General features: G+C 32.1%; 1 protein-coding gene and 1 long non-coding RNA gene across 2 annotated transcripts; one reads left to right on the top strand and one right to left on the bottom strand.

Moving 5' to 3' along the window:
* Positions 1-13,153: 13,153 nt before the first annotated feature.
* On the top strand, positions 13,154-16,882 carry LOC117684922 (uncharacterized). Its single transcript, XR_004598635.2, has 3 exons — positions 13,154-15,409; positions 15,573-15,794; positions 15,932-16,882. It is a non-coding gene; the product is annotated as an uncharacterized lncRNA (long non-coding RNA).
* A 905-nt stretch (positions 16,883-17,787) lies between these two features.
* On the bottom strand, positions 17,788-40,928 carry LOC136275906 (protogenin B-like). Its single transcript, XM_066086210.1, has 6 exons — positions 40,707-40,928; positions 25,786-25,840; positions 24,468-24,845; positions 21,836-22,168; positions 20,154-20,691; positions 17,788-19,116 (listed from the first exon to the last, which is right to left on the bottom strand). Exons 2-6 carry the CDS (start codon positions 25,820-25,822, stop codon positions 18,933-18,935), a joined length of 1,470 nt encoding a protein of 489 aa, XP_065942282.1. The 5' UTR covers positions 25,823-25,840; positions 40,707-40,928; the 3' UTR covers positions 17,788-18,932.
* Positions 40,929-72,089: the final 31,161 nt, after the last annotated feature.

Raw genomic sequence — 72,089 nt, forward strand, 5'->3', positions numbered from 1 at the left:
ATCTGAGATATTTTTTGTTTAGCCAGAGATATATTATATTATCAAAAATAATTAAATCTTGTATGCAAATTTGCATGACTTTTGTGTATTCTAAAATATGTAAGAGTTGTCGCCTTCTCTAGGTTTGGTGCGTTAAATACACATTGTTTGAAATAAGGCATATTAGTTCTTTTTTCTGGAGTAATGAGTTTGATCCATGTATAATCTAAAAGTCAAGTAATTTTAAATTATACAGAAATTATGCTAAAACACCACATAACATTACTTCTGTTTTAACATTTATGAGACAATGTAAAATTAATAGAACGAAGCAAAAATTAATCAGTACTGCATTTTATTCCTTCAGCTGTAGGATAATTTCTTACCCTTTTGACCCAAGTTTAAAGCTTGTGGAAATCTCAATTTGACAACAAAATTTCATTAGACAGAAGATGTGAGCAATGTAGAATTCATTCTATATATATATATATATATAAATATATATTATATATTATAACTAATTTACACAACTGTGGATATTCCAACAAGGAGGTCGAGGATCAGCTGGCGAAGGTGGATAAATTCAACCGCTCGGATTTATTGAACTACAGAAAAAATAACAAAAAATGTAACCGTGTTCCGTTTGTGTTAAACTATTCCAGAGGACTACCAAATATTCATCAAATATTAAAGAAACGTCAAAAAATTCTCGAAAATTCCGACCGTCTAAAACTTGCGTTTCATAACACACCTATAGTGGCATTCAGGAGAGACAAAAACTTGAAAGACATATTGGTCCATAAGAAACATAATAACCTCTTTTTTAAAAAAACAACACTTATGCGAGCCGTGTGGTGCAAAAAAATGTGTTATGTGTAAATCTATTATTTGTCTTGGCCAATTTCAAGATTCTAAGGGCAAAACATATCAAGTTAAAAATCATATCGATTGCAAGTCAAGTAATGTTGTTTATGGGGTGTTTTGTAAAAAGTGTAACAAAATTGTATATGTTGGGGAAACGGGGGTGACTTTATATCAAAGACATGTTTTAAATTTGTCACTGATCAGGAGAGAAACTAACGACCCTGTAGCAATGCATTTTTATACGGACGAACATACAGCTGAGGATTATTCTGTAATAGGTATCGAAAAATTGTACAAAGATGAAACTTAAAGAAAATTCAGAGAAAATTTGTGGAAGAAAAAATTAAATACTTATATGCCTTTTGGTATCAACAAAAGGGAACATTATTGTCTTTAGACTACATTATTACTAGTTTGTATGGACATTTCCTTTATTTTATGTCCCGTTATCTATACATTTTTCATATTTTACTTGTTTATGTACTAATTACGGCTATCAATGTGCTTTCTATAGACTCTCACCTATATTTCATATGTTTTTGGCGCAATATTGTTGTATGACGTCACTTGCCAGACTGTATTAACATTGTGACGTCATAGTATATGTTCTACGTTGTGTTGCTATAGACAATAAACACCGACTGATGAAGACCGGTAACACGGTCGAAATATTTTGAAACAGTGTTTTAAAAGTTTTTTTATTATATATATATATATATATATATATATATATATATATATATATATATATATATATATATATATATATATTGAAACACTATAAAATCCACTGTGGTCGGCGAGTTATAGATAACAATTAAAAAAGAAAACACGATAAACGTTAAGCGCTTTCATTTTAAAATCTTCAGAAGCTATATATATATATATAGCTTCTGAAGATTTTAAAATATTTTAAAATATATATAAATAAAATATATTTTCATTTTAAAATCTTCAGAAGCTATATATATATATATAGCTTCTGAAGATTTTAAAATGAAAGCGCTTAAGGTATATTGAACGTTTTTCGTGTTTTCTTTTATATATATATATATATATATATATATATATATATATATATATATATATATATATATATATATATATAAATCCAAGAAAAGTGGTCGTGTGAAATATATATGAAAATTTAAATAAACGAAAACACAAAGATCGAGTAAAACATAAGCGCTTTCATTTTCTTCAGATGTTTTATAATACTAACATGGTAACGTTTGTTATAACGTCATAATAGTTTAACGGCGTCTTCAAGTCTCTGAATGACGTCATATTTTCCCGTATTTTTAGATATCACAATACTAATAATAACAGATTATATAACACGATTAAAACATGAATAAAACATTTAGAATACTCAGAGGTTACATTAAGCTATTCAATTTGGGTTTAAAAGTTCTTATAAAATGTTTTTCTTTATCACGCCTTTCAACAGTATTAGAATTGTACATTTTATAGAACGGAAAAACAGTAAATGATTTTTTTCCGCACAGGTCAAGGTGTTCACTAACTTTTAGTTTACGGTATTCCGGTTGGTTAATGTGCTGTTTGTGAATTCGGATTCTTTCCCGTAAGGTACTTCCCGTTTCTCCAGAATATAGTTCCCCGCAACCTGAGCACGTGATAACATATAATAGATTTCTGGTTTGACACTACATGTTGTTGTTAACGATAAACTGTTTCTCACCAAAATTGAAATGATGTCCTTGTTTGATATAGGGACAAGTGCCACATCGCGAATCCTGGCATTTGGTAACTTCAAACTCCGATTTTTCTTTGAAATTGGATTTAGTAAGGATGCATCGAAGATTCTTCGGCTGTTTTTTGCTGTTTATAAAGTTTTGTTTTTCAAATATCTTAGACATTGTTTCATCAGTCTTCAAGACGTCGTTTAGATGGTGAACAATCGGGGCAATGTTAGTATTTCTGGGATTATGGGTGGTAACCAGTGGCAATATCTTCGATTTTTTATTGTTGTTTTGAACTGGATTGAGGAGCTTCTTTCTGTCTTATTTCATGGTTTTTCCAATAGCATCGTCAATATTTTTATCCGGATAACTTTGTTTCTTTAGATACTTTTTTAATTCCTGTAATCTCTGTATTTTGACAGACTCGTCGCTAACGATTGTGCATATTCGTCCAGACAGGTTATACGGTATTGCTCTTTTCGTATGTCGTGGATGACATGAGTTGAAGTGTAAATACTGATGAGTATCCGTAGGTTTGTAGTATACATCCGTCATAATGACTTCGTCTTGTTTGGTCAACAAAATATCTAAAAATGAAATTATATTCAGGCTTTCGTCCGCTGTAAATTTTATATCTGGATTAAGTTCATTCAATATATTTTTAAAAAATGACAGATTGTTGTCTCCGGAATTCCAAACAATAAAACAGTCGTCCAGGTACCTTTTCCAGTGCTTTGTTATATACATTTCCGTCTCTTCGTTAAATAATCTATTTATTTCCTTATACATTTTCTCTTCCAGGTATCCTAATGTAAGGGTAGCATATGTTGGAGCCATTTTAGTGCCCATGGCGGTTCCTTTAATTTGTTTAAAATGTTTTCCGTTGAATGTAAATGTATTATTAGTCACTACAATTTCTGCAGCTTCTAAAATGAATTCTTTTAAAAACCGATTGTTGATTTTTTCAGGTATCCTATTGATCCAATATTCCATCGCTTTAAGTCCCAGAGAATTATAAATGTTGCTGTACAAATTAATGACATCAAAAGTAATAAACTTGCTATTCTTATTAATTTTTTCAGGTAAATGACGGGGAAAATCCAAGTCATCTTTCACGTAGCTTTTAACATCAGTACACAATGGTTTAAGTAGAATGTCAAGTAAATTGCTAAGTCTTTGAGTAGGTGCTGAAGGCCCCCCTCCAATAGGTCTGAATGTGATATCATCTGGATGTGGACAACGGATGTATTCAGAACACTGGACTTTGATGGCATCTTTAATTTTTGTTGATTTATGAATCTTTGGGAGACCATAAAAATTGCTTTCTTTATATTCATAATCTGTTAGGTAGTCTTCCTCTTTCTCAGTTAAGCAGGACTTTGTTTTATGTCTTTTTAACAGATTCTTGATTTTCTGCATCGTTTTTTTTATCATCATTGGTTGGTATTTCCTGATAATAGTCGACGTTTGACAACATTTTCATGATATGGTCTTTATAAAAACCGGAATCCATTATCACTACTGCACCATCTTTATCCGCTTCTTTAATCACTATTGATTCGTCGTTTGCTAATGATTCAAGGGCTGTGGTTTCTTCTCTTGATAAGTTGAATTTTGTTTTACAGTTTTTGATGTTACTGTTAAGAGGGAGATTGTTTAGTGTGTCACAAACGGTATTTAAGATGTAGTTCTTACCTTTTTTTGGATTAAAAAATGATTTGTTACGTACAATTTTTTCTTCCGACTCTGTGTCACTTTCACTCTCTTTATAAAAATGTTCTGCTACTTTCAATTTTCTTGTGTATTCCTTTATATCTGTCCTTAGTTCTGACATATCACTCTGAGGTGTTGGGGTAAATTTCAAACCTTTACACAAAAGTCGACTTCAGCTTCATTTAAAAGTCTGTTAGACAGGTTAATCACTTTAGGTTCGATGTTGTTTGATGGCAGTATAGATTCTAAATCTTGATCTACATATACCGTGGTTGTGTGCGGCGTCGTTCTTGAAATCTGTGATTGTGGTGACGATTGGGAATTAAGTTGTTTGCTCCTTGGTTCGGTTTGCATTTTCCTAAAAAATAGTTTCTGGCGTTTTCCCCAGATATGTCACATGATCTTTTTGCAGACAGTGTATGTATGAACATTGTTATAATGTAGGTATTTTCTTTCGCCTGGTGTTGATTTTCTACACAGCGTGGCGCTGTTGTTATAACGGTTTGATTGTTTGTTTTTTTTGGTTTTGGGTAGTTGATCGATTGTGTCTTTGGTGTCCTAATCCGATATATATATATATATATATATATATATATATATATATATATATATATATATATATATATATATATATATATATATATATATATAAAATTTGAAAAACGAAAGACAACACAGAGTAAAACGTTAGCGCTTTCATTCAATCTTCAGACGTTTTTAAAATAACAATTACGTTACTTGGTGACGTCTACAATACAATGACGTCATAGTTAAAGTTAACGTAGTAGAGGGATATTGCCGCGTAATCTATAGGGTAATTCAATGAAATATATACACAATACATAAAAAAGTTAAATTACAGCAGTCTGTTGAGGCAAGGTTTTAAAGTTTGAATAAAATGTTTTTCTTTTTCTCTTCTTTCCGTTGCACTCTCTGTAAAAAGTTTATAAAATGGAAACACTTTAAATTGTCCGCCTCCGCATACATCGACGTGCTCGCTGAGTTTTATTTTCCGGTACTCTGGGTCTTTAATTTGCTGTTTATGCACCCGGATTCTTGTTCTTAATGTTGTCCCTGTTTCGCCGATATAAAATTTGTTGCAATCATCACATATAATGGTATATATTAAATTTTTGGAATGACATGACATGTCCGAATTTATGCGGAATTGTTTTCCTCTGAAGTCAACCGAGCTGCCTTGTTTTAAAAACGGACACGTGCCGCATCGTATGTCTTCACATTTAGATACCGTTTTTATTGACGTATTAATTGTAGATGGACAGAGTATTCTCTTAAGGTTCTTTGGTTGCCTTTTACTGTTAATAAACTTGAGTTTGGTTAAAACGCGAGCCATATCTTCATCTGTTTTGAGAACTCCGTTGAGATGATTGACCACTGTAGCTATATTCGGGTTCCTAGGGTTATGGGTAGTAACAAGCGGTAATATTTTGGTTTCCTTGTTGTTCTGTAAAATTGGATTGATGAGATCCTGTCTATCTATTCCTTTGGCCTTCATTATTCCGTCGTTGATAAGGTTGATAGGGTAATGCTGGTCAGTTAAAAATTGTTTTAATTCGTTGAGACGCTGATTTCTTGTTTCTTCATCACTGACTATAGTACATATTCTCCTGGCAAGGTTGTAAGGGATGGCCCTCTTTATATGTCGTGGATGGGACGATCCAAAATGCAAATATTGATGAGTATCTGTACTCTTGTAGAAGATATCTGTAGAAATTTTATCGTTCTCCTTCTTGACTAGAACATCTAAAAACGGAATTTTTGTGGAACTTTTTTCTAATGTGAATTTAATATCTGGATCTAGATCATTAAGAATATTTTTCAACCTTTGTAATTCCGAGTCTCCTTTATTCCATATGATGAAACAATCATCTAGATATCTTTTCCAGTTCTTTTTCAGAGTCTGGCTGAATTCTTCACCGAATTCCTCATTTGTCTTTTTATACAGACTTTCTTCTAAAAATCCTAAGCATAATGTAGCGTATGTTGGGGCCATTTTAGTTCCCATGGCTGTACCTTTGATTTGATGAAAGTATTTGCCATTAAACGTAAATACATTATTCTTTAAAACCAAGTCTGTAGCCTCCAATAAAAACTCCTTTGTAAATCTGTTATCAATGTCCGTTCTGCAATTATCAATCCAGAAATTCAAAGCTGTAAGTCCTAGTGTACTGCTTATATTAGTGTACAAGTTAAATACATCCAAGCTTACTAGTTCAGCATCAGGATCCACTTGTTCCGGTAGATGTCGTAGAAAATCTAAGTCATCCCGGATGAAACTTTTTACATTTTGACATAGTGGTTTCAAAATGATATCCAATAAATTGCTGAGTCGTTGGGTGGGTGCTGCAGGTCCTCCAACAATAGGACGGAATGTTAAATCTGCGGGATGTTCACAAGTAATGTATTCAGAATTCTGTTTTTGTATAGCTTCTTTGATTGTTTTTGATTTGTGAACTTTTGGTAACCCATAGAAGGAACTTTCTTTATATTCAAACTCAGTGACAAATTCTTTCTCCTTATCTGTTAAAGTAGAGGAATGTTTGAGTAGCAGTTTTTTTATTTTTTGTAGGATTGCTTTGTCCTGGTTTTCAGATATTTCAGTATAAAATTCCGTGTTTGAAAGCATATCCATTATTTTTTGCTCATAATATACTGTGTCCATAATAACCACTGCTCCGCCTTTATCCGCCTCTTTTATTACAATATTTTCATCACTCGCTAATGATTTTAAGGCATTGGTTTCTTCTTTAGTCAAGTTTTGTTTAGTAGATATACATTCAGTACTATCTAGTGGTAAGTTCTGGAGCGTTTCACAAACAGTGTCTAGAATGTTGTTTCGTCCTTTCTTTGGGTTGAAATTAGATTTATTTTTCCTTAAATCTAGTTGAGTATTTTCATTTTCTTCGTCGCTCTCCGTATTATTGAAATATTCGGCCAGACGTAATTTGCGAGTGTATTCTTTTATGTCTTTTCTTAATTCCTGTTTATTACTGCATGGGGTTGGTGTGTATTTCAATCCTTTTGATAGAAGCTTTATTTCGGATTCGTCTAATTGTTTGGTGGACAAATATCTCAACGGAGTTCTCAAAACATCTCAACATCTATAGGGTAATTTTATATTTTATATCGGCGAAACAGGGACAACATTAAGAACAAGAATCCGGGTGCATAAACAGTAAATTGAAGACCCAGAGTACCGGAAAATAAAACTCAGCGAGTACATCGAGCACATCTCAACGGAGTTCTCAAAACAGATGAAGATATGGCTCGCGTTTTAACCAAACTCAAGTTTATTAACAGTAAAAGGCAACCAAAGAACCTTAAGAGAATACTCTGTCCATCTACAATTAATACGTCAATAAAAACGGTATCTAAATGTGGAGACATACGATGCGGCACGTGTCCGTTTTTAAAACAAGGCAGCTCGGTTGACTTCAGAGAAAAACAATTCCGCATAAATTCGGACATGTCATGTCATTCCAAAAATTTAATATATACCATTATATGTGATGGTTGCAACAAATTTTATATCGGCGAAACAGGGACAACATTAAGAACAAGAATCCGGGTGCATAAACAGCAAATTAAAGACCCAGAGTACCGGAAAATAAAACTCAGCGAGCACATCGATGTATGCAGAGGCGGACAATTTAAAGTGTTTCCATTTTATAAACTTTTTACAGAGAGTGCAACGGAAAGAAGAGAAAAAGAAAAACATTTTATTTAAACTTTAAAACCTTGCCTCAACAGACTGCTGTAATTTAACTTTTTTATGTATTGTGTATATATTTCATTGAATTACCCTATAGATTACGCGGCAATATCCCTCTACTACGTTAACTTTAACTATGACGTCATTGTATTGTAGACGTCACCAAGTAACGTAATTGTTATTTTAAAAAACGTCTGAAGATTGAATGAAAGCGCTAACGTTTTACTCTGTGTTGTCTTTCGTTTTTCAAATTTTCTATACATAAAACCGGACACTGCGATTTTATTCGGATTTATATATATGATAAAGTTCACGCCATCGCTACCTTGATGTACATTGTGACGTCATAATGAACTTTAAAAACACGACGTCATTGACAACGTTACAAACAACGTTTTTAATTTTGTATAACTGTCTGAAGAGCCGACATGGCTGAACGCGCTAACAGTAAACAATTTATTTAATTTGGACTGTCGCATTCTGTTTTATTTATTTAAGTATTTTTTGCTGTACCAAGGCTTTATTTATATATATATATATATATATATATATATATATATATATATATATATATATATATATATATATATATATATATATATATATATATATTTATACATATATATATATATATCTATATCTATATCTATATCGAATTGTCATTGACACTTGGTTCTTCTAATGTGTTGTAAAGAATCCTGCTAGGCCGTATATGATTGTACTAATCTTGCAATCTTGCAATTCTGAGAGAGAGAGAGAGAGAGAGAGAGAGAGAGAGAGAGAGAGAGAGAATGTATTTACGTAGAAATAAACAGAGGACACACATGATTCAGAGATGTGTTTGGAGTAATCGTGTGTTTACATAATTAGCCAGGAAGTACCAGTCACTTGTTCCAATTTGCGTTATCTCAATGATGGACTTTAAGGTTTTAAGTAACAGAGGACCCATTTAATCGTTCGTGTACTTCTTGAACTAATTTCACTTCCTTATTAACGTAACTTACACCGAATACATGTGTAAGAAGAAACATAATATGATGGAGTAAATGGTTTTGTAAAGTACCTCATTGAGGTGAAACATGTCGTAATGGAAACTTCATGGTTCATTATTACAACCCACAGTTATTGATTATCCTCACGTGAATAGGGATGCAGGGCTGTTAACCTGATAGTGTAATGTTTTTCGTGTATGCAACTTCACTCGAAGTTAGTTGACGAAAGCAGTCTTCAAAGAACATTGTGCACGTGAAAGAGACATTAGATGAACACTGGGAAGATAACCCCATTAACTGTTACCCCTCCCTTTTTTGAAGTTTTCCAAATCCTTTCCAAATGCTAGGTCCTGAATCCAATCTAAGGGGTTATGAATTTCACAACTTAGGTACAGGTGCTATTGGACATCATAACCATGCATTCAGTTTTTTGGGTGTAAAGCAGAAGTTTTTCTAAGATTTAATACATTTTTACGATATGGGCATATTGACCCCGCTCTAGAACCTTAACCCCTGACCCAGGTGCCATGAATTTCACAATTTTGGTAGAGAGCTTCATGGACATCATAACTATGCAAGTTTTTCATAACATGTGTAGGAGTAGAGAAGAAGATTTTTGAAAATTTGGCTTTATTGCATATTTGGCCCCGCCTGTGGCACCCCGGGGGAGGTAGAGCCACAAATTTCACAATTTAGATTTCTCATACCATAGAAATGTTTCACACCAAAAATAGTAATAATTGGCCTTGTAAGTTTAAAGAAAAGGTTAAAAATGTAAAATTGTTAACGCATTACGGACGACGGACGAAAACAGATAGCAATAGGTCACCTGAGTTTACTCAGGTGACCTAAAAAAGAAATTTTAGAAACTGGTATTAGAAAACAGGCTTTCAGATTAGACATTTGTTTTTTAATTGTACATTTATGATGAACAAAGGCAGAAAAATATTTATTATTATTTGCTTTGATTTTACAAATAAGATTTATTTCATTGTCACGTTGATGTATGTCCGATTTTGTCAGATCAAGATATTTTGTACATGTTTAGTCTATTTCTCTTTTCATCAGATTGTTTACCTTTTTCCATCACATAACAAATGGAAGTAAGTTTAGCAGAAGATATTTAGCAAAAAGATTTAGAGAAGAGTCTGAGGTAGTTTATTTGTATAGATATACATGTAAGTAGATCAGAAAATAAAAAGTGTCGTTTTTGTCGGGAAGTAATTGTTGGTGTAGTTTGGTGGACTTAAGACTGAAAGAAAAGTGGTAGATTAAGATTTAGGTTCATTATGTGACTGTGTTTTTCTTTGTTAGATGGAGTACAGTGTTAGAAAATGTAGATATTTGAATGTGTTGTGTGTGAATTATTTTGTTTATGTGTTATGAAATAGATCATAGCTAGCAACACAAGAAAATACATTGTGATTTGCAATGGTGATGCAAATTTGTCAGCACGCTTCAAAAATAACATCAAGTGAAAGATTAAATAGAAAATATATATCATTGAATATGATTGAGTATAAAGAGCGAACACGGAAGTTGAAATATCGAATTTATTTTTACTCAATGAGAAGCTGTATATATAGTTACAAAATGATATTGAATGAATATATCAATTGTGTTTGCCTTTTTTAAAAGTAGTATGCATTTTTTAAGGGTTGTGTACATTTTACTTCGAGCTTCATCTCACCTGTTGCTCTAAAGAAAACCAGTTTATCACAACAACGGGATGTGGTAGCGTTTTTAATTTGGAAATACAATATGTATTTTTTTTAAAATGTCAGTTGTTTGAATCATCATATTTTCTTTCCTTTAACGATTATAAATCTTGGCATAGAAATAATGACCAAATATTATATTCTAACAATGAAAAAATGACAATAACAAACAGTGAACTATCTCAAAAATCCATTAAACGAAATACAAATTCAAAGCAGAGCAATACGGACCTCCAAATAGTTGGATCAGGTGCCTAGGGCGAGTGAGCATCCTCGGCTGATCGGTCCCACCCGCCGTGTGCTCTTTGGCGTAATCGGGGGAAAATCGGAAAAGTCCGTAGACAATCAGGTGATTAATTATGGTCTAACAATTAGTATAAAAAACATCAGTCAGCATGCGACCCAGTGGAAGATTGTATTTGCTGACAAGGTCGCTGTATCGACCATAGAACTTACGAAAAGATGACTTCAAACGAGACTGTTGATAGTCTTGTTTTATCAACTTGTTTGTCAGTAGCTTGCTTCGTTTTAGAAACTCTTCATACGAAGAGCATGCCCTTGCGTATCGAATCAACTGAGAGACAAAAACACCATATACAGGTGATGAAGGTAAATTTCTGCATAAGTAAGGAAAGTTGACTATTGAAAAATTGAAGTCATCGCGTTAATCATAAAGTTTTGTTGTTAGCTTACCATCAATGGCTATGCCCAGTAAAATATCCAAATATGAAACAAATGACGCAGACTCTGTGGTATCTTTTATTTCAAGTTCACTGGGATATATCGAGTCGACGTAAGTATGAAAATAACAATTGTTAATTTATATAGTTATTTACAAAGGATTACATTTTAGCGGAATAGTGTCATCAGAAAACATTATATGTATTGATTTATTCAAAATAATTGTTCAACAACAATTATGTTCATATTTTTAGATGAAAATCATACAGAATTTTTAATTTATTAAAATCAATTCATATGGATCAGAGTTTTGGGGTGTGTCCATATTTTTGAAAGGAAGATCAACCAATACAAATGTAGCCTGTACGCATGATTGTAAGCTTGTCGTTTTATAAAGTCTCATCACTGTGATCATCATCACCATCATCAATGCATCTATCATACATTTACCATTTGGCACACCTTGGCCAATTCATAGAATGCTGGAGAAAACGTACCTAGGAGGAAACATACCCAGGAGAAAACGTACCCAATCAATATGCAGGTACGTCTGGGTACGTTTTCTCTAAAACGTACCCTAGAAAAATCATAACCAGAATGTAAAATCGTTATTAAAAACTATTAATACATAAAGATAGAGAAATTTATGAATTATACAAAGTATAATCAATGATCTTATAGATGCATTAAAGCTCGGCAGTCCTTATCCTGGTGTTAACAATGTACATATTGTAATAAGCAACTCTCTTATATTTTTATATGAATTATTGCTCCTTTATCCAGTAATAATCCAACTTCAGAATATTAACATATGTTCCGTACTATGTAGTGTTCTAAATTCATTGCATCGATTTTTTTATGTGTTAAATTTCCTGCTATGATAACAATGTGGAAAACTTTTTACTTTTACATTGCATATTGAACTAATTGCATTGCTGCAGAAAGAACCATGCAACTACATAGACATAATTAACCTTTTGATATGCAACGATAATCACGGATGCACAACGCAATGGTTGAAAATCATCATCATTTGCACTATCTGAAATAAGATGCCAAATACTAAATCCTATGTCAAAGGTCATACCATTATAAATACGTATATACAATGTACCTTTTCTTCGGTACTGTATGAATGTGAACTTATGAAACCTTCAGACTTACTTAAAACATTGATACTTTGTTTGAAAAAATGCAATTTATCTTTACAATTCGTAAACTTGACATGTATAAGTCACTCCACGTGTGTACTATTACCGCGTTCTCGAAAACTGCCACTTAAAATCTCTTATCTTATCGATTATTGTGAATGGACCTGCAAAATGTGTGTTTTTATGTGTCATTCTCACTTAAAATAGAAAACAAGAAAAAATCTAGATAATTTTAAAACTTTAATTGGAATTCTTCCCATACATCTAAAAAGCATTGATAAATATTCGAACCAAAACGATGTATCCGATTACTAATTATGATGCGTACATTCTGAAATGAACAGCGCATTAAAATTACATGAACGGATTTTTTTTAAAGAATTGTTTCAACAATATTTGTTTAAGTGAAGGTTTTGCCGACTAAAACATGTGTTATATTAGGTTTACAGTATTTTATTCTAGTATTTGAAAACTTTAAACAATCAATATAACTATTAATAATTAAGATAGCTGTGATCTATATGATTTAAAACTGACACTAATATAGTCTAAATTGTAATCAAATTATGCATTAATACATTTTATTACATACTTACTAATAAATACAGGGTTTTTGCATATGCGATAAAGCTAACTTTATAACACCAGTATCAGCCTCCGGGGCTGATACGGATTCTGCAGGGCTGATATCGATCTACAGGGCTGATACGGATCCGTAGCGCACCCCTTGCGGAACCACTCTGGTTTTTACTCTTTCAGAAATGGGCCGTATTATAGTCACTTTTTTCGGAACACCTCTGCTTTTAACCGCTTCGGCGTTTGTGTACATTTGCAGACGGTAAAAACTTAAATGGATCTTAATGAAAGAACATTCGAATTGCTTGGAAATAGACTTAGTGAATTGGAATACATGTGCGGACTCAACGACACTGTAAGTGAAAAAAAACTGATTATGTTACGCTGGATTTGTTAGATTCGAGTCTAGGCCTAAATGTACAGTTTGTAGATGAAATTCTCGAACTTGTAACGTTACCACCTGCTGGTATGCCCGATGTTGAAAGGGAAACCGTGACAGACACACAAGAAGATTCTACATTTGAGTTTGTAAGGGGCCTTCAAAATACCAATACGCGTAGAAAAAATGAATCTGACTTGAGGAAATTTAATGATTACCTAACGAAGAACGATGAACAAAGAAACCCGGAGGAAATTCCGGTTTATGAGCTGGATATGCATTTGGCAAGATTTTAATGCAAAGAAAGCAAGCGGGCGAGGATTATGAACCCGACACGTTAAAGTCTATCCAAGGGAGTGTGAACCGTTATTTGGCTGAGAAGAAGTTGAACATAAACATCATTATGGATAAGGAGTTCAAACATTCTCGCGATGTACAGACACGTGCAATAAGTATTCGGTCAAAAATGGCGGCGTGTTTACGCTTGAAAACGAAAGTAAAAAAATAAACGACCTTGTCCGACAATTTTAGCACTACAGGAAGTAGAATTGTTTAAATTTAGAAATTAGTCACTTGGTATATCACGTGACACTTTTGTTTATTGTCTGCTTGTTTACAAATAAAGAAAACGTAGTTGTTATAGCCATGGGTCGGAAATGAAAAGAAACGGGAGCGGACGCCAAAAAAGTCATTGTGAATTTAATGCAAAGTGGAATTTCACGGAGAAAGATTAGTGAATTGTTGAAAATACCAAAATCAACAGTAATTGACATTTGCAAAAGGTTTTCAGAGACGGGTTCCCTAGAAAACAAACCGAGAAGCGGCAGGCCTCCAAAAATCAAGCCCCGGGATTATCGCAAGCTAGAAAGGATTGTAAAAACAAATCGGGGGTGTTCCCTGTCAGATATTACAACCAAATTTAACGAGGAAAGACCTGAACCAGTGAGGAGAAGGATTATTCAACATAATTTACATAAAAATAATTACAGGAGGAGTGTTGCTAAGAAGAAACTTGTTATAAAGAAAAACAATTGGAAGAAGCGGCTTGCGTGGTGTCGGGGGGAAGACAATGGTCAGTTGAGAATTGGAAACGTGTAATTTTTTCAGATGAAAGTAAAATCATGATTGGTCATGACGAGAGAGTTCGGATTTGGAGGAAAAAAGACGAAGGATGGCGACCCGACCTCGTTGAGAAGCAGAATTCAGAGGCGAAGTATGAAGTCATGATATGGGGCTTCATTTGTTGGGAAGGTGTAGGGACTATGACGCCGGTAGAAGGAAACATAAATGCTGCCAAATATCAAGACATTTTAGAGGAAAACTTATGACTCGTTCTTGCTAGACATTTCCCCCTAAATGGATATTTTTTTCCAAGACGACAACGCCCCGTCCATCGAGCCAGATCAACACAAGAATATGTTGCAAGAAATCGAATCAACTGTTTACGCTGGCCTGCCCAGTCACTAGACTTGAATATTATTGAAAATGTGTGGCTTTTCATTAAAAGGAAACTTCAATCACGCTGTGGCGCAATTAAATCAAATGAAAATTTGATCGAGGAAATTCGGCGAATTTGGACTCAATTTACACCTGCTTACATTAAAAGTTTGTATGGCTCTATTCCAAACCGTATCCAACATGTCATCAGACTTAAAGGACACCTAAGAAAATATTAAACCGTCAATAGTTTTTTTTATTTCATCAGTTTTGGTAGAAATTAAGCATGTTTTATTCGTGTGCATTCTTCGACAATGTAAACACGCCGCCATTTTGTGACCGAAAACATTTTGCACATTACTGTACTTTTGTCAAAACGAAAGTTGTTTAGACAGCTGGGAAAGGGAAATCGTGAAAAAATAGCAGACCCCCTAACGCCAGAGGAAATCGATCTTCTTTATGAAAAGAATCTTCTTGGAACTGGTAATTTATGATTTAGTTCTGACTCACTTAAACTTAAATTTTTTTATGATAAAATGTCAACAAGAAAAAATACAAATTTAACTCATCAATTTGTTAAGAAAAACTCACAATGTCTTTTTCTTTAATAGGCAAACAACTAAAATTGTCTTTGAAATTGTTTCAGGAGATCCAAAGTCACTGATGAATGTTTTGTATCTTAACAATACAATGCATTTTGGAATGAGAAGCAGAGCTGAACATGTCAGTCTTAGATTGGGTATTGTGCAGCAAAAGGTCACCTCGACTGGAGAGGAATATTTAGAATATAGAGAGAGATCAACAAAGACAAGAACTGGGGTCACAAGTGAGAGTCGGAGTTTTGCACCAAAGATGTTTGAAAATAGAGGTACATATTGCCAGATTTATGAAACCTTTATTTGTTAACCTGAGATTTATTCCTGAAACCTGAATAGTTTGATGTTGCATATAGATTAGTATATGGCTCTCTATACATAAACTACATATATGCTTTTGTCATTCAAGATAATCCGCGATGCCCTGTTTTAGCGTATAAGGAGTTTAATTTGCAAGGAGAAGACCAGAACAGATGAACAACCCCGAGTTGCAATTTTACTTAGGAGTTTCAAGGCACCCTGAAAAAGCTTGGTATGTCAACCAACCAATGGGAAAGAATACGATTGGCAACATTGTGAAGGTCATGTGTGAGGCAGGGGGAATCCAAGGAAGAAAAGTTAACCACAGCGCAAGAAAGACAGCCATTAGTTCCCTAGTACATGCTGGTGTCCCCCAACTATAATTCAACAGCTGTCCGGCCATAAGAATGTTAACTCTATTAATAATTACAGCACCGCCTCCAATGAACAGCAGAGGCACATGTCTTCTATTCTTACAAACTATTCATCTTGTTGCTCGGAACCAACAGTCACAGAATTCGACAGTTCCTCTTCATCCCTTGATAAATGTAGCTCAGTTCTGCCATCCACCAGTGTGGTGCCTTCATCAAACACTGACGATATTGTTCATCAAACACTGACTGAAATAAGTTCTTATGAAAATCAACCCATAATGAAAGAACATGTCTTTGGCAATTTTAGGGGGGCCAATATTTCTGGCAATGTTATATTTAACTTCTTTTTCAAACAACCAAAATCCCTTAAGAGATGTAAAGTCACCTACAGTGATTCAGAGTCAGATTCAGAAAAAGGAACTAGATCTGTGATATTTTGTAAATATGTTCAAGTATTAAAAGTGAAGTTGTGTTATAGCTATAATAACTGTGATATTTTCTTTGTTATTAAATTTTGTTATTGTTAAAAAATATGAAAGATTATTTGTGTTTAAATTATCTGTTAAGTTTACCAGTAATGTGTTAAATTTTGTCTTTATACATGTATCATATTGTTAAAAATGAAAGTTGAATCATTTATGTTTATAAGAAAAAAGAACTGGGTCTGTTATATCTTGTAAATAAATATATGTTCAAATATTAAAAGTGAAGTTGTTTTATTGCTATAAATGTGATATTTTCTTTGTTATTAAATTTTGTTATTGTTAAACAATATATGTTTATGTGTTCAAATTATCTTTTAAGTTGTGTGTTATAATTGTGTTAAATTTTGTCTTTATACATGTATCATGTTGTTAAAAATGAAATATCATTTATGTTCATATTCTCTGTTTAAGTTGTTGTTATTAATTATTCTAAATTGTTTTTGCTTTCTGTATGTTATTAGTAAGTATGTAATAAATATAATAATACATACCCTTTTCCATATCACACCCTGTATCAGCACTCGACCAATATCGGGCTGATACAGGGTGAAATATGGAAAAGGGTATGTAATATTCTCTATATATTTTCATGTTCTTACATAAATCGAAGTAGGATATGATATGAAAAACGACTAGTACCTACTTATTTTGAGAATTTTATCCGAACACTTTAACTTCCGCTCGAAATTTCAAAGGATCTGAACAAATCTCAGGGAAGTCTCGTGATCTTAACTTTCATTCGAGCACCTCTGTAATGATACACACTTAACATTCCAAACGCATGTGCAGGGGTGGACTTGAAGAAATTAGACATTGCGTTTTAAGACGACACAGGGCACCAATGATATATCAGTAGATATAGATGCGCAGCCAAATACTACATCTGATGTCGAACTACTAGCCAACCCCTGCGCATGTTACCCGTATTAGCCGTTGTGTTAACCTCACTCCGCGATACGGTGTAATTCTTTAATTTTTATATAAATGCTGCATATGAATATATTTGGTCTCTTTTTCTAATTAGTTTTCTAAAAATCAAAAAGTTGATTTTTCATGTTTGTGTGTAATATATAGGCAAAAGAATACTGGTGAAAAAAAATAGCAAAAACTGTTAAATATCTTTATTAAGTACATCTATAAGTTAAAATAAGGCGACGTAAGCAATAGATAGAGATATGAGTAAACGCACATGTAATACCCTGGCTAACCCGGTAGACAAATACATTTACATACAGTGCATCACGTGGTCTCCGATTGTAGCACATATACGCATAGGCAGACTCTAAGGGTCAAGGGTATATAACAGTAATCACAATATATTTCCTAAGCTTTTAAGTTTTGTTGTATATTTCAATGATTTTATGTACATTGTAATGTAATTCATATATCTTATTAAATAAATCTTTAATTACTCTCTAAGACTTTGAAAAGTCTTATTTTCATTGCAAATCTATATAACATTTAAAATTTATAAATTCTATATGCAACATAAGATATAATGTTGTTTTTAAAAATTGTACCTTACAGTTATTTTTATTAAAAAAAACCCCTAAAATCACCTATTTCCACATAATATCAAATAACAAAATCGTACTTTGTGTTACAGTTCATGATGATGAATCTTTATCTACAATCTAATGTCTGTGGAAAGTATAATATTTTGTAAGGGGAACGATGTAATGTATTTTCTACATCGAGTATTATTTACATTTTCAGCTGTCATTGTCTATGATAACTTTACGAATCAATTTTGAACCTCAAAACCCATTAACTTTATAAATTATAAGTGATACAAAATGGGCGTATCTTACAGCATAACCAAGACACGGTATTGAATGCGCCGTGTAGTAATACATAGCATGTGCTTCATGAAAATATAAAATATAATTTTATATAAATATTGGTAACAAGGAATTATTCTTTAAATATTATGAGGTGATAATATCGGTCGGAGCGTGGTCAAATCTATCATTAAGCCCTTCGAGCTTTATTGAATTTGACCACGCCCCGACCGAAATTATCACCTCATAATACTTAAAGAAAGATTCCTTTTTCCTGAAAGAGTTATAATTGTTCTTGAAAATAAAGTCTCCTGTAAAGAAGAAAATATGCTTAATATGCGTTTTAAAACTTGCAAAGAATACACTGAAGGTTGTAACTCTCTTAAGTATGTCGACGTGCATCCCATCTTGTAAGAATTCCTATGAATGAACTTTCTTGAGTTAAAAATGGATATAACGATCAATTTCCTTTAATTCGGATCTCTGTTCTGCATCGTAGAGTACACATGCACAGTATTTTGTCCAAGAACTTCATAGTTTGATCCATGGCTAAACAAGTCCCTGTTCTGCATCGTAGAGTATTCATGGACAGTTTCCTGACCAAGAGATGCATAGTTTGATCTATCCGCATGTCCCACAGGGGAAAGATAACCTCTGTTTAATATAAAATATGAAAATCCTTTAAGATTAAATCTTATTTTAAAATTAGACATAATTTCCCCATATGTTCAATGAACTTTTACATGTACAGTCAGTATAAGCATATCTTTTAAAATAGACAACATAGCATTGCATTGAAATCTCATATCATAACATTGGAATCTCATACATATACCATAGCATACAATCTCAGAGATTATCATTCGTCATATCATACCATACCATACCATAGCATACAGCATGCTTTCAACTCGGTTGAAATGCTTTTATTAAAAAGACTGAATGTTCATATTGCAGATAAGTGATAAATTTTAGCTTCTAATCATTTTACTTTGAAATGTTTCAAACTACTCCCCTGTATAAGGAGGGATTTTTTATTCAAATCTCATAGTATAACATACCATAGCAAAGCAAAGCACACAATATCATTAAGACTTTCATTTCAATTTCTCATAGCATAGCATAGCATACAGATCTCATAGCATTGAAATAAAGTCTCATACCATATCATTTGAATAGCATATTATAGCATTGCATAAAATTGTAAAAGATATGCATGAAATGACTGTAGTAATTTAGGATTCAAAGCAGTTTTACGGTGTCAAATCAACATTTCTTCATTTAAACAAAACAAGCTTGAAAGAAGTCGCTTTTATAAAAAGTGGACAGTAATTCTTTTACCTGCTTGTTTGCAGATCGTAAAAACCAACTCTGGATTTGTTTTTATAATTAATAAGAGAGAGAGAGAGAGAGAGAGAGAGAGAGAGAGAGAGAGAGAGAGAGAGAGAGAGAGCAAGCAAGCAAAGCATATTAAGTTCTTTTAGCAAGCTGGTATCCGTCTCTCGTCATAAACCACTGCCCATATATTCTACTATGACCCTCTCCCGTTTAGCTGGGTGAGAGCTACATGTACTAACAAGCATATATGCGGACGGTCAATCTTTCAATATGGAAGTATTATCGGGATACTGAAATGGTTCCTTTCACTGGGGACAAAAACTAGCTATTGTCCTCATAGCTTACTTACTTACCCCATGTCCACTTCCTCTGTACTACTAACAGTGTTTTTCTTCTGCGTTCTTCTTGCAAAAATCAAACTAATAGTTGTGGTGCCCAAAATCAATGCAAGGGAAATAAATACAATTGCAACTACAGCCCAAATATTTATGGAACAAAATGAGCTTCCATTTCTCATAAGACACTTTTGTATTAATAAACAAGGGTTTTCTAAACACGTTTTTTCTATTTCCATCGCAGTCTCCTCTTCCTGTCGTTCTTGGACAGTTATGGTGACATTGGATGAGCTGTTGAACATATTCCCTTTCATGTAACTAAATGCCACACACTGGTATAAACCACTGTCGTAGATGTTCGTAACGGTGAATGATAACTTGGATTTATCTGCAGATATGTTGAACTTTGAATTGTTTCCAATACTCGAGTGATTAAATTTCCATGCATATATCGGATTCGGGTTGCCGTCAGAAATACATTCAAGAATTACAGAGTCTTTAATGAATAGTGGTGCGTTTAAATCGAAAGAATTAATTCTTGTATTTGATGGACCATCTGTCAAAAAATAAATAAAGATGTTAGCTTTTGTTCCGATTTATGTTACATATCTCCATGTTTCTACTCTTTTCAGAACACAAAAAAATGTATAAACTACCGCATGAGTTGTTTAAGGAAGTCCATCCATAACTAAAGCGATTTTAACAATTTTGTTTGATTTTAACGACATCAAATACATATTTTAAAGTTATTATGAGGCTGATTTAAACCCAACTCGGGGGTATGTATGTATTCAATTAAATGAACCTTTTGCACTTAAAACTTTTGAATAAAGTCGTCTGCCCTTTGGAAAAATTAAAAGAAAATCATTTTCTGAAAATATGTATGGTAAATTATGAATTATTCTAGCATATTCGAAGAAATGGAAAGCTTTTGCAACTTTTACCAAAGGGAAATATGAGAAAATTACTTGTGCTAAAAATATATTCAAAAATGCATTTTCCCCGACTTCATACTTCAACGTTAATTTCAATGTATGCTAAATTGTTAAGATTCAATTTTTCATTTAATTTCAAATCTTTATAATTTGATAATTACCTTAAAATCCCGTTAAGATTTAACTAATCAATCTTGCACTTTATTAGATATAAAATATGATAGTTATGGATGGACTAACTTAAAAGACGGTACAAAGTTTAAGGTAGATGAACTTACGCTTGAATAAGAAAAGACGAATAGGTTATGATAATACAAGCATATGAGATTCACTTTACTGTTTGATTGAAAACTGTCGATTTCTTCAATCAGTGAATTTGAAAAATATTGTAAAGATAATTAAAGACCTTGCATCAATCATTATACCAATACTCATTCTTCTCTTTCAATAGAGCTCAATCAATTTCAAGCAGTATGCAACAGGTTTTTTTTTTCTTATCAGCTAAAATTTCCTATTCTTTTCAAATAACTACATGTATCTGTTTTTTCTTTTCATGCAAAAACTCAAAAAAATCTGTTGATAGACATCAAGAAATTTCGAGGAGCATGCAATTAATTATTTTCCTTTAAGCTGGAATTCTGTAATTCATTTCAACTAGCTACACCTTAAAGTGTAAAAAACTCAAACACCTTTATACTATTTTTTTTTAGGTTTAATGATTACTTAATAAGACGGACCATTGAAGATTAATGCTTTAGGACTTACAGAGAACTTCTATAGGACCAAACTCTGCGGCTGGGGCTGGTTCTTTAGTGAATTTATTTCTTGATGAACACATGAACTTGGCTCCATTGTTATGTCTGCTGACTTTATATGTCATGGTAAGATTTGCAACAGATGTACAGTTGTCAGTATCAATATACACTTTTGATGTGTTTTTCAGAAGTGTCAAAGTATTTGATGAGACATTTTGTTCCCATATGGCCAGCGATCCGTAAGGACTTCCGACAACTGCTACACACACAATATTCAGAATTTCATGTTCCTCCAGGCTGTTATTGGGGTGAACTGAGAATGTTGTTGGTCTCTCTGCATTTGCTTTAAATCATGAACAACATTCATTCACTTAAAGTGAATCAACTTCGAATGATTTAAAAAAAACAAGGAAATTGTATAGTTAATCAAATGCGAAACACACTATACATGTATAATTTTTTTAATTGCCTATTCTGTTATTTAGGTTTGTTTTGCTCTCTAGTTTTGCACAATATAAGCTAAATGCAAACAAATTCACGTAAAATTATAAACAATTATTCCGTATCAAAGGATATATTAAAACACTGTCTTAAGATAAGAATTAATAAAAACCCGGACAAGGATTTTTCGTATAATTTTGCTATGGTCTTTACATTTGACCTTGAAAATTCGTATAAGGTCACTACACATCCGTTATTCATAAACTCCGTTTATGTGAAGTATGAGCCAAATAGGGCTAAGTGGAAAGTAAGTTCTGAAAAAGGAATTCTGCATGGATCGACATGATCTTGAGAAGTATAAGCTAGATTGGACCAATGGGAGAAAAGTTATGCTCCGGACAAGGATTTTATCTATAATTTTGCTATGACCCTAACATTAGACATAGAAACATGTTTCAAGGTCACTGCACACCCTTTACTCAAAGGCAATCTGTGTGTGAAGTATGAGCCAGATTGGGCAAAGGGGAGAGAAGTTATGCTACGGACAAGTGATTACGGACGGACAGACGGACAGACAGTCAGATCACTATAGGGTGCCAGCAGATCGGAGCCTTAATTATCCATTTTATCCAGGATTACTTCAATTCAAACACTGCTTTATGAAAGTAATAATTTTACATTTCTTTATAACTACTACTATTTATTTTAAGTTTGAACGTGCTATTTAATTGGATAAAAAATATTGTACAAAACTGCGTTGCTTACGTCAACACACTGTTCTAGATTATGTTGTTATTTTGTACAATTTGTCGTCGGTTTAGGGCAACATTTGTAATATTGATAAGCGAATGGTTAAAAATGAAAAAATAAGAAATCATTATCGATTTCGCGTTTTAGAAAGTGTAAATTTCCACCTATAGTTATTCATGAAAATCTTTTGTAGTTATTAATTTTATTCCTGATTGTCTCTGTTCTTGTACAGTACTGCATAAAAAATTATATAACTTTTGTACCGCTTTTAACAATTGAGTTTAATAAAAGTCAATTTTCATCAACTAACGTAGATGTAATGTTTCAGAGGATTGTAAGAAAATTTCGCGGACAAGTGCGATTGTGAACAGACTATTCGCATGACACCAGCGAAACCTTTCATATTCAAACTTGGCGTACTTACTAAGAGATGTGTAAAGATTTAGTTTTGTTCAATGCACCATAAAAATATACAGCTTAATCATCATGATAACATATGCTTCACGGAGCATGTCAGTTTTTTATGTTTCTGTTTTTTGTACGCATTTTGTAAATTTCTACCAAAAAAGAGTACCGTTTAAGTGCATAAAAATGCATGATATGTCGTATAACGTTTCAATTAATTACGAAGGTCAGTTTGTGAAAGTTTCAATTAAATTGAAGAATTTTAAATGTTTTATCGCCGAATATGGACAACACTTGAATATTGAGTCAAAAATGTTAACGTCAGTGGACACCTATTTTGATAGAACAAAGGTTTACAGTTGGAATCAGAGGTTTAAAGATGGAAGAACAGATATTTTTAGCACCCCTACACACATGCCACCCGGATCTTGCACCTATGGATTTTGCTTTATCAGAACTTTGGATAGAGATTCCGGATCTAAATGACCTACGATATCCCACAAAAGACATTATACAAAATCTTGTAAAAAATGGTATAAAGGTGCATTTTGTGAATTGTTTAAATGTCGTAAAAGTGTGTGGACCTGAAAGATGTGTAAGGTGTTTACTTTGAAAAAGAGTGATATGTTTGCCTCTCAGTTGTTTGAAGTCACCTGGGTCCGGGACCCTAAACATTTTTCCACCATATATTCTTTCTGTAAAAGTGAGACTGAGATCAAAAGTTAGCTCGTCTAACTTTTATGGCCCCGGGGGCTGACGTCGTGGAAATATAAAATGGTGCTCCGTAAATCCAATTCATACAAAGTACAAATCGCTGTCTTTTTTTTCTTTTAAAATATTGAGAACATATGATTTTTTGGAATACTTATTTTCAATTGATAGTCATTTAATAAAACATACGTCATCCTACAATGTATACAATAACATTTCCGTAAATTACTTTGTCCGCAAACTTGTCTAACAACCCTCGTAGAGGAAACTTTATTTCAGAAATAATAATGATAAACACCGCATGGACGATATGCAAGATATTTAAAAGTGTATACCTTGTATGTACACATCTGTGTATTTCCGGTCTTTTTTTCCTTTTGAACCTACCGAGAATTCTACTTCACATTGATATTGTCCGACATCTTCACATCTTACATCAGTGATGTTCAGTATGGCGCTTTGTGAAATATCACTGAAACTATGAAGATTCGATCGCTTTTCCAAACTCAACCCATGTTCTTTATACAGGGCATTCTTATAAAAAAATTCTACCAACTTATTGTAATCAGTGCCGTGCAGTTTCTTTCCCCAGTACACATATCTGATGCCTTCATTGACGTCAAGCTCAAATGTACAGTTCAACACAATAGATGAGTTTGATCCAAGGGAGACGTTTATTTCAGGTGGTGTTGTGATAGTCAGAGAAAAGATTCCTAAAGAATAAAATCGTCATTACTTTAAATGACGTTAAAAGAATGAAACATTTACAATAAGTTTAAATCTTTGACCAATACGTACATGTAATGTACATGTACTGTATTTTGTTTTTTGTAAAGAATAAATTCACAATCCCTTTTATGAAGTATTACTAGCAAAATAGAGTTTGATCCAAGTGAGACGTTTATTTCAGGTGGTGCTGTGATAAACAGAGAAAAGATTCCTGAAAAATTAAACTAAACTAAATGAGAATATACATATACAGTTCCTACTACCATATGTCCATGAGACTTATATATATATATATATATATATATATATATATATATATATATATATATATATATATATATATATATATATATATATATATATATATATATATATATACACATATATATATATATATATATATATATATATATATACACACACATATATATATATATATATATATATATATATATATATATATATATATATATATATATATATATATATATATATATATATATATATATATATATATATATATATTATTATATAAGATTCTTAGTAGTTAGTTAGTGAGAAGCAAACTACAATTAATCATTTTTAATGTTACTACAATCCTCAAAAGTGTGTGTACTTGAATTTCGTTATTCAATTATTGGTATTCCAAGAATCTACCTCTTTATCATATTTCAACTTTGGGAAATCTCATTGGCATGATCATCTTTCCTTTCATAAAATGATATTATTAGATAAATTTGATTAAAAAATCTTTCGTAATGAAATTTCTTTATAAAGCAGTTAAGATCATTATTTTAACGAGTATTAAGTTAGATTGAAGCACTATTTTAGCGAATATTTTAACATTGTCTCAAAGATAACCAATTAAACGAACACATTTAATTGAGTTTGTATCTATTATGGTATTGAATCTTGTTTAAATACCTTTTATAAAAAGAAGTCCAATAAACAATGTAACCATTCTACCGCTGTTTAATATCTGTAAATATAAAAGAAAATGAAAACAAGAAAAGTTAGATATTTCTGAGAAAAGAGAGAGAGAGAGAGAGAGAGAGAGTAATTTATTTCGTTTAAATATATAGAAACTATCTTCTGTTATTTTACGCTATATTTTTAAAAATCACGAGCAGTACACTATTAGTCACTGCAACACTAAAATAAGTCATAAAACCTAAACCTTGTTTTTTATCTAGTAGATCAATTAAAATGATTTTATGAAAACATATATTATGATTAAACGTTTTTAAAAATTTACGTTATATGTGTAATTGTTCGGTCTGCAGTTTCTGTAAGTAGTCGTATGCAGGACAATAATTGAGGACGGCTTATGACAAGATTATGGCAATTAAGAGACGATGGGAAGAGAAAATTCCCGGAAATAGTGTTTTTCTCCTGACTTCTCTCCCTTTCTTCCGCTGCTAATTCAGTTACATTTATCAGTTTTTCTTCGATGAGTAAATTCCATTTTAGGTACAAAAACTGAAATTAAGGCGCATTTAAAAAAAATCGTTTCTGCATTTTACTTCATATTTCTCTAGATGCAATATCACATCATAAGTTATTGTGCCCAGTAGTCTTAGACTTTAATGTCCAAAATGTTTGTTTTTTAAGGTCACATTCAATTATTAAACAAAACATGTACTATAACACAGTTATAAAAAACAAACTGATTTTTTTTACATTATTGGTGTAAGGATGTTGTCAACAGAAGGATTTCTGTCTTTGACGTCAAGGCATCAAGGCACAAGCTACATGTACATTCTCATTTTGTATTCTCTCTCTTAATTTCATTGGAATAAATCTCTTAACGCTCACATTTCAGGTGGATGTAACCAAATCCAATACAGGAAGTGTGTGTGTGTGTGTGTGTGTGTGTGTGTGTGTGTGTGTGTGTGTGTGTGTGTGTGTGTGTATGTGTGTGTGTGTTCAATTATTTAATCTACATTGTGGACAGGATCATACATCCTATTATAATACACTATAAAAACTCAAACTCATGTATTTTTTTAACTATTCCGGACCAAATTTAACAGAAACTGCATGAATCGCAATCTCTTCTCGAAGCAAGCAAACTTTCAATGCAACCCGTCCAGAATTTTGTCAACATATCGAATTCAAGGGTGTGTTATATGATAAACAAATAAAGGAACAAAATAAACATAAATATTCCCTGTAATTATAATAAGTCTAATATTCTGTCGTTTCATGATGAGATGGGGTGTTTGTGAAAATGTTAATCATGAACAGTTAACAATAATTATTATAACTTATATAGTCAAATTAATGATACAATATCTACTTATGTTGAAACAAAGTTGTATACTTGGTCACTATATTAAAATGTCAAATTTTGAATGATGATGTGTTTGTCCTTAACATTCTTCTCTTTTTTCCTTAACGATTAAACTTAAATTTATATCATTAACATTCAAGAATTATGTCAACTTATGATATCAAACGGAAAGCCAAGAGTACCATATCGACCACTAATATTATACATCTTAAATTTGGTTAAGTAATAATAAGTAAATGCAATCATTATTCAGTTATATTTATAAAATAGTAATGATCTTTTGCATTTCTGTCTTTCACTTTGTATGCTGGTATTTATTCATCCATAACTCGTTCTTTAAGCAAATTTTAGCAAATTCACTCTTTTAGAAAAATTCCTAAAAATAATTACATATGAAAAATAGATAGTCTGTACATGAAATACATGTATATAAATCTCATTTACACTAATTATAGACCCTTAGCATTTATGAAACTCATCATGTGATTGACACAAGTAGTGCATTATAAAAAAAAATCTTTTTTGCAATTTTGAACACAATTTTTGATTTGAAAAACTGAAAGTCAAAATTTTTTATTATTACAATTACTTTCCTTACTTAAAGGGACCTAGACACCGGACACCGGACCTACCGTGTTTGAAGAATTAGACATCGAAATTTCTGATAAAGAAATATCGGATGCTATAGTCTTTAAGACAATCTTAAAAGAGACAAATCGCATGGTCTTGATTATATTTTGAATGAATATTTTATAGAATTCAAGGGTATACTTATGCCATATGTACATAGTATTTTTAATCGTATATTATCCTTTATTTTCCTACACAATGGTCAGATGCAGTTATTGTTCCTGTTTTTAAAAAGAGTGACCCAGTTGACCCCAACAATTATCCTTATAATATAAGTATATAAGTCTTATCAGCGGTTTTTGTAAATTGTTTACCTCAATATTGAATCTTACACTTCTATTATGGGCATCTTCTAATAGTTTTGTCACAGATGCACAGTTCGGTTTTCAACCTATGTTAGGTATTACAGAGAAAATTTTTGCACTTCATTGTCTGGTTTAACAAGCGCTTCAAACTAAAAAACAGATTTATAGTTGTTTTGTTGATTATAAGAAGAACTCTATCAATAGGGAGAAATTGTACAGAAAATCAAAATATTACGGTATACAGGGAAAGTCACTTGCAGTAATTCGTTCAATGTATTCCAGAATTAAAAAGTGTGTTAAATCTTCTGGTCGTATTTCTAACTTCTTCGAAAATCATGTTGGTCTTTTGAAATGAATTAATAAAAGAAGGTACTGCCCCTACTGACCAGCAATTATTAAGTCTTTATCTTCTTAAGTATGCAGATGACATGGTATTGTTTTCTGAACTTAATTAATAAGCTACAGAGCATGTTGAATATTTTACAGTTTTATACAAATGAATGGAACCTTGATGTAAATGTATCTAAAACTAAAGTGGTTATTTTTAGAAATGGTGGGAATTTCCGCACAACCGAAAAATGGCTTTATAACGGTGAAAATTTAGAAGTTGTGGAGCAGTTTGTTTATCTAGGTGTTGTGTTCAATTATAATGGTAAATTTTTTACCACTCAAAAACAATTAGCGGCACAAGCTTTAAAGCCATGTTTGCTCTCAAATCAACAATTAATCAGCTTTATTTAAACCATTGTACTTTGTTTTCTATTTTTGATACTTATGTGTGTAGCATTTTAAATTATGGATGTGAAGTTTGGAGCTCCCACAAGGGACAAGAAAATATTATTAAAAAGGTCTACCTTGAGTTTTTACGCTTTGTGCTTGGTGTTCGTAAAACTACAAATACAACTATGTTATATTTCGAGACTGGGCGTCTACCCTTATATCTTATTCGTATATATCGAGTTCTGGTTTAAATTATTGCAGACAGAAAATTGTATATTAAGAGCTGCTTATGACTGGTCCTATTGTATTTGTGAAAACAAAAAACAAAATTATCAAAGCCAGTACCTTGATTAAGAGTTAACACAGTGATTAGATATGGCCGCCAGTGTAATGATTTTGACACTTCAACTCAAAACATTGGTATAAGAAGCATTTCCCAGAAATTTTAAAGTTTAAAAAATCTTACATATGATATAAGATACGGAAAAGCAACCGGCTTGACATGAAAAGGTGCAGTAGCTGTGTAATATAATTATGGAAGAAGGATTTTGCACATGGTTCATACTTCATAATGTTGAAGGATCCCTTCATTTGAGGAGGCTGTATTGTTGACAGCAGTAAAAGGTACTTTTTTTCTTTATTTGACCTTCACGTTGATTATATTGTTGTCACATAAGACATTTAACAAAAATTTCCAAAATTATTAGTAAAATGGGTACTATAAGTACAAAAACATTGTACAATTTTTTCCTTGAATTTTTGAAACATTAATGAGAAAAGAATTATCAGCTCCCTGATAAATGAATATTGAGTGAACTTGTTAGCATAATTTTTTTCGATGTTAATACTGCATATAAAGATTTATCTCCGTTTTGACAAAATGAAAGTGGTGGATCAAAATTATTTCTAAAACGTCTATAGTCTAAATAAATGTTATGCACAGTCAAGCAATGAAAAGATATTAAAATTATATCTGATTGGAGCAATATTGGTATGATTTTTATGTACATGTATTTCATATTATATCTTCCTTTTTTAAATTACTTTTTTAAAGAATAACTGCATTTTAAATTTTTCAAGCATTTAATTTTTTAAACTCCATATAGTTACATGTATATTGATTTAATTAAATTTGCGATATCTAAATTTGACCTTATTTATTTCTTTTCACTGGGCAGATCCCAATCATGATGCACATATTATTTGAAGTGTATCTATTTCAAATGTATTTTACATTATTAATAAATGCATTTCTGACATGTTTTAAGTATATATCTTTATGATGTTAAAAAAATCTGTTGTTTTGTATTTTAAATACATTTTAAAAATTATCTATATAAAGATTTGGAAGAAGGAGAACATGGAATGTTCTGCTGGGTGACACTTGCTGTGCTTGGTACCTAATTCTTCCAAAGCCTTATCTCATGAGGCCCACAAACTGCAGCCAAGGAGAAATTTAATCAAACATGCATACCAAGATCAGAAGTAAATGAAACTGAGAGGTTCTTTTATTTGCATAAGGTGTGGTTCTATTTCTTTTTTTTTCACTGAAGGTTGGGTATTTTCAATTATCATGGTATTTCACAAACAATTTATAACAGAGCATTTATATGCTTTAAGACTAAATATATTAACATTAACTGAAAATTTCATGGGAAGTATTATTACATTTACTGTACTCTCAATCGACAAACCTGATTAGTCTCAATTACTGAATTATTAAGAGTTTAATGTCATCTGGATGTGAAATGCTTTGCTAAACCAAAATCATCATCTTTACATGTATATGCATGTAACTCATATTAGACTCAAATGCATACAACAGGGTACATACATGTATACATAAATCGGTACATATTTTCTGTGTCCAGTTTTAACAAATTTTGTAACCAGAACTGTTAAGAATTTAGGTGAATATGAAGTTTAGTCCCAAACTATGACTATATTTGTCTTTATTTCACAATTGTTATCTTTTTGTATACATTTTATCCTTTTTAATTCACAGATTTGCATGATACAGGAATTAACTGCATGCCTGCATTGTTTATTTGAAGAGGACTTGGAGAGACTGAGAAAGATGAGTATTTGACAACAACCAACCTCTAAGCCTCAAACACCATGCCCCAAGAGTCAAGGAGAACAATTATTGTGACATTTAATCTAATGTCTACATCCTAATTTATAATACACCATAGCCAACAAAAAATCTCTCTCTCTCTCTCTCTCTCTCTCTCTCTCTCTCTCTCTCTCTCTCTCTCTCTCTCTCTCTCTCTCTCTCTCTCTCTCTCTCTCTCTCTCTCTCTCTCTCTCTCTCTCTCCTATTAACATGTCTTACATGTTTTTATTATGAAATTGCTTAAAGTACCATAAACTGGAAATTATAATTATTAAATTATGTAAAACAATGCGAATGTAAACCTTTGCATTCTCTCTCTCTCTCTCTCTCTCTCTCTCTCTCTCTCTCTCTCTCTCTCTCTCTCTCTCTCTCTCTCTCTCTCTCTCTCTCTCTCTCATGTAAAACAGTATGTTGATTACTTTATATTTGTACTTTTATAATATAATTGAGATTTTCATCCAAATATGAAATACCGAATAAATAAACATTAAGTATACACAGAATTTACATATAGATGACTCAGTTTTTCACAGCTTTTAGGTGTAAATGTTATATTGTGTTTTTAATGACAAATTGTTGTCTTTAATTACCCATATTAGATTAAATATTTAATACATTTATTTTGTATGTTTTTGTCTATAATGTCTTTGTATAAAATATGCATTAATACTAGTAAGCATCTGATATAATTACCCTTTTATTTAAGGCGCATATTTTTCTTTCAAATTAAGTTTACGTAGAGACAAATGCAGGTATCATTGAATACAAACTGTAAAAAAAAAAATCCAAGTTTTCAGGTCCTTCCTGTCCAAAGGTGAAATTTTACACATATATTTACATTGGTGAAAAATCACCCATTTCTTCCAATTGTTTCAATTTAAATTAAATGTAGGATATGAAAATGTACATTTTACATGAATTAAAATAACATCTGCTATAATAACTACTTTTGAAATGAACAAGAAGCAACCATATTTTTATCTTTGTATTGTATTTATGCATTAAATAGAAAAACATGTAAAATTTGAACATTTTTCTTGGATTTCTTATCCGTCTCCAGCTACCCGGGTGTGTTTGAATTTTATTTTAATAAAAGGCAGGCATCACACTGGTAGGTCTTATTTTTTTTTTATCATGGTTGGAAAGGGGGTAGAATTAAACCAGAATAAATAAGATTTTTATTAGATATGATTGTTAAGCTTGCTTTTTAATAAATTTAAACAAGAAATCACATGCAGGACGCCGTGTTTGTTTGTCTCTAAAATGCTACAATTCATCCAATTTCCAAAAGAGATCAATTTTTAGTGATAGTGATACATGTTTTCAAATATGTGTGAGAATTGACACTAGCAAATCGCCACAAGTTTCATAATATAAGGTGAAAGATTTCAAACCACTGCTTTTTATGAAAATCAATTCATAGGAGGAGGGTATGCATGCAAGGGTATTTCTAAGTGATGTGGTGCTTCTATAATGATAATATCATGTAATTACATGCAGTATTAAATAAGGTTTCCTATTAAAAGAGGTTGAACAATAATTGACCTCTTAAAGATTAAGTAAAGATGTTTTGCTGAAGAAGAACCATATGAATCTATGTTAAATAGAGTATAAAGTGGAAATGGCGGGTTCAATTAAATGACCATATATTTCTCAAACCTCAATGAAATTGGCAATATGCGGTATACTTTTTCTCAAAATTGCATAAGCTTTCTTATTCCAAGACAAAATGTCTTTTCATAGAATGTTAGTGTAAGTTAAACCCTATAAATTAATTAGAAAATTTGTTGAGCCTTTGAACTCTATTTTATGATACATGTACCTAATTAATTTACACATTGAAAGGAATTTATAATGGTTTTTTGAAGCTATTACATTGTACTTTAACGGTGTTATATAGACATCAAGAAAAGAAAGGATTTGGAAAATTGCATTCTATATAGGATGGAACTCTGGAAATGATATAGATGTTTCAACATATAAAAATATGAATAATATTTTACTAAATTCCAACTTATTGACATTCGTAAGCAAAATCTTTTTTCTTCATATATAGGGAGTAGAAATGAATTATGGGTAACCAAGTGATTACCAAGTGGTTAACTCAGTTAACACGGTGTTAGCTAACCAATGTGTTAAATTGCTTTTGATCAACAGAATTTAACCACTGCGTTAGCTAATCACTTGATTAGGATTTAACACGTCGTTATCCTTAAGGAAGGAGTCTTTTCTGGTTTTCGACTTGTCAAACGTAAAATTGATTAATTGTTCATTAAATCAAGATGAAAGGAAATTAAAATAGAATATTTTTCTTTCTTTTTTATCATCACACAACTTGGCATAGAAAAAGTAATCAAAGTTTACAATCTAACAGGGACTATATTTTTGGCGTAATATTGGCGTAGAAAAATATCACATGTTGCGCAATTCAGAATTGCTGCAGATTAATGAGTCTGATTTAGCATTTTAAAAACAATAACATTAATGTTGGATTTTTTTCACTAATGTAAACTAATGATATGATACTTGGGTTTCAGAATATGTTTTTAAAATATGATTTGCCTATCAAACTACATTTTTATAGGTTTTTTAAAGCGCCCATTCTATACAATGATTTTTGTGAAAAAATCACTAAAATCAGTTTTTCTCTCTTATAAAACGGTCAATATATTAGCTTTTCTGTCAATTTATATCTTTTTATAAAGTCTTCATTTTACATAAAAATCATAAATATTTTATTATTTGAAGCATAAAAAAATAATAAAAATTTCTTCAAAATTTAAGAAAATTAGAGGAAATGCGGGCTAAGCAATATCAATTTTAGTATAAATATTTACTCCGATTTAGTAGTATAAGCTGATAGACATTCTGATATTCTATCATTTCATTGAAGAATAGAATATTCAAATCTTAAACAAATGTCTACAGAACTACAAAGATCCACACTTATTTTTATCATCCTTTACGTTGAGGAAAAAGGTAGTGACCTTGACCTGACCTTTATGCAAAACGAAAAGGTCAAATTTGATAAAACTGATAGAATCATTTGGTAATATGATCCGTTTGACTGTCTCAAAATTTCATAAATTTCTTATTATAAGAAATATGTTTGGTAACGAGAAGACTCCTTCCTTAACACCATGTTAACTTTAACCAACTTTCGAAAAGCCGGGCCCAGTTATATAATTTGGGACTTGGCTACATGTGGAACAGTAATTTAAACAGTCGTATTTGTCTATCAATCATTCAGAAAAGACTTGAAGACAATTTTATTCAAATGTCATGGCAAGATGCAAATAGAACAAAATGTTTTATTTTCAAGCACTTAGTTGAAAATTTTTGCTTACTACATGTATATTATTTAGAAAAATCAATACTAAAGTTGTACAAAAAACGTATATAAAATCGGACCAAGCAGCTTTAAATGTTCATCATATTAAAGTGGCAGGCACGTAGCACAAAGAGGAGGGGATGGAGGAAGACATTTTTTTGTAATAGGTTTTACTTGGGTATAATAAATAACGCATGTTGAGGGTCCGTGTAAATAAATTTGATAAGGCCACAATGACATAAAGATCCACGTGTTATTGGATGTATAAACATGAGATATCGCTTTATTGTGCCATCGCACCATTGTCATTGCATTGTCGCGCCATCACTTTATCGTCATCGCACCATCACTTTATCACTAAGGGAAAAAAATGATATAGATGTTAAAAAAGCACTTCATTTGAGCTTATAAGGATACTTTGAGGATTTTGTGAGTGGAATCGTTTATAGGTTCCTTGAATGTAGTAGATTTTCTTCCACTGAATGTTTTATTGAATAAGAATAGGATCTTATCAATATTGTAAAAAAAAATCTAAGTTTGCATGATTTTTTAACGCAACTTAATATTGTGAAGATCTTATAATACTGATATAACTGTTCGCTCACAAGTTTTTCACGGCTATCAATTCTTATGAACACATCTTAAATGAAACAGTCAGTGGAAAACTTCAATCAAAACAATATTTCTTATATAACGAGTGATGTTTGTATTGTTTTTTTTCAAACGCTGCTAAAGAAACATTTGGTGTCATTTATTCACATACTATGGGGGCAAATTTGTGCCCCCCCCTCCCATGCAAGATAAATTATCTCAACATGCAAGAAAATTATGTAAACATGCAAGATAATTGACATGCATAATAATTGACATGCAAGATACTAATGTGCACATGCTAGTTACAAATCTTTGAAGAGAACCAGATTTTTAAATGGATAAAATGACTGATTAATGCCGTACTCTGACATCATAGATGCAACATAATGATGACAACATGCGACTTATTTATCTTGACATGCGACTTATTTATGTGAACATGCGAGTTAATTATGTTAACATGCAAATACATTTTTGTTGACATGCGAATTAATAATGTCGACATGCAACTTATCTATGTTGACATGCGACTTATTTGTCAACACATAATTTATCTTGCATATAGGGGGAAGAAATATGCCACAATACCATACTAAACATGTAAGACGCAATAAACCGTGGTTTAAGCACGAATGTAGAGCCGCACGAAAAAAAATCCACACAGCCACACTTGTTATCAATTCTAAATGTAAGTCAGCTGAAAACAAAGAAACTCTAAAATCAACAAGAGGCCAATTGGCCTTAACGGTCACCTGAGTAGCATGTAACCCATGAGGAGTCTCATATATGCATTTAGTTAATTAGGTTTCATTCTGGAGTAGAAAAATTATAAATTTGTAATGACTACCACCTATGGCTATTCTTTTTCAATCTCAAGTCAACTCCTTCTTTCTAAAGTAGGACCGCCTAAAAGGCATGTTTCATTATGAAGGACCCTACACACATCAAATGATCAAATGGTAGACTCTGAAATCAGAAAGAGTAACAGTTTATTTCTTTTATAGGGCAACGAATATAAGACTTGAAAATTTAAGATTTCTATCTCCCTGTCTACCTAATAGAATCTGGGTCACATCATTGCTGGTAGGCTGTGATAGCAGTCCCTATTCTGAAGGAGTAAACCTTATAATATAGAATACTATGAAGTCCTAGAATATTAATAGATATATAGTCAAAACTGCTGTAAATTGATATCTGGTTAATGGACTACCATTAAAGAAGCAAAACAATGAACTGCTGACTTGGAGTCTCACAGCAAAAAATTCTAACATAAATGTTTAGTATCTATTTGGGCAATCGTTACTGCTTGATTTCTCTATGTAAATGGTGATTCCAGTGCCATACTGGTTATTATTGGAATGCCTTATAGTTACAAACTTTTTAGAATTATCTTTGGAAAACCTAATATCTGACCAATAAATAATGTTAGCTACATTATTTCCGTGCAACTGTCAATTTTTCAACTCGTAAACACCCCAAAAATATCATATCCACAAGTATGTGGCTTAAAAGGAGGAGAATCGTATAAATCGGTACAAGTGAAGGTAGGACAGTATGGAAGGTGTAATTGGAAGTAATGAATCTTTTTTCCCTGATAATCTCTTCATGCCCTCCTACATCTTAACCATAAATGTTTTTAGTGACATCCATTAGCTATACCTTTAATTTAGACTTGCACTCAAAACTTGATGAAACCCTTTACGAGATAAATATGCAATAAACTGTACAAAACGTTCAGGGGCTGGAGGTAATAATATACTTGTATATACTTGTGCATGTTTTATTGATATCTCTTTGTAAGTCAAGTTTGTAAAATAATGATTGTGTGCATGTAAGGGGGATTCATTAACAACCATGGTCAAAATACTTTGTCATGTTACAGATGGTATTGTATTTAATTTGTACACAGCAGGGTCACTGGGGGTTGGGATTCGAGATTGTTCAACATAATGGATCAATTTACATGTCCAACATCCAATCATATGTGGTAATAAATTAGTGTCTTATCAAAACCTTGCAGATGTTAATTTCTTCTGATTTTGCTGTTGGACATACATCTTTCTATGAACTTTGTCTTACCCACCCTCCTTCACCCCTTTACATATGCACGAACATTATATGATAGTCAAATTTTGTTCTTACTTTTATTTGAGTATTTGAATAATTGTAGGTTGGCGGTTTTGAACCCCCCTCCCCCCTTTGCAAATTAATTTGTCATTTATTCAATGATTTTGTCTTGTTTTATTTATTGTTTTCAATTTAAACTAGATGCTGTCATTAGACAGTAATACCCGCACCATGTGTTTGCCCCTAAATAACACTGTTTTGTACCAGTTTAATTAAAAATGAAGGCTATATGCAAGCTCCGGTAATACAATTAAAATTTATAATTTTCATGTGATAATACACATCGTGACATGAGCAGCACTTTATGTGCAATATGGGGTAGAACTGTTTGCATTGAATTTTCAGTTAATCAATAATCTTAACATTTTATGTCATAGAAAGTATAATGGTCTATATAATTATTACAAACAAAATTGAAAATTAAATTATGCCCCATCCCCGTGGCGGTTGCCGGTTTTAGATTTGCTTCTGTGTGCCTACATGAACATCATCGTGTGCACAGATTTAGAGAAGGGGTGGGAGTGAGGGGTCCAGACCCCCCCCCCCTCCCCATGAAAATTCATTTGTATCAATTGTAAAAAGAGGAGAATCGTATAAATTGGTACAAGTGAAGGTAGGAGAGTATGGAAGGTGTAATTGTAAGTATTGAGTCTTTCTTCCGTGATAATCTCTTCATGCCCTCCTACATCTTAACCATAAAAAATTCTTAGTGACATCCATTATCTATACCTTTAATTCAGACTTGCACTCAAAACTTGATGAAAACCCTTTACGAGATAAATATGCAAAAAACTGTACAAAACATTCAGGGGCTGGAGGTAATAATATACTTGTGTGTGTTTTATTAATATCTCTTTGTAAGTCAAGCTTGTAAAATAATGATTGTGTGCATGTAAGGGGGATTCATTAACAACCATGGTCAAAATACTTTGTCATGTTACAGATGGTATTGTATTTAATTTGTACACAGCAGGTTCACTGGGGGTTAGGTTTCGAGATTGTTCAACATAATAGATCAATGAACACGTCCAGCATCCGATCATATGTGGTAATAAATTAATGTTTTATCAGAACCAGGCAGATGTAAATTCTTTCATGCTTATTTTTCTGATTTTGCTGCTGGACGTAAATTTTTCCAAAAACTTTGTCTTACCCACCCTCCTTCGCCCCTTTACATATGCACGCACATTATATGAATTCAAATTTTATTCTTACTTTTATTTGAGTATTTGAATTATTGTGAGTTGGCGGTTTTGAACCCCACCTTTGCAAATAAATTTGTCATTTATTCAATGATTTTTGCTTGTTCTATTATTTATGGTGTTCAATTTAAAGTATACAAATTTGGTTCATTGAATAAACGACCTCTAACGCAATCTTTTGTTCTATTTCATTGCAAATGAACTCGAACTCGTTGGAATATTTTTGATTCAGGAACTTGAATTGGTTAAAATACTTGTAGCAACAAAGCTCAAAGTAGAGCAAAATTAATAAGGTGTTTCTCTTGAAAATGCTTATATATTATATGTATGGATAAATGGGTTGACAAAAAAATATTTCCCTCAGCGCTTAAGATAAACCATTCTGTATCTGCACAATCTCTTAGATACAGTACAGTTTGTTTTTTTTGCATACTGAACGTACATCAAGAGTGTTCTGTTTAGCAGTTTTGTACATATTTAAAGGAAAACATGCTGGGTCGAGTCACAGTGTATAATCACAAACTGATACTATTAAAATAAATAAAATGTGTTCAGATATGTTTAATTAAACAATAAATTAAGCTCCTTTAATTGACGGAAGCAGGTTTTGTGTGAGCTGAATATAGAACTAGAACAAGTTACTTTAATCCAAAGTCTTCCTATAGAATGAATGACTACATAAAATATTCTACGTTTTCTTCCGTTTACTTTATAAGCTTCAGCAGCACACCAAAAGCAATTAAAAACAAATTTCGCCCGATCCAAACACTCTAACACTCTTATCACTGAATTAGATGTGCCTCAAGTCTGCAAAACTGTCACGACAAGATCTCATCGCGAGAGAGAAAGGAATTTGGTAGCCTACAAGTGAGTCAGAAGTGCGGCATCATATCTGTTTAATTCCGGTTTCGAAAGCTGGCTTCGAATTGTTTGGGTTTAAATTCTAGGACAAGCATGTCTGACAAAAAGGTTCATCAGCGTTAGATAATGGATGCACAATTTACTTATATAATGTTCTTGCCAAGGATAAAAAAGATTAGACATTGGGTGTCAAAAAAGTACCATGCAAATGAAGTTGCATTGTATCCTCTTAAATATATATATTGAGGCACAATCAGTGAACGACAGCTAATCGTTCAATTGACATCTGTTTATGTTAATTGACACTTAAATTAATCCATTTATGTACATGCTGTTAAAATGTCCCGAGTTACTCAAAGCTGTTTGATAATTGATTACTTACATCTGTACTTATTATGTTAATCCTTCATTGTGTTATTCCGGCTTGGGGTAAAATGCTGACGATGGACCCTCCACTTTGGAGGGTCCAAAGTGGAGGGGGTGGAGCTTGGTGTGTCAATCTTAACCTCAATGTTGAGAGATTTATTTTTTTTCCTTGAATAACAAATGTTAATAAATTAATAGATCTAAAAGAACATTATCCATTGACTGTCATTATTAATTCCAACAATTACACAGATATAAACTCCATTTTTTTTTTCATGATATTCATTGTATATAATGAGCAAATTTGAATTAGGGGAGGGGAGTTTTATGTGCCTGTGTTTAAAAGTCATATAAATAAAACAATTTTGTGGTCCATTCTGTTTCTGATAACATAATTGGAATGACAGATCAAACGGACTTGATTAATTAAGATTGACACACCAATCTCCACCCCCTCCACTCTGGACCCTCTAAAATGGAGGGTCCATCGTCAGCATTATACCCCAAGCCGTGTTATTCCATTGATCAATATATATAATTTTGAATTGTAATTTATAGTCAGTTGGAATCAGACCTTCGGTGCTGATGCATACCAAACTCACGTAAAAGTATATGTCATGTAAAGTCTACATACAAGTTTGAAAACTAAGTAGCTTGTTGGTTTGTTGGAGGTTTCACGAAGTTGGGTCCAACAACAAGAGAATACGCTCACGGTTGGCCCAGAATTAGTCATGTACGGGAGAGAGCGCCCCATAATATTAACATGTACAAATAAAGAGCTGACACAAACCATGTTTACGTCATAACAAAGAATTCTGAGCTTTGTTTCTTGCTTGTTTATTTGAAACTGCCATCCAAATAATGGCTTACTATAATTTATTGAAGGTGCTATGTAAAGATTGGAAATTAAAGATGTTTTAATATTAACAAGACAAATAGGGATCATTATATCGAACTAGGTACTGCAAATACTCACGAGACAGGTAAAGACCGGTATAATATGGGTAATCGTGAATGCTCAGAAAGATTTATAAAGTATAAAACACAAATTAAAGCTATAGAAGATAAAAATATTCCAGCATGATGTGTTAGCTTGAATGCTTAGCTTATTAGTTGTTTGACATTGCTAAAATATGGAGACAGATTTCAAACCCTTGCAATTAACGAGAAATTAGAATAACTCTGACAAGAATGTCAAAGAACTGGAGAGGGAGGGGGTTAAACTAAATAAAGGAGCAAAGCGCATTCGATCTTCAAATTTGTATGAAAGCTAAGTGGTAGTTAAAGAAATGTGACTTACTGCGCAGAAGTTATCTTCAACAAAGAAATCTCAACCTTAAAATAGCTTCAGAGTTCCTGCCAACTCACAATCAGCAGGCTACAAGGTGTTATGGAGCCGGAATAGGGATATAATTTATGAAAAATTGAAGTATTTATTAGCATTTTTGAAACGACATGACAGGGAATTATATTTTTATTTATTGAAAAATATTTTAGAATTTGCTTGTGGTAATGCACATTATAACCAAGCCATTGATCAGAATAAGGGGTTTACAGGTATTGTATGAAAAGCGTAATTAAGCCCCACACAACAGGTTACAAGAATTATTTTTCAAAAATACTAGCGGTAGTTGTTTGTAACCACAACTTCCTCTAGATCATATAATCAGTTTGTAATTAAATATGACACAATGTTTAAATCTGCATGTTTACAGAAATTAAACTTAAAACAATGCCTAATATTAATTATATTGCTTAACAGTTTGTCAGTACTTCTCTTACTCCACTGAAAAGAATATCTTAAATCATTCTTTTTGATAAAATTAATAAAACATTAAGATTTGCAGAAATGCAGGAATTTGAAGTGATGATTTTTCTAGGAGTTTTTCTGGTTTATTTAATGTTAGTGTGTGTTATTTGATGCACACCATGTCATTCATTATGTGTAGCATTTCATTGTAATGGGAGCGTGGTGTTTGTGGTCTTGTCACTTTTCCTTTTTATTAAGCTGCATCCACAAATATCAAATTTAAATCAAAAATGTAAAGTTAAGCTTCAAATATACCGTCCATATAAACCCTGTAAAACACAAGATTGCCAACAACAACAAAATGCAACCTAACTGCTCCCCAATAAGCGGCGTGACTATTCGATGTGAAAATGGGTTTACATTCTCACCGCTTTTAGGTGTATATATTTTCTAGAAAATCAATTTATTTGCATTTACATCTTTTTCAAATGTCAATATATCTTTAATGAAATTGTGAATTTTAACAAGGACCGGTTAATCTTTTAAAAACTAAGATATTAAAAAAAAACTGGAATGACAAAAGGCACAATGCATCTAACCCGGTTCCTAAAACAAAGTAACCCGTTATTTATCGCTTGGTGGATGGTAAGAATAATTGGTATTCTGATATTCTACATATCACAAGAAACAAGCCACAAGATGAAATATACTTTTTTATATTCATATTTTAGATAAATATAAATATTTTTAATTCATGATTTTATAATAATTGATATATAATTAATATAAATTTTCATGCGATACATTGTTTTGTTTTTCAGAAAAGCTCTGACTGGAAAAATTACAATTGCATTTTGTTACGACACATCGAGAAGTGTTAACAGAAGAACTAAACAGAGTTCAAATATAATATTTCTCACTATACCCTTACTACAAAAGTTTAAATCCAATGCATTGATAATGCTTTCAACTAAACTTCTTTCAAACTTTGAATTTCGTCCCGAGGCTCAATAGCCATCAGCTGAATTTTTAGATATTTGACTTATTAAGCGACTGATTAATAAAAATTCAGGTGTCTGTGTATGGACAACGGAAAGGGCAAATAAACACTGTGCCGGATAATTATGCCAGTGCCAAGGTGGCATTTTTGCACCCGCTTAAGCTGCATATATCGAAAAATTCAAATATGCCATATGATAGACCATTGCTTAAAGAGTTAACAAGCACCTTTGTTATCAGTGTATCTCACCTGTCAGGTAAGATATTTACCTTTCAAAAATAAATTCCTATAGGAAAATAATTTTTCCCATAGGAAAATCAATATTCCTATAGGTAATTTGAAATTTTCTATCGGAATACAAGAACTTCCTATAGGAATTTCAATTCCGATAGGATTTGATAAAATCCGATAGGAAAACTTAATATCCTGTAGGAAAACTACATGTCTGAATCAAATTCCTACAGGAATTACCATTCTCCTATAGGAAATATAATTCCTACAGGACTTTTAAAAAATCCTATAGGATTGTCAATATTTCCTGTAGGAGAGTTAATTCTCCTATGGGAATTATCATTTTCCGATAGGATATTAATTTTTAAAAGTGAATATCTCACCTGTCAGGTGAAACACACTAAAAACAAAAGTGGTAATATTCTCTCTAGACAATGGTCTATCATTTGGTATACATGGATTTTTCCGAAACTGCATCTTAAGCGGGTGCAAAAATGCCACCTTGGCACTGGCATAATTATCCGGCACAGTGTTAAAAACACATTTTTACAAAAGCAATAGAAGTTTAAATTCAACAATCAAAAACAATATCATCAATGACCATAAATGCAAAACCAACAGTCTTCTTTGCAATATAAATATACATAAAATTACTCAAAGGTGTCTTTATACAAATCAACAAACAAAACGTAAAACCAACATACATAAATGCAAAACGAACCCAACATAAAACAAGCGGACGCACAAAAATGAACACCAGGTGGCGTGTTAGGGAAGCAACACGAGCGGTGTCAAGTTAAGTCTAAATACACTGACCATCTCGTACACAGGTCATCTCGTATAAAAAATCAATTCGTATACAAAACCGAGAAGGAAGATTTAATCTTACAAAACGTTTTTGTAGATTTTTTTTACACAAATGGTTCAAACATGTTCTAGTATATACAATTGTACATTCCGATGATCTAATGACTTTGCTTTAAAATCCCTCAATAAAAACAGATATATCTATACTACTTTTAAAATTATTATTGTTAATTAAGTGATTAATTAATTATCAGCAAAAATAAGTCTAAAAAATCCGAAATTTGAACCAGAATGAATTTGAACTTTGTAATTGCCAAGACATGAGCTTTCGCTGCACATAGAAACATATATGCAAAAAGAGCGGATCTACGTGAAGTGTACAAGTTTTACAAAGGATGCTGTCCATCATTGAATTTAAAAAGAATATAAAGATTTTTATATAACTTAACATATGAATCTAGGAATATAGCTAAGAGAGCGGAAAACTTATTTCACGCATTTATAAGCTTTTGAATCGCGATTAAGAGGTTAGAGATTAATTCGCTAACTTTGAACTAATTATAAATGTGTGGTTTTTTATATTTAAAAAAAAATATTGAAGTATATATTTAAAACATGAAATCAATCTCTGCACACTGCATTCTATTTCTAAAATAATATTCACAGCGGAACGAAAATCATAACAATTTAGATAATGACAATTGAAAGCGTTTCGGTATCTCAGCACGATAATTACACGGTATTTTAAAAAAAAGCTCGATGGAATGTGCAATTTCCGTAAGTTATAGTAATTCACATAAAATACCATATTTTTTTTTCTTTGATTCAACAATCTTTCAATAATAAAAAAAAATATAAAAAGGAATATCTGAATTACTGCTTGCTCAGAACTTGCTTTTACGATGTTTAACCATAATTATCTAATTTTAAACGGATATTTTAGTAATAATTCCCTACACACGTTTCTTTGAAATCTTAATTTAAAATCACATTTTTTCTTTTAAAATATCAATTATTTAAAATACAACTGTAAATTACTATACTATAAAGTAATTAATTTATCTCAAAGTATACTTTCCGTTTTGCATACGAACTTCCAACAATACATAAAACATTTGTAAGCCGTGCATACAAGTATATTTTTGTATAAGACTTGACTTTTCGGTTTTGTATACGAGTTGACTTTTTGTATTCTTCATGAACTGTGTATGAGATGGTCTGTGTAAAGCTTAACTGGACACCGCGCATATTTCATCTTCAAAACGCCACTTTGCGTTTGTTTTTGTGCGTCCGCTTGTCTGTTCATTTTTCTTTTATGTATGTTGGTTTTACTTTCTGTTTGTTTGATTTGTATAAAGACACCTTTTATTGATTTTATGTATATTTATATTGCAAAAAAGACTGTTGGTTTTGTATTTATGGTCATTTATGATATTTTTTTGCATTGTTGAATTCAAATTACCATTGATTTTGTAAAAATGTGTTTTTTGCCCTTTCCGCTGCCCATACCTGTGGTTCTACTTACACGTACTGTGCCGCTCGGCTATTTTCATTTGATGAAATGTTTTAATAGAAATTAAAAATGAGGAAATACATTTTACAGGAAGAACATAAAGTTAAACAATTAGTCGTGATGAAATATTTCCCGGTGACTGGTAACAGGGAGAAATAGGACAAATAGTGCAATAACTTTCGAATTCAATAAATATGCCTGTACATAAAGCGAAAAAAAAAAATAAAGAATACCGGTATAACGAATCATTTACAGGTATAAAATTGAGTTTTCATTTATCTAGTTGTTAATTAACAACTTCAAAGAATTCTAATTTTTGTCTTTGAATCGAAATACTGCATTAAGTATATCACAAAGTCATTTCTATCAATTTAATAATAAAATGAAATATCTGAGATATTTTTTGTTTAGCCAGATAAATATTTTATAATCAAAAATAATTAAATCTTGTATGCAAATTTGCATGACTTTTGTATATTCTAAAATATGTAAGAGTTGTCGCCTTCTCTAGGTTTGGTGCGTTAAATACACATTGTTTGAAATAAGGCATATTAGTTCTTTTTTATGGAGTAATGAGTTTGATCCATGTATGATTTAAAAGTGCAAGTAATTTTAAATTATACAGAAATTATGCTAAAACACCACATGACATTATTTCTGTTTTAACATTTATGAGACAATGTAAAATTAATAAAACGAAGCAAAAATTAATCAGTACTGCATTTTATCCCTTCAGCTGTAGGATAATTTCTGACCCTTTTGACCCAAGTTTAAAGCTGGTGGAAATCTCAATTTGACAACAAAATTTCATTAGACAGAAGATGTGAGCAATGTAGAATTCATTTTATATATATATATAGAGAGAGAGAGAGAGAGAGAGATAGTATTAACGTAGAAATAAATAGGGGACACACATGATTCAGAGATGTGTTTGGAGTAATCGTGTGTTTACATAATTAGCCAGGAAGTAGCAGTCACTTGTTCCAATTTGCGTAATCTCAATGATGGACTTTAAGGTTTTAAGTAACAGAGGACCCATTTAATCGTTCGTGTACTTCTTGAATTAATTTCACTTCCTTATTAACGTAACTTACACCGAATGCATGTGTAAGAAGAAACACAATATGATGGAGTAAACGGTTTTGTTAAGTACCTCATTGAGATGAAACTTGTCGTTATGGAAACTTCATGGTGCATTATTACAACCCACAGTTATTGACTATCCTCACGTGAATAGGGATGCAGGGTTGTTTACCTGATAATGTAACGTTTTTCGTGTATGCAACTTCACTGGAAGTTAGTTGACGAAAGCAGTCTTCAAAGAACATTGTGCACGTGAAAGAGACATTAGATGAACACTGGGAAGATAACCCCATTAACTGTTACCCCCCCCCTCCCCTTTTTTGAAGTCTTCCAAATCTTTTTCAAATGCTAGGTCCTGAACCCAATCTAAGGGGTTATGAATTTCACAATTTAGGTAGAGGGGCATAACCATGCATTCAGTTTTTTTTGGTGTAAAGCAGATGTTTTTTAAGATTTAATACATTTTTACGATATGGGCATATTGACCCCGCCCTAGAATCTGAACCCCTGACCCAGGTGCCATGAATTTCACAATTTTGGTAGAGAGCTTCATGGACATCATAACCATGCAAGTTTTTCATAACATGTGTAGGAGTAGAGAAGAAGATATTTGAAAATTTGGCTTTATTGCATATTTGGCCCCGCCTGTGGCACCCCGGGGGAGGTTGAGCCACGAATTTCACAATTTAGATTTCTCATACCATAGAAATGTTTCACACCAAAAATAGTAACAATTGGCCTTGTAATTTTAAAGAAAAAGTTAAAAATGTAAAATTGTTAACGCATTACGGACGACGGACGAAAACAGATAGCAATAGGTCACCTGAGTTTGAATATGATTGAGTATAAAGAGCAAACACGGAAGTTGAAATATTGAATTGATTTTTACTCAATGAGAAGCTGTATATATAGTTACAAAATTATATTGAATGAATATATCAAGTGTGTTTGCCTTTTTTAAAAGTAGTATGCATTTTTTAAGGGTTGTGTACATTTTACTTCGAGCTTCATCTCACCTGTTGCTCTAAAGAAAACCAGTTTATCACAACAACGGGATAAGGCAGCGTTTTTAATTTGGAAATACAATATGTATTTTTTTAAAATGTCAGTTGTTTGAATCATCATATTTTCTTTCCTTTAACGATTATAAATCTTGGCATAGAAATAATGACCAAATATTATATTCTAACAATGAAAAAATGACAATAACAAACAGTGAACTATCTCAAAAATCCATTAAACGAAATACAAATTCAAATCAGAGCAATACAGACCTCCAAATAGTAGGATCAGGTGCCTAGGACGAGTGAGCATCCTCGGCTGATCGGTCACACCCGCCATGTGCTCTTTGTCGTAATCGGGGGAAAATCGGAAAAGTCCGTAGACAATCAGGTGATTAATTATGGTCTAACAATTAGTATAAAAAACGTCAGTCAGCATGCGACCCAGTGGAAGATTATGATTGCTGACAAGGTCGTTGTATCGACCATAGAACTTACGAAAAGATGACTTCAAACGAGACTGTTGATCGTCTTGTTTTATCAACTTGTTTGTCAGTGGCTTGCTTCGTTTTAGAAACTCTTCATACGAAGAGCATGCCATTGCGTATCGAATCAACTGAGAGACAAAAGCACCATATACAGGTGATGAAGGTAAATTTCTACATAAGTAAGGAAAGTTGACTATTGAAAAATTGAAGTCATCGCGTTTATCATAAAGTTTTGTTGTTAGGTAACCATCAATGTGTATGCCCAGTAAAATATCCAAATATGAAACAAATGACGCAGACTCCGTGGTATCTTTTATTTCAAGTTCACTGGGATATATCGAGTCGACGTAAGTATGAAAATAACAATTGTTAATTTATATAGTTATTTACAAAGGATTACATTTTAGCGGAATAGTGTCATCAGAAAACATTATATGTATTGATTTATTCCAAAAAACTGTTTAATTATGTTCATATTTTTTAGATGAAAATCATACAGAATTTTTAATTTATTAAAATCAATTCATAAGGATCAGAGTTTTGGGGTGTGTCCATGTTTTTAAAAGAAAGATCAACCAATACAAATGTAGCCTGTACGCATGATTGTAAGCTTGTCGTTTTATAAAGTCTCATCACTGTGATCATCATCACCATCATCAATGCATCTATCATACATTTACCATTTGGCACACCTTGACCAATTCATAGAATGCTGGAGAAAACGTACCTAGGAGGAAACATACCCAGGAGAAAACGTACCCAGGAGAAAGCGTACCCAATGAATTTGCAGGTACGTCTGGGTACGTTTTCTCTAAAACGTACCCTAGACAAATCATAACCAGAATGTAAAATCGTTATTAAAAACTATTATATAATACATAAAGATAGAGAAATTTATGAATTATGCAAAGTATAATCAATGATCTTATAGATGCATTAAAGCTCAGCAGTCCTGATCCTGGTGTTAACAATGTACATATTATAAGAAGCAACTCTCTTATATTTTATATGAATTATCCCTCCTTTATCCAGTAATAATCCAACTTCAGAATGTTAACAGATGTTCCGTACTATGTAGTGTTTTAAATTCATTGCATCGATTTGTGTAAATTTCCCTGTTGTGATAACAATGTGAAAAACTTTTTACTTTTACATGGCATATTGTCCTAATTGCATTACTGCAGAAAGAACCATGCAACTACATAGACATAATTAACCTTTCGATATGCAACGATAATTACGGATGCACAACGCAATGGTAGAAAACCATCATCATTTGCACTATCTGAAATAACATGCCAAATACTAAATCCTATGTCAAAGGTCATACCTTTATAAATACGTATATACCTTTTCTTCGGTATTGTATGAATGTGAACTTATGAAACCTTCAGACTTACTTAAAACATTGATACTTTGTTTGAAAAAGTGCAATTTACCTTTACAAATCGTAAACGTGACATGTATAAGTCACTCCACGCGTGTACTATTACCGTGATCTCGAAAACTGCCACTTAAAATCTCTTATCTTGAAAGAAATAATGTGAATGGACCTGCAAAATGTGTGTTTTTATGTGTCATTCTCACTTAAAATATCTTCTTAAAAAGAAAAAATCTAGATGATTTTAAAACTTTAAATCTTCCCATACATCTAAAAAGCATTGATAAATATTCGAAACAAAACGATGTATCCGATTACAAATTACGATGCGTACATTTTGAAATGAACAGCACTTTAAATTTACATGAACTGAATTTTTTTTTTAAATTGTTTCAACAATATTTGTTTAAGTGAAGGTCTTGCCCACTGAAACATGCGTTATATTAGGTTTACAGTATTTTATTCTAGTATTTGAGAAACTTTAAACAATCAATATGACTATTAATAAGATAGCTTGATCTATATGATTTAAAACTGACACTAATATAGTCTAAATTATAATCAAATTATGCATTAATACATTGAACATACATTTATATGAAAATTATTCCATTATATGTTTAGAAATACCAAATTTGGTGAAAGACTGCAAAAAATCTATTGAGCCTTTTAAGACTTCTTCTGCATATAAAAACTATACTTGCTTGAGGAATATATTATACCGTATTACTGATTTTTGTTCATTTTTATTTTAATTTATTCATTTTTATCAAAACATGAAAAAAAAAGCAAATGCATTTTCTGCATAATTCAACACAAAAAAGCAATATGCGTTCCTTTTTTACTGGTAGTTTCACAGTATACAAAGTAAAGTTTACAGTTTAAAAGGGAAACATTTCTTCCCATCCTTTGGTTTTCTCTCATTTAAATCTTTAAGACTGATTGTAGAGTACATGTGTGTACTATCGTGAATAAGAGATTGGTAATTTGATTCTCCAACATTTCCGACAATAGAGGTGTAGCATCTGTCGGTCCTGAAAATTTTGAAAACAATATGATTTATAAGTGAAACCCTAAGGTCCAAATGTATACATACATACGAATATGATTAAAGGCCTGAGATTCCAGCTTTAAAAGACGAAAGAGAAATAACATCGCAGCAAAAGTACTCTTGGACATCATGGTGACACATGCATTTCGAGTTTTGATACAGCTTCACTTATTGGACAACCTCTATTAATGTCAGAATAATTCGTATCAATTTTATTTATTGAAGATTATTTTATTGTAATTTTCAACAAGTCTAATATTATGTTAAAATCGAACACTGTGCCAGTGCCAAGGTTGCAATTTTGCACCCGTGTAGAACAGAGTTTTCGAAATGGCACCCGATAACCCATTGCTTTAAAAAGTTTATTCTATTTCCACTCATAATATCCAATAAAAACTATTTCCAAATTACATGTAATCCCACGAATAATTAAAGTAGAATTTATTTTTTTTTTGGTGGGGGGGGGGGGGTCATAATTACAATTTCCAAACTAAGAAAGATATTTGAGTATTTTGTTTAAATTGTTTTTAACAATAGAAATACATGTAGTGAAAAAAATCATCTTCCCTTAGCAGAATTTATTAAACATAATTATCTCTAATAGTGCAATTTTAAAAAGGAACCTCAAAAGTATCTTCTTGCAAATATTATTCCAGTGGGAGAAATTTTTATGTAGCAAAATGTAGCAAAATGTACATCTTTAAAATTCTATTTGAATAGGTTATAAAATAAATCAAAAGAAAATAATTGTATTTTTTTTTATATAAGACATAAAAATAAATTCAATAACGTAGAAAAACGAAATTCGATTCAACGGACAGCATAATTATATATAAAATCTTCAGACTCCTTGTAAAAATTTGTAAAATTTAAAGTATGAAATAGCATTAAACACTATATTCAAATACTCATCAAATTTTGATATAAGATTTAAGAAGAAATTTTATGGAATTTAATTGATGATTACATGTGTATACACAGGGCATGAACGTTCTTAGTCTCTATAACAAGCCTACTGAATATTGGTGTTTAGCAAAAATAAATTCACGTTAAGCTTCGTTTTGAAATTCATATATTTTGATTAGATTGATATTTCCCATACATTTACCCCAGTGTTCCAAAACGAATCTAAAAAAAATCAAATGGCACTAATAACACCATAATTAACTTTACTGCTATTTTAACGTATCTCAACAACTTCAGACTATACTTTGATCTCCTGTGTCTATGGAGGCTCATTGATTGGTATTTTCAAGGAAAAGGAATTTAACATCAGTTCAAAGAGACAGTACGGCGCATCTTACCAAAAAACGACTTTAAAAAATTCCGATCAGGTTCAGTGTTATTGTACTACTCATGAATGTATGAACTTTCAGAAAATTACAAAGTTCTCCATGAAATGAATCTAATTATTTTATTAAAATTAATAATTACGTATAACCTGTAGATAATTACATCACAACGTGTTACGGGGTTCAGCCTTCTATACGCATGAACTGTAAACAAAACACATGCAGGGTACGCTAAGATTCTCCTGAACGTGTTTGTTGATAAAAATATGTCATTTCTACTTCTCCCAGGTAATATTTGATCAAAAAATAAATAACCACAATCATTATTTTGTAAGCATGTATTCTGCGTGTTTATAATAGGAGTTACTACAACCTACATTTATTTTGTAAATGAGGCCCCTTCAGGGGTTACTTGATATATTTATGTCTGTTCATTTTAAAATGAACCGAAATTGGTACACCATCAAAAACTTTTCGAGAAAGTGATGATGTGTTCCGTTTAAAGAGTCATTTTAACCTCGTATACCATGATGACCGTAGTCGGACGAAGATCTTGTAGTTTTCAGCACGTGTCAAGTACTGTCAACCAAATTCCACGTGGTACAAGTAAACGATATAAGATTCCGTTTTGTACGGCCTTTAAATTTCCAGAGGCTCATAATTTCGTTAATTAGGGACGTGAAAGGGATTTTTATGTATGTCATCTATTACAATCAACGTTATTTCTTATTTCCTAACGATACCATTGGTAAATATGATTTTACAGAAGTTATTCACACATGTGTTTTCAGCTGTACTGTCTCCCAAAACAATCATTGTCTTAATGAAAAAAACCCACCTTTTTATGAAAATACTTCAACTTCAATGTACCTCCATAGACACAAACAAGTATTTTTCATGCCGACAGTTAATAGTTTCTGCCATTTATAGGAACAGGGTACCGTATTTTGAGACAAAATTAAAACTTGTATGTACAAGATTTGACCCTTTTCAAAAATTGGTTGTAGCGGGCACAACAACCACCTGCTTTCATATTTTTTTTTAGATTTTAAAATATTAAATTTAAGTCTATATCTGTGCAGTTCAAGGTGATTAAAAACATTGTTCTGAGTGCGCACTTAGCATATAAAGCAACACGTAAACCTCATATTTACTTCTTTTTTATCTTTAAAAAAACAGTTTTGGTCAGTTTTTGGTCAAAACAATTCACAATAAAAATGTTTTCATTTTTTATCCACAAATGTATAACACGGTCGGGCATACTCTTTAAACGTTTTAAACACATATTTCCGCGTTTGTTTTTCTACTGTTGAATCCATGGGGTTATTTAAACGCATATATTTTCCTCATACCTTTGTTATTGTATATCAGATATACCCAATGAGTCATCGACAGACATTCAGAAAAAAAGATACTAGTATGGGAAAGAGGGGGAATAGAGGAAAGAAAGAAATAACTTACTCCACATTGCAATATTCATTTTCAGATAGCCGCTTCGATTTCCTTTTTCTGTAGTCAACGTATCATAAAATGGTAACAAATATCAGCACAATGAAGATAACGATGAATAGAAGGGCAATAGACGTCCATATGTTGATGGTGCGTACTGCTTTTCCGTTGATGAATGAACAAAGACCAGCAAAACCACAAGTTTCATGATCGTAGCAGAGCTGGTCGATCTCTAATCCATCTAAAGATTTGTTTTGCATACTTTAAACACGTCTTTAACTGTAAAATTGGGAACTGCTTACCAAATATGTTAAATATTTGGTTTTGTACATATATCCTCCTGTTGAACTTGCCCCTTTCAACGTTTAGAGCGCGAATTTCCCCGTGTATGTCCCTACTGTTGAATCAATGTACTTCTTTAAACGTATGTTTTTTCTCACACATTTGTTATAGTATATCAGGTACACCCAATGAAACATTAATTGACAGTCAGGAAAGAAGAAACAGGAAAACTATGAGAAAGAGAGAGAATAAAGAATAGAGACAAAGACAAATTGAATTTACTATACATTGCAATATTCATTTCAATCAGATTTTTAGAATCATTTATTCTTAAGTCAGCGTATGATAAAATGGTAACAAAGACTAGCACAATGAAGATAACGATAAATAGAAGAGCAATATACCTCCAGATGTTGATGGTGCATACTGCTTTTCTGTTGATGAATGAACAAAGACCAGCAAAACCACAAGTTTCATGATCGTAGCAGAGCTGGTCGATTGCTAATCCATCTAAAGATTTGTTTTGCATATTTAAAATACGTCCATATTTTGCAAAAGTGAGATTTTTTTTTGCAAAATATGATCATTTTCGGTTTTGTGCACATAGCCTCGTGTTGATCTTTAATGTCAAACAGCGGAAGTGAAACATAACCATAAATCAAAATTTTGGTTTTAAGATACGCAAATAATTTTTTGTATGTTAAATTCAAATTTTCTATCTAACATATAAAATCAAAATAATGAAGGATTGCAAAGTGTTTATGACTCTTTATATCTATCTTTAAACCCGTTGAACACCTGTTATAGTTAGCATATATGCTGGGAGGAATAATTTGTGAATTCTGGCATTTATATTGTTCAGCTAGGCCTAAAAAATTAAAAAAGATCAAATCATGACTTTTTAAAAATGTGTTTTCCTATTAACTACCTGTAGTTTGAATAAATTGCAACTTACTTTTATCGTTTAAAATCTTTTACGGTATTTGTATCAAGATACAGTTAAATGTTAAAAATTTATTCAAAACTGTTGATTATTTAGCAAGACTAATTAAATGATTAATTTACAAATGGTCGCTAAATAAAACATATTGTAATACGGTTATCACCATAACAAAGTAACATACTTATTAATTTATACATTTAATAAACTCATATGATTAAAAAAAGAGGCCCCAGAAAATGTTAAACTATAAGTTATATTGAATGTTCGTTCCTTCGGGTTTTTTTTTCTTTTCTTAGCTTTATGCATGACTTTGTGCAGTCGTGGTATATTGCTATCAAAAATATTCAAACAGTTTCAGGTTCCAGACGAGTAATTATCATAGAAAAGGATGACGGTAGTACCTCAATATGGTACTATGTCATTTTTATTTAATGTCAATATAATGCCAACATGTGGTGTCTGATTTTCTTGAAATGGCATATCACCGACTAGATCTGGATTGAAAATGTACAATTAAAATCAATGAAACAAATGGAAGGATTCAATTGACACAATAAACTGACAGCGGTAATGAGTGAAAATGTAAATAATAATAAGAAGAGTGTATGTCTCTTTTATAAAGTCATATGCATGTTTTTCAGATGAAATCATTTGTTTGTTGTCTTAATAGCCTTTGAATGAAATACTGAAGGGGTCGTAAACATTGAAATAAATCAATTTACACGTAAGGAAGGCAAAAGATATTTCCAAAAAATGAAAACTTCATACAATAAATCTTTTCATACAAGGGTTAAGTTGACCAAACCGTCGCTTCAAACATCATTGCTGATAATATAGGTTTCAAAATTCCTACTTTTTTAAAGTTGGGCCTTTAAGATGATCAGTTTAATTTTTAAATAAACAAACTTTGGTTTAAAGTGTATATTTAACGCCTCGTACACTTGTAATGTAACACTTATTTTTTCGGTAAACCTCTCATAAATGCGGAAGAAGAAATAAGGAAACCATTTATGAATTTTTATATTACATAATTATTTAAAGTTAGGTGAAAAGTATTTCCATGGTACAGACTAGCACTGTAATAACACAATTCGATGTTATTTTTTCCCAAGTATAATCAAAATTGATTTCGTAAAACAGCTTAATTGAATAAAGTGTCGTTCTATTGTTTCCTTTCATAAAGTTTTGTTTTTAATTTTCAATTCAATATACCTCTCTCCGCCTTGGTGTCTTGTTTGGATTTATCTAATATCATTTAAAACCTTATAATAGATTAAATACTAAGCTGCAATACATTGTTTTATTTGTAAATTATTGTTTGTCAAAACAAAATTTACCAATGTGTGAACTATGCATTTCTACGAATGTTAAGGGTTCTTCTACATTCGATCATCGAAATTAATATCAAAGTTTATTAAAATAAAACATTAGGTTTTTTTTCCCTCTAGACTTTAATATGCTTTAACTGTTTGTATTAAACCAAAATTGTGTTTGTATTTTTATCGTTTCTCATAATTTGAAACAAGAGGCCCATATCGTTCACCTGAACATCTGTTTTGTATCATTCTATTTAAAAAAAAAATAAAATATAAACCCTTTTAAGATATTGTAAAACTTTCATTTATACAAAAAATTGACAATACATTAAACAAAACATAAAAGAAGTTTACTTTTGGAAACATTTTTTTTATCAAAATAAGTGATTTATTTTATTATCCATGTCCTCAATGTAATAAAGATTACCAAACTGTAAAATGAACTATGAGCACGAATGCGACCATGACCTTGATATGAGTTTATATAAAGGTATGCTTACTTAGTAAATTATTTAAACGTAGCATTACATATCTTTAGAAAAAAAAGGTTGTCAATCATTTTTCCTGTATACTTCTATGTTAAAATTTGAACCAATTTGGCCCCAGTATTATCCCAAAGGTGATGGTATTAATAATTTTTAATTTACGCTATCTGAGGATGCAAAAAAATATCACAAGTTGTAGCAAAGTGATTCTTCAGAAGAAACTTAAAAACTTTGAACCCTTCTTGGAACCCCAGTATTGGCCCTGGAGTCATGATTTTAACACTAAAGTTTAGAATCTATAATTTTTGAGAATGACTGCATAGTAATAACAGAAATTTCTTGAAAAGAACTATAAACATTTCCCTATTTGATTTGAACATATTTTTATTATGCAAATATAATTGTTACATAAATGGATTAGAACATTTCCCTATATTTTATATGTTAAAGTATGAACCTTTTTGGATACCACTATTGGTCACCATTTAAACGATGTAAAATCTTCACTATATATACAATCTTTTTGGTAAATATTGGCATTTCTGATGCAGTGATTCTACAGAAAACGTCAAAAATGTAAAAAATTTACAGACGGACGGAAGAACAAGAGATGGTCAAATAAAACAAGAAAAGCGATATGACAAAACCATTTCAATCTATGACGTGATTGCAAATTAATACACAGGTAATAAATAATTAGTCATAATTGATCTAAGTTAGAATATCTTATTGTTCTAAATGTCTATATGAAGCGATTTTATATAAACATGAATCCGTCTAACTGTTCTGTATCAAAGTCTGTGCGTCCGAATTTTCTCTAATATGAAAAATAAGGATGGCAATATCTGATATTTGTTCTGTTAAAAGCATGCAATCACGTTTAAATTAATTTAAACAGATTATATTTACATTCGCAATTATGTTTCCTTGTATGCGAAAACGTTCCATTCTGTATGAATTTATCATGACGCTACAATGATCATAGCACATGCTTGTCGCATTGATAATATCCATATCCCAGTGAAATTTTAAAATTGCTGTTTATTTCTTAAATATTTACATTTGCAAAAATGTTTCCTTATATGAGCCAATAGTGTCACTCATACAGAAGCCTGTTAGTGCCACATTATATATATAAAAAGAAAAGTCTATATAAGAAAAACTCGAATATATAAATCACTCAGTGGAACATGTCGCTTTATATATTTATCACTGTTGCTTTTATATATCACAGTACTGTTTATATATACACGACCTAGGTTTATATATATATACACAATTCTTTATATTTATTGGTAATTCCTTTATATATAAAGCTGCTTATTTTTATATATTCGAGTTTATTTTATATATGTGTGTGTGTGTGTTTTTATAAATACAATGAGTTTTTCTTATATAGACTTTTCTTTTTATATACACTATGTGGCACTAACAGGCTTCCGTATACTCGTGTTTAATGAAGTTATTTGGTTTTAGGGTTCAAAATTGATTCATAATGTTATTACAGACAAAGTCAGTTGAAAATGTAAATATATGGGTATAATCTTAAGTACATCATATTCAAATGTACATTTAAGGAGTCATTGTATTTAAAAATGTACATAATATTTATTATTATAACAGGTCAGCTTTTGATTACACAGTTCAACGAAAAAATTTCCTTTGTTTTCCGTAATTTTTTAAATTTAATTGTTTATTTTTGTTTATTTTTCCTCTTTGCTATCATCGCTCAAGTATGTCCGCTACATGGTGTATTTTTTACTGTGGGATCCTTCGTTTGTTGTTTGTGTACTCGAACATGGTCTGCTAGTTTTGTTCCTGTTTGTTCTATACGGTTTTCACCGCATGTGCTACACGTTATGCAATAAAAAAAAAGATTTTTTTTATTTAAGATATGAATTTACTATTTTTTTATTGACGAATCAAAAGAAAGATTGAACGGAAAACTTCATCAATGCGCTTAGCCAGAACACAGAGTGAAGTAGCTTAGTATGCTGATTACAAACGAACTCACAATTTTATTGATGCACTTATCAAAGAATATTCCGAGTAGAAGTGCAGATATCTCATCTAACTAATGAATAGAAAATTGTTTGCACGTCAAATATAAACTTGCATTAAATGCATGCATTCCATTTTTTGTAGTTATAGAGTGTCCGGTTTGTGTAAATTCACGAGCATCGTGGATCCTCGCAAATGGAAATCTTCGTATTTGCAAATAAATGTACACGCTGTAAATATGATATGGGTGTAAATATTTGTAGACAAACTTTTTTCTCTCTACTTTAAGTCTGTATGGTTAATTGTTGCATATTCGTTGGCAGTAGCACAGGTGAGAGCATCGTAGCAGGACTCCTCCACATTCTCGTCGATGGAGATATACCATCTGTTTGACCTGGAAATATTTAAAAAAAATACTTTAAAAGGAGATCAACTTGACAGCAACACATTATCAAAATCACAAATGAAATCAAATTCATCTATTAGATTACATAAAACATCCAAACACTGTAAAATATTGTTTGTAAGGATTTTGAGTCACAAATAGCATTGTTTTATCAAATTATATCAAAATTAATCGATTGAAAAAGAAAATGACCACAATTATAGCTAAACATTTTCCAAATTGTTATTATTTTATTTTCAACGTTGAGATTGCTTCTATATGGCAATATTAATGTTCAGCCAAACGTTTAGCATCAGTTCTTATATAGAGCTCACAAGTCCTTGTTATGAAGAAGTTTTGTTTGTTTTTGTTTTGTTTTTTTTTTGGTGTTTTTTTTACATTTGTTAAGTTCTGTTCAAGCAGGTCGTTTCCTTGTTTGTTATTAATACTATTACTATTTATAGCTATAGTCTATAAAATAATATAGACGTTTATTGATTTTAAACTTTATCTTTATAATTGGTGGATAGAATATACATGTAATTAATGAGTTCTAGAAATAAATGTGAAAATAGAAAATGTACATTTCATTTTGCTGTTGCAACAATCAACATGCTTAAAACCGTCAAAAGATTTATGAAAGCGCTTGCGTTTTAATCTGTGTTGTCTTTCATTTTTAAGACTTTATAGAGCAATAACTAATAACTTTAAAATTGACATATACCTTCCCACAGTGAGTGATAAAGATATACATAAAGCACAGAGAAATTCACCTTTTTGGGACTCCACCTCCGCCCCGGCCGGGGTTTGAACTCACGATCTCTGGTACCTATTTCTCCTAACCGTGAGCGGCCACCGCACTAACCACTGGGCCATCTAGGCATGACAAAAATCTTGCTTTCGATGACGAAGGGAAAATAGCGCACTGGTCGCTCACTACACGGTCGTTTGAGATAAAGGTGGAATGCAGTTAAACGACAATTGGAGAGGATCGGGACGACACACATTGCATACATATTTACATTTAATAAGCTCAAACATTGCAATAACTCTCAGATTTACATATACATGTACCTGTCCATAGTGAATGATAAAGATATACATAAAGCACAGAAAACTTCACCTTTTTGGAGCTCCACCTCCGCCCCGGCCGGGGCTTGAACTCAAGACTTCTGCAACCCATTCTCCTAGCAGTGAGCGGTCACCGCACTAATCACTGAGCCATCTAAGCAAGACAAAAATCTTGCTTTCGATGACGAAGGGAAACAAGTGCGCTGGTCGCTCACTACACGGTCGTTTGAGATACAGGAGGAATGCAGTTAAACGACAATTGGAGAGGATCGGGACGACACACATTGCATAGATATATACATATAATCCATACGTCATCGAAAGCAAGATTTTTGTCTTGCCTAGATGACATATATCCGTAGTTGATGATATAGATATACAGAAAGCACAGGGAAATGTACTATATTAGAGCTTCACCTCTGCCCCAGCCGGGGCTTGACCTCACGACCTTTGGAACTCTCCTAGCAGTGAGCAGCCACCGTGCTTACCACTCGGCCATCTAGGCAAAACAAACAACTTTCTTGATGACGAATGGAACCTAGCACGACGGTCGTCATTGCACGGTCATGCTTATTGGCAGCGACTGACACGCTTTGGTTCATGATTGAAAAACTTATAAAGTATTTCTAAAATCATCAATGTTATTCAAACACAAATACAATATAAGTAAAGATCTTCATACTATAGGATTTTGAGTTGCAAATAACAGCTTAATTGTAAATCAATGGAAAGTAAATCTATGTGGCGCATTCCGTTACATATTAAACTATAACATCTTTGTACAAATTTGAAGGGCAGTTTACACAAAAAAGACGGATAAAGGAACCAAAAAAGGGACTTACTCCAGACTGCAATATTCATTTTCAGACAGTCCTCTAGATTTCCTTTTTCTGAAGTCAACGTATAATAAAATGGTAACAAATACCAGCACCATAAAGGTTACGATGAATACAAAGGCAATAGGCGTCCAGATGTTGATGGTGCATACAGCTTCTCCGTTGATGAATGAACAAAGACCAGCAAAACCACAAGTATTGTTATCTAAACATGTCTGATCCATATTCATTTTTCTTTTCAAAGACTGTACTGCATTAAATGCCATGCGTTCATAATGTTACACGATACGGAACTATTTGCTTGTAGTGCTGTAAGTTGCTTATATACAAATTTAGGTCTCTTCTCTTCTATTGACATGTCCTTTTAGGTATGAATTTTTCCCACAATGCGTTAATTTTACTTTTGACATCCGTCCTGCATAAAAACAATACACGATTACATGTATACTTACATATGACAGTATTACATCTTAACTGCTTTTAATTGATTGATAGCTAGGACAGATGTTAAATTTGACTCGAACAAAGACAGTTTTAAAAGATTTTCATACATGTATATAAATATGCTTTATTCTACATAAATCAGATGTTAGTTCAACATAACAATGAATGTATTATGCATATAAGATATATCAAAGATTTAAGTTTTACAACAATTATATCTCTTAAATTTTTCTACAACCAATTACAAAATGATTCCACAATAAAAATACGAATTTCGATACACAAATCATAATTTTTTTTCCACTTTTCAAGTAATTTGGGCAAAAATGGTATTTGTAATGCATTCTAATAGAGCCAAATATTGGATTTCGGTATCTTGCAAATCAAAAGAAACATATTCAAATACATCTAAAATATCTAATAAATCTTCTAAAAGTCTGTCTGTATCATTCATAAATAATGAACAATTGAGCATAATGTGCATGTTAAGATTGTTTTCCATTTTTTTACAGTGAGTACACAATTTGGGAACCTTTTCATAGACAATAATGCAATAAAACGATTAAAATATTTTCTCAGGCCACGTTTTTCTTTAACCATTAATGAATTGGCTTTAATTTACAATGAATATTTCTATATAATGACATTTCATGAGTGCTGTACAACAACTGTTTCCATTTTGTTTCCTCTTCAATTAACACATTCTTGACAACTTGTTTTGAAAAGGAAGCTTTGTTGTAAACACAATCTGTATATACACATTAAAGACAAATCATACTCAATTGCTGTCTTTTGAATAGTCTTCTTAACAATATATTTATCTAAAACATCCTTGGAAGATAAAAACATAAAAACTTTATTATGAACAGTGGTTTTGTCCGCTCTCATTATGTCTACCGAGAAATAGAAGACGGCAATTGTCTCTATATCCTTTTACTGACCACAGGACCACGTTCGATGTACAGGATAGAGAAGGTGAGTATTTCGAGAGCCCTTGCACAATTCTTGAAAAATGTCGTTGTGTGTGTTCCAGTTTGGACTGGTCCTTTTTGTGATATCAGTCCAAAGTTCACATGAATTAAGAGATGAAGGAAGAACAATTCTTTTCCAAAGTTTGGCTGATACAGCTGGGTTAAGTTGGGAATTACTAACGCCAACGGGATGGCATGAATGAATTTTACTTCTTGCATTTTTGCAAGCTCGTTCTACAAGTCTATCACTTTTCAGATTAGCCTGCAATAAACAGCCAGCATAAATAACATTATTACAATTAGGTATTACATTGCCAAAGAGTTGAATATCAAGTTTCAATGAAACATGTGACTGTTTGTTGAAAACAATAGAAACACTTTTATTTGGATTGTAATGCAATCTCCATTTGTAAGCTTATAATTCAACAACATATAATGATTCTTGAAGAGATCGAGGCGAGTTGCTTATTAGCGCTGTATCATCGGCAAGCAGAATCCCTAGAATATGCAAGCTGCCCATCAGTATACCATTGGTAGATGAACATAGTTCATACAACAAGTCATCAATATAAACAAGAAACATAAAGACACTGAGCACTCTACCTTGGCCAACACCTTGAGATATTTTAAAGAGTTCAGAAAAGACTCCAGCAAAAGATACAAAACATTTGCTATCATAGTACCAATTTTTCAAAATTTTCCACAAGGTATTGTCAATTCCAAGTTCATATAACTTATACAAGAGACCATTGTGCCATATTCTATCAAAAGCCTTTTCGTTATCAAGAAATGTACAGAAAACTGGTGAACCTCTACTATTATAATAACCTGTGATTTCTTTTATTACATAACAGGCAGGAACAGAACCATAAACAGATCTAAAACCAAACTCTAATGGATGTGGAAAACAGATTTGTATATCTAATAAATCATTTTCAATATGAGACAGAATAACCTTCTCAAACAGTTTACTAAGTGCTGATGTTAGAGTTATACCTCTATAATTTGTAGGATTACTTTTATTATTGTTTTTTTTTACTTTTGAAAACTGATATAACCTTTCCAACTTTAAACATTTCGGGAACATGTGCATGTCTAAGTATCGAGTTAAACAAAAACATAATTTATTAACAATTTTAACGCCACAAAAATTGATATGTTAAACTGGACCAGGTGCTTTTCCCTTGTATAATGATTCAATATGATGTTGAATTTCCTCGTGTGATATTGAAATTTTTGAATCTAATGTTGAGTTGAGATCATTGTCAATGTCGTGCACAAGCTGGTCAATATACTGTTTAAATAACTTGTCGAATTTAGTCGGGTCCTGATTTTCCTCTGCTAGTTTTAAGTTATAGTCTCTCCACAATTTACACATATCAGGTATGTTGTTTTCGGACTTGCCTTGATATGATAATGAACTAGGGAGTTTGAATGAGGATCGTTTCATGTTTTTCTATGCCGTCTTGTAGAACGTTCCTAGGTCCATTTCTGTTGCCTTGTCGATATCATCAAATACGGACTGCTGCCATTGTTTTGCCGTCTGTCGGTGAAAGTTTCGCTTTGCCTTCTTATAGTTTAAAAACGAGTTTGCATCTCTTGATCTCGGTAACCCGTCAGCTTTCCATGATCGGCGGGCATCTCTCATATCATATTGAGCTTGGTCTAGACCGCTGTCTTCCCAATATGGTTTTAAGTAATGTCTCAACTTTCCGTGTGGAATATGTTGGTGGGATGCTGTTAGTAGAGAAGCTGTAATTTTTATCAGATGTTGATCGATGTCATTTTTTGCGGTATGTATCTTCCTGTAATAAGCCTAGATAGTTGTCACACTTGTTTTTTTTAGGAATTCAGATGATCGGAATTTGCAACATTCCACTTGGGTATAATTTTCGATAAATCAAAAGAAGTTTGTGTAAAAGCTTGTACAAAGTCAATTTCTGCAAATACTGGAAAATGATCTGAAATGTTATATTTGAATTCTGAGTAAATTTCTTTATACATAATTTTCGAGTTCAGCCATTCCGGTACAAAATGTAGTCCAATAGCGTTTGGGATTTTCTCTCTTTTGATTGATACGAAAACACTTAATCGGATTCAAATGTATTACACAAGTTTCGTTCAATGATGCAATTAACTAGTAGTTTAGATTTCAAGCCACTGCGTTTGTTTATTATGTCTGTATTAAAATCTCCACATATAATAACAGGCCCGTTTTCGCATAGCTCGTCATAGAGATCAAAGAGTTCTAGAAGCACATCCGTGTAAGCTTCAAAAAACAGGTTTGTCGAAGGAAGTAGGCAACCAATGATGTATACATGACTTCGTCGGATTGTCAGTTTGATTGCAAGAAAATTCAATCTGATTTATGATGTATTCTTCAGATTATTTACGATAAAAACTACGCCTCCTCTGGTAGTATTATTTGTGGTAACACCATGTTTTGCAAAAAGAGTAACTTTGATTATCAAAAGAGGTCTCTAGAATTGACAGACAGTTTTTAGACAGCCAGTGCTCTGACACAAATACAATATCGCTAAACGTGACTACTTGTTTAAGTTCAGCTATGCCACTAAATGCCCAATGTATATTCCATGTACAAAGAATCATTAAAATTGATAAATATGAGGATGACGGAGCCATTTTATCTGTTCGTAGTTTCATTTCTTACAATCCAGTCTCTGGCTGATATTGTATCTGGCCAGAAATCAGGCTCTAAAGTTTTGTTATAATCTTTTTCGTCAATATTTACACGGATAACGAATGTTGGCTATCGTCGTGCAGAGTGATTTGCCAAAAGGAAGATGCTAAAAACATTGACATTTTGGTTGTGGCACCAGCTAACAATATCCCCTTTAACATTTTCGAAGGTGGTATCACGTGCCTTGATATTGGCAAGGACCACACGTTTCGAGGAAGGACCACACGTTTCGAGGGTGTATGCTTTTTGCATACAAAAGTATATCCTTTGAAAGAGTTTGGAGAATTCTCCTCTGCAGCAACATCGATATTAAGCATAATCCTGGTTCGTATACACGTCGTTTAACTTGGACGATTTCTGTTTTGAATCCGCGGTAAACGCATCATACGAATGTGATTGTTTGGATTCCGAACAAGATCTGTTTTCCTTAAGCTTATGGCTGTTCACCACCATTGCATACGTTACTGAAGGACTATTCTGCATCTGCGCGTCTTTGTTTGCACTGTACGATTTATGGTTACTAACTGTATGACTGGGTGGTTTTGTCGTAGTACCATTCTGTTGACTGATATTAACAGCATTGTCTTGTTCTTCACAAGATACATCACTGCTGGTGTGTTTTTCAAGAGAAGTGTGTTTGTCTGAATATTGTATGCTTTTTTGTTGTGATAATTTTCTTGGTGAACTCTGTGTCGTTACTTCGTTGATTATTTGAGTTTTTGCATCATTGCCATCATCATACGATTTGATTTTCTGGTTAAGAAATCGTATTTCGGTTCTTAGATGCGATTCGGAATCAGCTAGTCTGCATTTTTCTAAATTGCATGCTTCCAGTTCTTGCCGAAGCTTATCATCTTCTAATTGCAGTGATTGCACCGAGCTGAATATATGGTGTTTTTTTATGTTCATCTCTCTTCTCTTTGTTCTTTAAAGTAAGCTTCGAATAGGAACAAGTGGATGGTTAGACTTAAATAAATTTTAATACGCACAGTGCATAATCGGATTTGCTTTGGTGATGCTTTGGTGATGATTGTGATTAAACTTCATATCACGAAAAATATACACACGTCTACATGCATTACTTTAGAAGTGTATTTAAGGAATAAGGAATCATTCTTTGAGAATTATGAGGTGATAATTTTGGTCGGGGCGTGATCAGATGATGATATAATAGATTTGATCACGCCCCGACAAAAATTATCACCTTATAATATTCAAAGAATGATTCCTTATTACTTATATTTATATATTTTTATACCATCATACGATTAAATATGTAAATATAAATGAGCAAACCCCGCTGGTGCCTCAATTTGGCTTCATTTAAAGTTATGGGTTTTATAGTACAAAATCGATATGCAGTGTTATCACAGGCAAAGACACTGGTAAATGTAAATATACATGTATATAAATAAGCAAACTCCGCTGGCGCCCCAATAATTCGCCATTTGAAGTTATGGGTTATATAGAACAGTATCGATACTATAGCATAGTATAGTATAGTTTATTAGCTCAAAACCACATGGTTTATAGACATTGTATAAATACATGTGAATACATAATCATAATCATTGTGAACAAATTTTTTGCAGTACACAAACAAATCTGCCATTTTGAGATATTACCACAAATGTACAATGTAAATAAATACAAAGTTAAAAATAGAAAAGAATATATATATATATATATATATATATATATATATATATATATATATATATATATATATATATATATATATATATATATTATCCCATTAGGACGATAATATACATATTAACTAAGCAAATTATTACTCTGTGGCTTTCTTAATAAAAATACATAGTTTGTTGAACTGTTTCTTATTTCTCGAACTCAGCAACTGAACAAGCTTGAAACTTGGACCGGGAATAATTTTTGATATTAATACACCGTAAATGACTGTACTTTGGACATTCTAGAATGAAGTGATATTCATCTTCAATCCTATTAAGAGTACAAATTCTACACATACGACGTGAGTGTACAGTTTGATTATACCGACCTTGTTCTATTGCTAATCTATGTGCAGACAATCTATATTTTGTCAAATAGTGAACAATATTTTCTGATATACATTTTTTAAGATAATACTGGAGACCAAAAGGGTCATACAAATATTTGTATACGTAACATTTAGAGGAACATGCAAAGAAAGCGTCTCTCTCCTGGATAAATACATCACATAGCCTTTGCTTAATATCTATAAACAGCTTTCTTTGGTTTGGAACATTTTGTGCATACCAAATATTGCTAAAACCAGCAGAGCACAAAAAATCTTTTACCATAAAAATCCAAGAATTTTCACATTGGGTGGAATACATATCCTCATATATATGTTTTTACAATTTTACGTATTTAAAATTTTCATCCAATAGTCAGTATTTCAGTATTTTTAACTTTCTGAAAATAATTAAGGGCAAACAACCCAGTTCCGTATATATCATAAAATTTGACGTGGAACTGCACACTCTTAGTATTAGTTTACAAAATGGAGAATGGAGAATGGACACGTTCAACGTCCTATCCTGCATGAAAACCCCACACCTCAGCACCGTAATTAAGGACACTGATGTTCCTTTAATTGCCAGAACATTGTCGACAATGAAATTTAAATTTTGTATGATATTACTAGAGTGAGTCCCAATTATAATGTAAGTAATGGTCTAGAGAAAATTTCTGCAAAATTAAAAAAAAAATGTACTTTTCATAGATATTATAGCTTAGTTCATATTTTGAGCAATCAGTCGTCGAGGTCGGAGAGCGTCATTACGCTTGTGAAGCCCTTAATGCTAGTTTCATTAAAGTACACAGATAGCTGATTCTATTTCCTAACAAAAGAGGGAATATTTCAGGTGCATGACACCTGCAGTTCAGGTGCATGACACCTGCAGTAGACACACAACCTCAGCCTATTCTGGAGCCATTCCAGACATTCCTCTTTCGACTGAAATAGAGCCTTTATTCAGTGCACCCATGTCTATAAACATGAGTGAAACATACAGGGTAGGGACCCAAACTTTTGTACGACATCGCGTTAGATATGGATTGTCACTGGTTTAGCCGCCACCAGACACACAAATAAAAATGTTAATCGCACGTCTATCAATAAAAAGCTACATCACTTGACTGCAAAATTATACATCGCAGCGATAAGCTTCAAATGTATACTTCATGTATGACAGGAAAACATAAAAACCTAAGTTATTTACCTTAAGACTGTCAGCTTGATTTATTTGACAATTTTATATAATTAGTTTTTATTAGATACAAATATAGAAAATGGTAATAAAGTGATAGTATATATGACACAATAATTCATCTTAATAGTGAGGAGATATCTTGTTCTAACAAGGTATCTAGTTTCTTCTGAAAAGGTTTTTCTACGTACATGTTCGATTAAATATCTTGTTGTTTTGACTTGTAATGTTGTAAGTATATTAACAAACTCTTTTGAATGAACGACATAATAATTCGAAATCTTCTATGTAACTACGCAGCATCTCGTTCGTACGATCTTGTTATCAAAAGTATCATAATCGTGTAATCAAATTTCTCATCTGCTGTTTTTAAATGAACCTTATGTAATAAGGAAATTTTTAGAGTATCATTTTATTCAGGAAAACATTTTAAGAGTACATCAAGGCAATCTACTTTAACTTTCTATATATTTCTATAGTACAGGCTTGTACCAAAACATTACATTGTATACAAAATACAATTATGATTTTAAAAAATGCGCTTTAAAATCTATTCTCATATTAGTCAGCTGTTCTTTTAGATACGTTATATTTTGGTTAATGATTAAAAACGATCATTGATACATTGATTTTCTCATTGTGTTTAAATATTTATATTTTCCAGTCTATTCGCCTTTGATAACCCAACAAATCAAATTTGTAATGTATAGTTCAATACATTTCATAAATGACGCAAAAAACTAGTGCTTCAGCGTGGGGTTTGCATAATTAAAATTGATAACATCGAAAACTTGTCAATGATTTAATACAATATTCAATCGTACAATTGCTGAAATTATAAATATAAGAAATCAAACATCCTTTCAATATTATGAGTTAATGGTTACGGCCGGGGTATGGTAAAATATATCATAAAAATATATCACTGAAAATTACGCCCAGATCGTAATGATTTAAGAATCATTCTTTGAATATTCTTAGGTGATAATTTTGGTCGGGGCATTGGTCAAATCCAATAAAGCCCGAAGGGTTTTATGATATATTTACCATGCTCCGAACAAAATTATCACCTCACAAAATTTAAAAAAAGATTCCTTTTTTACTTATATTAATATTATTTCCAATTTCTACACTTTTAAAAACAATATGTATTACCTCGCGGCACAGCCAATACCGTTTTTCGGTTATGCTATAAAACATGTTCATTCTATGCAGCTCATCTTTTATGAAATTATTGGGCTATATGATATTGTCAATTTGAAAATATAAATATTAACTCATAACGCTTAAAAAATGGCTCGAGGGCAGAATTGAAAGATTCCAAATGCTGTGCTTGGCAATTTAATGTTTTTCTATTATAATTTGAGCCAAGAAAGACTTGAAATTAATAACAACAGTATAACGAATGATAATAAATTATAAGGAAGTCAGTACAAATGTACGCATTGTTTACAATAGCGGTGCGCGCTAGGTTTCCGATTGACTTCAATTTTTTCTGAGCTTAATTTACACTCTGTCCCAAAATATTTATGCCGCACATTTCCTGAATTGTTTGATATTTATAAATATCCCAGGGTTCAAACGATGTTCATTCAATGGTATGAAAATATCTCATGATTTCTCCTTTGAACCCACTTCGAATGAGAACTCATTAAACTTGAATGAATATGCTGTTGTTTGTGATTATTCTCATAAGTTTTGCTGTTTTCTTGTAGAACCCTGTCTTTGAGGCATACTGTGGTTTCATTAATATTCAAGGGTATCAATTTTCGTGGATAAAGGGAAAATCACAGTTTTAAGGATATGTAAAATCGTGGCCAATGACCCTATTAATACAAAATGTTAATAGAAATTGCATTTCATTGAACATTTAATTTCATGGATCAACTTAACAACGAATTCCACGAAAATTGGTATTCAAAGAATATTGATGAAACCACAGTATCAGCTAATATAAGATTGATGTTTTTTTCTAAAAAAAAAATTTCCATGTGGTCTTTAGAATTGGATAAAAGAGCAAAATCATCGGCAAAATCTAGCTAGGTCGTCAAGCTGGTTCATAAGATTCAACTTGATTCCATCTCTTTTCTCTGATTTTGATTCTCTCATAACCCAGTCAACTGCCAAAAGACACAAAAAGGGGGAGAGCAAGCAACTTGGTTGTACACCTGTTCTAATTTCAAAATCTTAACTTGTATCTCCTCTATGTATCTCTTGACATTTTAGATCACTACACTTGTGATATTAAGGCTATACGTTTAGCTAGTATTCAATAGTGGCCCAGTAGTTTCCATAATATTTTTCTGTCTTGTCTGTCAAATGCTTTTTCAAAACTTATAAAGTTGACAAAGGAAGTGGTTTTATTCAATTCATTTTTTCTTTATCACACGCAATGTGGCTATTTGGTCTTTATCTTCTGGAACCCGCTTGTTGGTCTGTAGGCTGCTTGTCCACATTTGTTTAAATTCAGTCTAAAATTATTCTGTTTAGAATCTTCCTGGTAGAGAGAGTAACATAATGCCAGTCTTGTTAAAGTTCTTCTGTCTCTATGAGTTTAGTAAGGAAGTGTTGCAAAACTCTAGCTGTTGTTGGTGGGTCCTCTTCTAATGCATTCGCCGGCATCAAGTTTGGACCTTAACATTTCTCAACATCTTTATATCCGTAATGATTTTTTAGTTCATGGAATGGAACAAACTATAGCAATCTGGTATGCTGCCAGTCGGCTGTCTGCCATTTTTCTGGTGCAGGGCTGTTTAGTAAATCTTTAAAATGGTCTACCTACCTCTGTCTTACGTTTGGTTTTTCACTTCAGTGTTTTTAAGGTGCAAGGCTAAATGAAAAGAAACCACCAACCATAAAAAAAATCCATAAAGCAAAATACAAATTCAAAGCAGAGAAACACGCACCTCCATATATGGAGATGGGATCAGGCCTCGGGGCCACCAACGCTGAGATTTTTTCAAAACTGAGATTTCTCAGAAAAGTTGAGTTTTTACTCACTAAACTGTGCTACCAAATAAACTTTTTCTCAAACTCAAACTCGTCTTTGAGTTTTTTCTCAAATTTGAGATTTTTCTCAAACCTCTGGGCCACCAATGGGTTTTTTTTCAGACTCAGATGAGAAAAAAAAATTGAGATTTCTCAAAAAATCTTGAGATTAGTATATAGTGACCTCAAAGAAAATCTCACGTGAATTCACTCATCCAAAATGGCTGTCACGCGACGTCTGCAACATCGACGTCGACGTAATCTTGGCGTTCCATGGCGGATTCAAGACAGATCTAATCCACTGGAAGGACTAAATGACAACGAAATGTTTGAGAGATATCGATTTTTCCATGCAACAATATTTTTTATTGTTGACTCACTCAAAGACAATCAGTTTACTAGCAGAAGAAACAACCCCTTCGCTCCCTTCCATCAAGTGTTGGTTTCATTAAGATTTTATGCAACAGTGCCATTCTACATAAACAATTGGCGATACTTTGATCATGTCAAAAAGCACAGCTGGTAGGGCAGTTAGACTGGTGACGGAATTGTTATGTAGATTGACCAAAAGATTCATCTGTTTCCCGTCAAGGGAGGAATTTTTGAACATCAAGGTGGCGTTCCACAAGATTGCCAGTCAGAAAGTTGACTTTAAACTTTCTATGCATCTTGAGCCCGACTCTTTCTAACATTTTTGACGAAAAAAAATTGGCCAATTATGTATAAAATAATCACATTCATATTTCAGTACAATTCTTGTTATCATGTATATGAATACATTTTTTTTAATTTCTACAACATTTTTAACCGGTGCCTAGAAGGAGTGAGCGTTTTCCGATAGTCAGGAGATACCCGGGTTCTTCAGTGGGAGGATTGTACTCCTGTGACAAGGTTATTTTCTGCACAAAAAGCTGAACGTTTTCATTCATTTCTCCTTTTCCTAGGATTTATAACAATTGGTCTATATTTATCCGTGAAGGGAAAATGTTTTAGAATCAAAAACATACAGTATGTCATCTTCGCTAGCAAAGGTTTTATGATTTACTCTGTTTCATTACAACAGAAACAGAGTGGATCGTAAACCCTTCGCTAGCAAAGATGACAATATGTGTCCAACTGTGACGCATGAAATAACTTAATCGAATATAGTTAAATGAAAGTATGGTAAAAAAAACAATTTTGCACTTCGAAGTTAATAATAGCTTCTTTAACCCTGTACAGTGCAGTGATTTCAATTAAACGTTGTAAGTGTATCAGAAATAGAGAAAGTATAGAGCAAAATCTTTTATTTATATTTGAAAGCTATCCGAGTTTTTGTCCGTGAAACAGCGAACGGTCGATTTCCTAAACCAATAAAAATGAAAATAAAGCAAATTGTTATAGGGGAGAATTTATGAAGAGGAAAGGGTTGTCCTAGTGCAAAAAAAATATGTGCAAGACTTTACACAAAAACCATTATCATGTACAATGACATTAAGAAATAAAGCAATGACACTTGAAAACGCAAAATCATCAACGAATCCAACGTGTATAAGATACAGAAAAATTGGTACGAGCCCTGTTTACATAAATAGAAATATGAGCTTTATATCTTGCTCATAACTCTAGACTGGCGGTGAAATTTTTTTGATCAACTTAAAATATTGTACGTCATTAAAATAACAGAAACAATTCGATCACAATTGTGATCATGCCCCCTTTAACTTTCAGTTTTGATTATAGGAATTTCTTTTCATAGAATGTGACGGCAAGGCGTTTTTTTAAATGCAGGAGCAGGCTGAAAGCAGAGTAAATATTTCATTAATGGAGAATATTATGATTTATGAAAATTATATTAGATTAAAGGATTTTTTTAAAATTATCTAAAAGTGTGTAAACTTTGGAGGTCAATACTTGTTGAGAGTGGGTCTGAATTTCAAGGGAACCGAAAAAGTTGAGCAATTATGTTGTCTGCCAGTGAAGTTGTTGCCGATAAATCACGGTAAGATAATTTTTG

The sequence above is a fragment of the Magallana gigas genome, chromosome 5 (genome assembly GCF_963853765.1).
Source record: "Magallana gigas chromosome 5, xbMagGiga1.1, whole genome shotgun sequence".
NCBI lineage: Eukaryota > Metazoa > Mollusca > Bivalvia > Ostreida > Ostreidae > Magallana > Magallana gigas.

Bases quoted from the DNA above. Each gene is read 5' to 3' on its own strand.
- LOC136275906 (XM_066086210.1), bottom strand. From the start codon at position 25,822: ATGGTTACATTGTTTATTGGACTTCTTTTTATAAAAG. The intron at 24,846-25,785 runs GTATTTAAACAA...TTTATTCTTTAG, and splicing joins TGGACTTCTTTTTATAAAAG to GAATCTTTTCTCTGACTATC. The intron at 20,692-21,835 runs GTAAGTCCTAAA...ATTTTTTGACAG, and splicing joins TGGTCCTATAGAAGTTCTCT to ATGGTCCATCAAATACAAGA.